Below are 69,684 nucleotides of genomic sequence, written 5' to 3'. Positions count from 1 at the left end.
CGGGGTAACCCCCAAACCATCACACCTTGGTATCAATCCAGGCTGGGGGTGATGAGATTGAGAGCAGCCCTGCAGAGAAGGCCTTGGGGGTCCTGGGGGGGGAGAAGCTGGGCAAGAGCCAGCAATGGGCAGTGGCAGCCCAGAAGGGCAGTGGCAGCCTGGGCTGCATCCAAAGCAGTGTGGGCAGAGGTGGAGAGAGGAGATCCTGCCCCTCTGCTCTGCTCTGGGCAGACCTCTGCTGCACTGCTGTGTCCAGAAATGGAGCCCCCAACACAGGAAGGACTTGGACCTGATGAAGAGGGTCCAGAGGAGGCCACTGAGATGTTCCTTCCAGGCCCACAGCAGGCTGTGGAAGGGACCTCCAAAGCTCATCTAGTCCAACCCTCTGCAGTCAGCAGGAGCATCCTCTACTAGAGAAGGTTGCCCACAGCCCTGTCCAGCCTCACCTGGAGTATCTCCAGGGATGGAGCCTCAACAACCTCCCTGGGCAACCTGCTGCAGTGTTCCAGCAGCCTCATGGCAAAGAACTTGTTCCTCACATCCAATCTCAAACCGCTTTGCTCTAGTTTCAAGCCCTTGCCCCTTGTCCTGTCCCTGCAGGCCTTTGGGAACAGTCCCTCTGCAACCTTCTTGTAGCCTCTTCAGGTACTGGCAGGTCACTATTAGGTCTCTCCAGAGCCTTCTCTTCTCCAGGCTGCACAACCCCAGCTCCCTCAACCTGTCTGTATATCAGAAGTTCTCCAGTCCCTCCTCTGGACCCTCTCCATCAGGTCCAAGTCCCTCCTGTCTTGAGGCCTCCAGAGCTGGATGAACTACTCCATGTGAGGTCTGCCCAGAGCAGAGCAGAGGGGCAGGATCTCCTCTCTCCATCTCTGCCCACGCTGCTTTGGATGCAGCCCAGGCTGCCACTGCCCTTCTGGGCTGCCACTGCCCATTGCTGGCTCCTGCCCAGCTTCTCCCCCACCAGCACCCCCAGGTGCTCCTTTGCTTTTTATCACCTCATTCCCCAGCCTGTATTGATCGTGAGGAATGCTCTGGCCCAAGCACAGAACCCTGTAAAAGAAAACCCAAACAAACAACCAAAAAAAAAAACCCAGAGCACCACAAAAAGCCAGGAAGATCTTTCTGATGAGGAAAAAGGGGGGGGGGATAAGAAGAGAAAACAAAAAATCCCTCAGTGCTGACTTAAAGTGCTTAACCCTTTAGCAGAAAGCTATTTTAAGGCATGCAATGTTTTCCCTTGGAACAGTCCCAACAGCTGAGTCAACCCAAGAGGAATTTCAGCTTTTTTCATTCCACAAGAGGAGACAAAAGAAGAGAAACCAAAGCCCTCAACCCCCCACCCCCATACCCACCCCCGCCAAATATTCCAGCTGACCAAAACCCACACTTTTCAGTTTGTAAGCAAAGCTTTTCCAGCCAGCTGATCCTCGAGGGCAAGGTTTTGCAAGTGGAAGGTAGATGAATTCTTTGGCTGATGAGAAAAGCAGAGGAGTGACTGCCCTGCTGCCAGCCACCTTGGTGCCCTGCTGGCACCCCATGGAACTCTTACCCCAGCATGCTTCAGAGGGACAGCAGTGGAGCTGCTGTGGAGAGCCCTGCAGAGGGACCTGGACAGGCTGCATGGGTGGGCAGAGGCCAATGGGATGAGACTGAACAAGGCCAAGGGCAGGGTTCTACACTTTGGCCACAACAACCCCAAGCAGCACTACAGGCTGGGGACAGAGTGGCTGAGAGCAACCAGGAAGAGAGGGAGCTGGGGGTGCTGACAGAGGGGAGCTAAAGAGGAGGCAGCAGTGTGCCCAGGTGGGCAGCAGAGCCAATGGCATCCTGGGCTGGCTCAGGAGCAGTGTGGCCAGCAAGACAAGGGAGGTTCTTCTGCCCCTGTGCTCAGCACTGCTCAGGCCACACCTTGAGTGCTGTGTCCAGTTCTGGGTTCCTGAATTGAAGAGAGATGTTGAGGTGCTGGAAGGTGTTTGGAGAAGGGCAGCAAGACTGCAGAGGGGCCTGGAGCACAGCCCTGTGAGGAGAGGCTGAGGGAGCTGGGGGTGTGCAGCCTGCAGAAGAGGAGGCTCAGGGCAGAGCTCATTGCTGTCTGCAGCTCCCTGAAGGGAGGCTGTAGCCAGGTGGGGTTGGGCTCTGTTGCCAGGCACCCAGCAACAGAACAAGGGGACACAGCCTCAAGCTGCGCCAGAGGAGGTCTAGGCTGGATGTTGTTAGGAAGTTGTTGTCAGAGAGAGTGATTGGCATTGGAATGGGCTGCCCAGGGAGGTGGTGGAGTGGCTGTGGCTGGAGGTGTTGAAGCCAAGCCTGGATGGGGCACTTAGTGCCATGGTCTGGTTGATTGGGCAGGGCTGGGTGCTAGGTTGGACTGTCTGAGCTTGGAGCTCTCTTCCAACCTGGTTGAATAACAAAATTAACAAATTGGCTGGCTCCAGACATGCTTTCAGCAAGGAGTTCTTCTTACTACAGCAAAGGGCTGCAGCATGGGGGACCAGGGCCCTGCTTTGCAGAGACATTCACCCTACCGCTAGGATTTCCAGTGCTTCTCTTGTTGTTGATCCAGACAGGGTCTAATGGTTTAGGAAGAAGTTCTTCATGGAAAGAGTGATTGGCATTGGAATAGGATGCCTGAGGAAGTAGTAGAGTCACCATCCCTGGAGGTGTTTAAAAGGAGGCTGGATGAGGCTCTTAGTGCCATGAGTTAGGGAATTAGAAGGGCTAGGAGATAGGTTGGACTCGATGATCCTAGAGGTACTTTCCCACCTGGTTCATTCTGTAAGTTATGGGCTGGCTCAGGCTGCCCAGGGAGGCTGTGGCTGCCTCTCCCTGGAGGTGTTCTCAGCCAGGCTGGATGAGGCCTTGAGCAAGCTGTGCTGGTGGGAGGTGTCCCTGCCCATGGCAGGGGTCTGGAGCTGGATAGGCTTTATGGTCCCTGCCAACTGAACCCATTCTGTGAGTCTATGATTCAGCACTAACCATCTTCTTGAGAACTCCACTGAACAGCAAAACTCAGGTGCAGAAAGCACCTTCAGAAACTGCTTCTTTCCACTGCTCAAGTCCACTGTGGGAACAGGCTGGGATAGTTGGGGTTGTTGAGGCTGGAGAAGAGAAGGCTCCAGGCAGACCTCAGAGCAGCCTTACAGGAGCAGCCCCTCAGCAGCTCCAGGTTCCTCTTGTGTTGTGGGCCCCAGAGATGGAGGCAGTGCTGCAGGTGGGGTCTGAACACAGCAGAGGGGCAGAATTCCCTCCCTGTGCTGCTGCTCAACCTCAGAACTTGAAGCAGTCCCAAACTCAATCCTCATTTCTTGGCCACAGCTTTGACAGAACAGCAGGAATTGCCTCTGGAGCAGTGTGGTCAGCTTACTGACCTCAGAGAAACACCATTTCTCTTCTGGGCTTGGAGATATTTGAAGGTTTTAAGCCTGGCCAGAGCTGAACACCACTTCAAAACGGATCCTGGGCTGCAGCAGGAGAAGTGTGGCCAGCAGGGCCAGGGAGGTGATTCTGCCCCTCTGCTCCCCTCTGCTGAGACCCCACCTGGAGTACTACATCCATCTCTGGAGCCCCTGGGACAAGAGGGATGTGGAGATGCTGGAGTGTGTCCAGAGCAGGGCCAGGAGGATGCTCAGAGGGCTGGAGCAGCTCTGCTGTGAGAACAGACTGAAAGAGTTGGGGCTGTTTGGTCTGGAGAAGAGGAGGCTCCCAGGTGACCTTCTTGTGGCCTGCCAGGATCTGAAGGGGGATACAAAGGTGCTGGGGAAGGACTTTTTAGGCTGTCAGGGAGTGACAGGATTAGGGGGAATGGAACAAAGCTGGAGGTGGGGAGAGTGAGGCTGGAAGTGAGGAGGAAGTTGTTGAGCAGGAGAGTGGTGAGAGGCTGGAATGGGTTGCCCAGGGAGGTGGTTGAGGCCCCATGGCTTGAGGTGTTTGAGGCCAGGCTGGCTGAGGCTGTGTGCAGCCTGCTCTAGGGTAGGGTGTCCCTGGGCATGGCAGGGGGTTGGGACTGGCTGCTCCTTGTGGTGCCTTCCAACCCTGACTAATTCTATGATTCTGTGATTCTAACTTCCCATGGATCCCTCAGTGGGGTGTGTGTGTGTGTGGCAGCAGGGAGGGTGCTGGCAGAGCACCAGCACATGGAGCTCCTTGTCACCAGCAACACTCCAAAAGGCATCCCAGATTCCTGAGAGAAACAATCCTAAATGCTTCAGAGGAGCTAAAATACTGCTCCTGACAGCCATGCTGAGGTGACACCGTGCTGCTGCAGCTGCTCACCTCAGGCTGGTTTTCCATTCTGCTCTCTCAAATATTGACTCTGTTAGTGGTTTGTAGTCACACATCCAAAAATAAACACCGCCACCTTGCATCACAGCCCCTGCTCTGTTTGGATCTGGTCTCGGGCAGACGACCAGCCCAGCCACTCACCTCAACCTGGGGACAGCTCGGTGGCTCTGCTCAACACCTCCACCGCACTTTGGCTGCCTGCATCCAGACCCTAAGCCCTCGGGGAAGTTCACTTTTCATCCAAGCCTCATGCTTTGGACTTGAACAACCTTTTGTAACCTCCCAAAGAGGAACCAAATCTTCCCACTTTGGGCTCCAGCAAGGTTTCAGACCTAGCAAGCCTACTTTGGACCATGCTCTGGCAGAAGGATCTTCTGCCATCGGGGTGAAGACCACCTACGATGAAAACCAGCACACAAGAGAAGACCCAGCCCTGGAACCTTTCCAGGCCAGGCTGCCTGGAGCTTGGAGCAACCTGAGCTAGGGGAAGATGCCTCTGATGACTGCAGGGGAGCTGGACTGGATGAGCTTCAGAGGTCTCTTTAAAAGGGCTGGGAGAAGGGGTGGGAAAGAAGGAAGGGGCACAAAAGGAGAGAAGGGAAGGGAAAGGGAGAAGAAGAAGAAAAGGGGAGAAAGGAGGGGAAAGGATAGAAGTGAGGGGAATGGGGAGAAGGGAAGGAAAAGAGGAGAAGAAGGGGAAATGGGGAAATGGGGAAAAGGACGAGAAGAAGGGAGGAAAGGGGAAAAGGAGAGAAGTGGGGAGAAAGGGGGAAGGGGAGAAGGGGGGAAAGGGGGAAAGATGAGAAGGAGGGGGGAAAGGGGAGAAAGGTGAGAAGTGGGGGGAAAGGGGAGAAAGGTGAGAAGGAGGGGAGAAGGGGGGAAAGGGGAGAGAGCTGAGAAGGGGTGAAGGTGAGAAAGGAAGAAAGGGGAGAAGGGGGGAAATGAGAGAAGTGGGGATAAACAAAGGGTAAAATGTGAGAAGGGGGGAAAGGAGGAAGGGAGAGGGAGAGGAAGAAGGAAAGGGGAAGAAAGAAGGAGGGGGAAAAGGAAGGAGTGGGGTAAAGAGGAGAAGAGGAGAAGAGGGGAGAAGATGGCCAGCTGTTTAAGGGGGTGATAGTCTGGCAGCTCCTCAGTCTGTGGAGACAGAGATTTGCTCTGTACCTGCAAAAGCCTGAGAAGCTCCAGCTCTGTGCTCTCCTTTCCCAGTGGCACTCAACACTCACTTGTTATTTCTCCTACCCTTCAGCTCACATGAACTTGTTTGAACTTCAGTTTTCAGTTCTTCCCCTTCCTTTCTTCTCTCTTTTATAGCTAAGATAATTTAGTAGGAGCTGTTGACACACAGCAAGAGACAGGTCACACAGTCCTGGTCTACTCCATGGCTCTGCTGCTGGAGGGAGAGTAGCCCAAGTTAAGAGTGGTTTAATTTTTTTCTGCTACAAGGAAACCTGGGGCAGAAAAGGGAAAGGTGGCACCAGCCACTGTGTCCAAGAAGGAACATCCACCCGTCCTATGCAAGGCTGACCAGGACTTTACTGCAGGAACAACAATGATTAAGATAGAATCATACAATCATACAATCACGCAGGTTCAAAGAGACCTCCAAGCTCATCCAGTCCAACCTTGCACCCAGCCCTGTCCTGTAGCAACAATAACAATAATCACAGAATCACAGAATGTTAAGGGCTGGGCAGAGCAGGGGCACCCAGGGCAGGGCACACAGGAATACATCCAGGTGGCTTTGAATACCTCCAGAGAAGGAGACTCCACAACCTCTCTGGGCAGCCTGCTCCAGGCCTCCAGCACCCTCACAACAAACAACTTTCTCCTCCTGCTCACATGGAACCTTCCACTTTGTGCCCACTGCCCCTTGACTTGGCCCTGGGCACCGCTGTTAAGAGCCTGGCCCCAGCCTCTTGCCCTTCACAGCTCCTTTAGCTCTTGCTGAGCATTGCTCAGCTGCCCTCTGGGGCTGCTCTTCTGCAGGCTCTCAGCCCCAGGGCTCTCAGCCTTTGCTGCTCACAGAGCTGCTCCAGGCCCCTCAGCAGCTTTGCGGCCTACCCTGGACTCTCTCCAGCAGTTCCCTGTTTCTCCTGAGCTGGGAAACCCAGAAGTGGCCCCAGGACTCCAGCTGTGGCCTGACTGGAGCAGAGCAGGGAGAGAGGAGAACCTCCCTGCTGGCCACATTCTTCTTGATGCACCCCAGACCTATGTGATTTTTCCTTCCCTCCTGTATTTCACATGCAAGGTTCACTATTTCTTTCCTCCAAACAGACCAAGAACATTGACATCAATTTCATCTTCTTTACGCTTGCCCCCAGCCACGAGGAGGTTGTCCTTTCACCACCAGCTTTCCCTTATCAGGCAGAACTGTAGGTTGCAACATTTCCTGTCCAAACTGAACAAAAAATTCATTCAGGGACAAGTTTTTTTTTTTTGTGCCCATAAATGTTGCAGCCTACAGTTGGGAGGTTTGTAAACACAAGGATAATTTTGTGCTTCCCTTTCTCCTCCCTGGGACACACCAACCAACCACACATCCCTTTGCTTTGGTTTGGAATGTCTGGCAGTGACCGTTTGGAGCTGTGTTGGGTTACTTGGGTGGTTTGCCCTCATTTGAACCTTTGTTCTAAAGCCAAGCCCCCGAGGAAGCCACCAAGATCCTGCTATAGGACTCCTGGAGCAAAGCTTCAGCACTGAAGTCCTCAGGTGCTTACTGCAGGAGGACTGGGCTAGAAGATGTTTAATCATGACATGGTTCAGGTTGGAAGGGCCCTTCAAGACCATCCAGTTTCCAGTGGGCTGGAGAAGACCTCAAAGCTCATCCAGCTCCAACCCTCTGCCATGGGCAGGGACACCTCCCATCAGCACAGCTTGCTCAAGGCCTCATCCAGCCTGGCTGAGAACACCTCTAGGAAAGGGGCAGCCACAGCCTCCCTGGGCAACCTGTGCCAGTGTCTCCTCACTCTCACTCTCAACAATTTCTTCCTCATCTCCACTCTCAGTCTCCCCTCTCCCAGCTCAAAGCCACTGTCCCTCAGCCTGGCACTCGCAGCCCTTGTCCAAAGTCCCTACCCAGCTCTCCTGCAGCCCCTTCAGATACTGGAAGGCTGCTCTGAGGTCTGCTTGGAGCCTTCTCTTCTTCAGCTTCAATGGCACCAGCCTGTCCCCATTGTGGGCTTGAGCAACCTGGTCTAGATGAAGGAGACAACTTCTGAAGGTTCTTTCTGGGCCTATGCTCCAATGGGATTGGAAACTTGTGCCAGTGTCTCCTCACTCTCAACAATTTCTTCCTCATCTCCACTCTCAGTCTCTCCTCTTCCAGCTCAAAGCCACTCCCCTCATCCTGTCACTTCAAGCCCTTGTCAGAAGTCCCTCCTCAGTTTTCTTGTAGGTACTTTAAATGTCCTTTCCAACTCAACCCATTCTATGGTTCCTTAAAGGTCCTTTCCAGCTCAACCTGTTCTATGGTTCCTCAAAGGTCCTTTCCAACTCAACCATTCTATAGTTCTTTAAAGGTCCTTTCCAACTCAATCATTCTATGGTTCCTCAAAGGTGCTTTCCAACTCAACCCATTCTATGGTTCTTTAAAGGTCCTTTCAAACTGAACCCATACTATGGTTCCTTAAAAGTCCTTTCCAATTTAACCCATTCTGTAGTTCCTTAAAGGTCCTTTCCACATCAACCCATTCTGTGGTTCCTTAAAGGTGCTTTCCAACTCAACCCATTCTATGAGCTCTTGACCAGCTTTATCTCCAGCAATGCATGCCCAGGTTCTCTCCAGAACTGCCAAGGGCTCTCTCTCCTGCATAAACCTCAGGTTATGTCTGTAGGACACAACCAGTGTGCACATTGAGGTTGTGCAACATCCTGCAGCATTTCCTTCCAAAACAAACAGACAAATGCCCCTGCAAGTCCTAGCCTTCTCTGTGTCACTGCTTATTTGTCCTGAAACCAGCAGCAAAAATCAAGAGCAAGCCTTTCTCCTGCACACACAGCACCACGAATAGGTGCTGCAAAAGAAGCACATCTTCTACCTGGCTTCATTAGTTCCTTTCAGCTGGGAGAGAGCTTTAAGTGCATCAGGTTCCTTGCTGCCCCTGACTCATACACTAAATCCAATTACTACTTGTCATTTATGCTCCACATGAACCACCACTCTCAGAACATTTAAGCTGAGACCAATGGGATGAGGTTCAACAAGGCCAAGTGCCAGGTGATGCACTTGGGTTACAAGCAGATCTTCAATGTTCAAAGTCTGGGGAAGGGTGCCTGGCAGAAAAGGACCCAGGAGTGTTGATGAGCCAGGGTGTGCCCAGGTGGGCAAGAAGGGCACCAGCAACCTGGCCTGGATCAGCAATGGTGTGGCCAGCAGGAGCAGGGCAGGGATTGTGCCCCTGGAGTGGGCACTGCTGAGGCCACAGCTTGAGTGCTGGGCTCAGTTTTGGGCTCCTGACTGCAAGAAGGACATTGAGGGTCTGGAGCAGGTGCAGAGAAGGGCAAGAAAGGTGGGGAAGAGTCTGGAGAAGAGGGCTGGGGAGCAGCAGCTGAGGGAGCTGGGGGTGTGCAGTGTGGAGAAGAGGAGGCTGAGGGCAGAGCTCATTGCTCTGTGCAGCTCCCTGAGAGGAGGCTGCAGCCAGCTGGTGGTTGGGCTCTGCTCCATAGGCTCAGGTAATAGAAGGAGAGGAACTGGCCTGAAATTGTGCCAGAGGAGGGTTAGGTCAGACATGAGGAACAATTTGTTCCCCAGAAGGGTTGTTAATCCCAGGATCAGGCTGCCCGGAGAATCAGTGGAGTCCACATCCATGGAAGTGTCTAAAAGCCATGGACATTTGGTGCTGAGGAGCACGGGTTTGGGGCAGACTTGGCAATGTTAGGTTAAGAGTGGGTCTCACCGTGGATGTCTTCATCCATAAGGATTCTCTGATACTCTTCCTTTAGAACGTACTTAAAGGTGAAATAAGAGCTAGCTGAGAAGTGAAATAATTTGTATGTCAGCTTACTACAGGGGAAAAACAATCAAAAAGTAGCCCCCAGATTTGAGCTGTACTTACATCCCCACAGGCTGAACTTCTTCACCCAGGTCTTCGTCCTCATAGTCACAGCTTCTCCTGCTTTGCCTGTGAAGCCTGCAATCAGAAGTTTTCTTCCAAATATCTGCCAGTTCCCTTCATTTTGTGAGAGCCAGGACCACTGAGAGTGATGAACTTGGCCACCTTCAACAAAGGCAAGGGTAGGGTCTGGCAGCTGGGGAGGAGCAGTGCATTGCACCAGTACAGGTGAGGGGTGACCTGCTCTGCAGAGGAGAAACTGAGCTCCCAGATAGGAGAGTCAGGGACTACTGTAGTGGAGGCTGCAGAGGTGAGGGGGGACCTGGAGCACTCTGTGAGCAGCAAAGGCTCTGTGAGGAGCCCTGGGGCTGAGAGCCTGCAGAAGAGCAGCCCCAGAGGGCAGCTGAGCAATGCTCAGCAAGAGCTGAAGGAGCTGTGGGGGGCAAGAGGCTGGGGCCAGGCTCTTGTCAGTGGTGCCCAGGGCCAGGCCAAGGGGCAGTGGGCACAAAGTGGCAGCCAGCAGGTTCCATGTGAGCAGGAGGAGAAAGTTGTTTGTTGTGAGGGTGCTGGAGGCCTGGAGCAGGCTGCCCAGAGAGGTTGTGGAGTCTCCTTGTGTGGAGAGCTTCCAACCTCTCCTGGGCATTGTGCTCTTGGGCAAGCTGCTGTGGGTGCCCTGCTTTAGCAGGGGGCTTGGACTGGATGATCCCAGAGGTCCCTTCCCACCCCACCATGCTGGGGTTGTGTGCCTGTTTTCTGAAAAGTCATTACTCTCTGTTGCTTACTCCTTAAGGCTCAGGTATTTTTAGGCTCCTGATAAATCTGCTATTTTCTGAGACCCAAGGAGAGGTCATTCTATTAGTAGCAACCAACAGCCTGAACACATGGAGGAGGGCACAGAGGGGGAAGTCAGGAAGCAGGTTGGGAAATTTTGGTTATAATTAAAAGTAACTGAATATAACTTTCAATTAACTTCCCAAACATTTGGGTCTAGTGTCACCTTTCAAAGGAGTTATTTGCCAAAGGGGAAGGCACAGAATTGCAATCATTAATTGCAAAAGAAGAAAAAAAAAGTGATTGAAAAGAGGAGCTGCTGGCAACTCTGGTGATGAAAATGTTTTCCTCCTTGCAGGCTTGTGCCCCAAGCAGCACTACAGGCTGGGCACAGAGGGGCTGAAAGCAGCCAGGCTGAGAGGGAGCTGGGGGTGCTGGGAGAGAGGAGCTGAAGAGGAGGCAGCAGTGTGCCCAGGTGGGCAGCAGAGCCAATGGCATCCTGGGCTGGCTCAGGAGCAGTGTGGGCAGCAGGACAAGGGAGGCTCTTCTGCCCCTGTGCTCACCACTGCTCAGGCCACCCCTTGAGTGCTGTGTCCAGTTGTGGGCTCCTGAATTGAAGAGAGATGTTGAGGTGCTGGAAGGTGTTTGGAGAAGGGCAGCAAGGCTGGTGAGGGGCCTGGAGCACAGCCCTGTGAGGAGAGGCTGAGGGAGCTGGGGGTGTGCAGCCTGCAGAAGAGGAGGCTCAGGGCAGAGCTCATTGCTGCCTGCAGCTACCTAAAGGAAGGGTGTAGCCAAGTGGGGTTGGGCTCTGCTGCCAGGCAAGCAGCAGCAGAAGAAGGGGACACAGCCTAAAGCTGTGCCAGGGCAGGTCTAGGCTGGATGTGAGGAGGAAGTTGTTGTCAGAGAGAGTGATTGGCATTGGAATGGGCTGCCCAGGGAGGTGGTGGAGTGGCTGTGGCTGGAGGTGTTGAAGCCAAGGCTGGTGGGGCACTTAGTGCCATGGTCTGGTTGATTGGGCAGGGCTGGGTGCTAGTCTCTTCCAACCTGCTTGATTCTGTGATTCTAAGCAGGCAAACGTGGAAACAACATATTTCATGTGCCTGACATTGCACAGTTCACCTACAGGCCTCAGCTTCCTTGTTCTGGTTACTCAAGGTTGGCTTGACACTGAGGAACAAGGAGGGAATGACAAAACCATGAGTTATCATTTTCACCTCCTGATCCCCAGCAGCACTTGCAGAAAACCCAGGCAGCTGGAGGAGGCTGAGGCATCACCTTACAAAAATTCATCAAGCTTGCAGACAGGGGCAGGGGAGAGGAGGCATGGACCAGTGTGGTGTCAATATTTGATCAATACCCGAATGTGAGCCACAGGCAAATACAGCTCCCATCCAGCTGCCATCAAGCAAAAGAGAGCTTACAGCCCAGACTTCTTTTGAAGCTGCAGGCAGACAAGACTTCAGTCTGCTGGGTTCTTTTTGGATATAGTACAATCTGACACTCTCCAGCACAAGGTGTGCAGGTGGCAAACTTCTGCCTCTTCTTGAGACACTGCCAAACCCAAAGTGCCTGCCCTGCAGTGAGCCAGGGCAGAGCTGGTTCTGCTCAGGGCTGTGACTTCCCAGCCCAGGCTCTGCTCACTGAGCCACTCCCTGCAGCTCAGGGCAGCTTGGCACAGCCAGGAGCTGCTTCTAGCAGGGAGAAGCTGATGGGCAGAGTCACTGCCAGGGGCTGGGCTGCACACCAAGGGCACTGCCACAGCCTGGGCCCCACCTTGGGGGGCAGCAAGGCAAAGGTGGCACCTGCAGGAGGAGCAGTTAGGACAGGTGAGCCTGCACTGCCCACCAAGGGATTGCAGCCCATGGATGGCATCTTCAGGAGCAAGCTGAGGGATGCCCAGAGTCAAGCATTTTCTGCCCTGGCCTGTGTCCCAGGAGGACTCTGTCCCTTCTGCCTTCCATCCCTGTGCTCCTGAACCCAGCTCCTGAAGCTTCTTCTCATCTGCTGCTGAGCCCAGGCTGGGACTTGCCCAGTGCCTGCCCCCAGCAGCAGTGGTGCCAATGGTGCCATCAGTGCCATCAGGGGTTGCATTCTCTGTTGCTTTGTGTCTCTGTGTCTCTCTCACATGGCATTGTTCTTCTTCCCACCCCAGCTGGGTTAGTTCCTCCCCCACCCCATCAGTCTCTCTCCCTTCTGTCCTTTCTCTCCTCTTTGGGCAGCAGAGGGCTTCATAGAGAGCCTCTGACACTTGGCTGGTGGCCTGCCCAGCCCTGCCTCTTAACAATATCTCATCCTCAAGGGAAAAGCAGTAGTGCAAGAAGCTAGAGAGCTTCCATCCCTAGGGATGGGGCTGCAGGAATCCCATCCATGCCAGTTTAATGAAGAGTTTAGTTTTCACCTGATTTCAGTGGTGTTTATGACTACAGAAGTCTAAAAATGCTTGCATGTAGAGATTTGCTCCAAGAGAAATTCCTCTGCATCCTAGAAGTGATTCCTCAGCCAGGTATGGGTATGCTGCAGACTGCTGGAACATAGGATCAGGATTTGAAACCATCAATGCTGACAGGGAATTGTTTTTCTATCTAAGCAGGATTGATTATATGTAATTATAACCTGCCTGGCTGTTGTGATCCAGGGCAAGCTGCTGTGGGTGCCTCTGCTTTAGCAAGGGGAGATTGAATTGGATAATCTCCAGAAGTCCCTTCCAACACCTACCATGCTGGGATTCTGTGATAGACCACAGTGGAATTGTAATGTGAGGATCTATTCTGAGGAAAGGGACAATGATGGCACTAAATTGGGTGGTAGTGTTGATCTGCTGGAGGCTAGGGCAGGTCTGCAGAGGGACCTGGCCTGGCTGAATTGATGGGCTGAGGTCACTGGTGTGAAGGCTGACAAGGCCAAGTGCTTGCTGGGTCCTGCACTTGAGTCACAACAACTCCATGAATGCTCTAGGCTAGGGGCAGAGTGGATGGAAACTGCCTGGCAGAAAAGGACCTGGGGGTGCTGGTTGGCAGCAGCTGGCTGAAGATGATGAGAAAGGGGCTGGGCTGGATCCAGAGGGCAGTGCTCAATGGCTTGAAGTCCAGATGGAGAACAGTGACAAGTAGTATCCCTCAGGGGTCTGCAGTGGGACCTGTGCTGTGTAATATTTTTATCACTGCTATAGACAGTGGGCTCGAGGGCATCATCGGCAAGGGTGCAGATGGCACCAAGCTGAGTGGTGCTCTCCATATGCCAGAGGGACAGGATGGCAGCCAGAGGCACCTGGACAAGCTGCAGAACTGGGCCCAGGTGTGGTGCAGCAAGAGCAAGTGCAGGGTCCTGTAGCTGGGTCAGAACAATCCTCACTGTCAGTACAGGCTGGGGCAGGAGGTGAGAGAAAGCAGCCCTGAGGACAAGAACTCAGGGGCACTGGAGGGGGAGAAGCTGGACAGGAGCAGGCAGTGTGAGCTTGCAGCACAGAAGGCAAATGGCAGCGCATCCAAAGATACATTGCCAGCAGATCCAGAGAGGAACCCCAGGAAGGCCCAGCAGAGAAGGACCTGGGGGTGCTAGCTGGCAGCAGCAGCAGCATCCTGGCCTGGTTTCAGCAATGGTGTGGCCAGCAGGAGCAGGGCAGGGACTGTGCCCCTGGACTGGGCACTGCTGAGGCCAGGGCTTGAGTACTGGGTTCAGTTTTGGGCTCCTGACTTTTACAAGGGCATTAAAGGTCTGGAGCAGGTGCAGAGAAGGGCAACAAAGGTGGGAAAGGGTCATAGGATCATAGGATGTTAAAAGTTGGAAGGGATCCAAAGATATCATCGAGTTCAATCCCCCTGTTGGAGCAAGACAATCCTATCTAACACAGATGACAGAGGAACACATCCAGACAGGCCTTGAAAGTCTCCAGAGAAGGAGACTTCACAACCTCCCTGGGGAGCCTGTTCCAGTGCTCTGTTCCCTCTTGTGTTGAGGGTCTGGAGAAGAGAGCTGGGGAGGAGCATCTGAGGGAGCTGGGGGTGTGCAGTGTGGAGAAGAGGAGGCTGAGGGCAGAGCTCATTGCTCTCTGCAGCTCCCTGAGAGGAGGTTGGAGCCAGCTGGGGGTTGGGCTCTGCTCCCTAGGCTCAGGTGGGAGAAGGAGTGGAAATGTCCTGAAATTGTGCCAGGGGAGGGTTAGGCTGGAGAGAAGGAAACATTTCTTTGACACAAGAGTGGTCAGGGATTGGCACAGGCTGCCCAGGGAAGCAGTGGAGTCTCCATGCCTGGAAATGTTCCAGAAAGGTGTGGCCATGGCACTTGGAGCCATAGTTTAGTGACCATGGTGGCATTGGGTTGATGTTTGGATTGGGTGATCTTAGAAGGCTTTCCCAACCCAACTAATTCTCTGGTTCCATGATTCCATGATTCTAAAGCCATGGGGAGTTGCAGAGGTGCTAAACACAACCTGTGGCTCATGCCTTCCACATGACTCAGAAGGTTGATGTGCCCTGTTGAGCCAATAGCTCACCTGGCTACAACCTCCCTTCAGGGAGCTGCAGACAGCAATGAGCTCTGCCCTGAGCCTCCTCTTCTGCAGGCCAAACACCCCCAGCTCCCTCAGCCTCTCCTCACAGGGCTGTGCTCCAGGCCCCTCACCAGCCTTGCTGCCCTTCTCCAAACACCTTCCAGCACCTCAACATCTCTCTTCAATTCAGGAGCCCACGACTGGACACAGCACTCAAGGTGTGGCCTGAGCAGTGCTGAGCACAGGAGCAGAAGAACCTCCCTTGTCCTGCTGCCCACACTGCTCCTGAGCCAGCCCAGGATGCCATTGGCTCTGCTGCCCACCTGGGCACACTGCTGCCTCCTCTTCAGCTACTCTCTCCCAGCACCCCCAGCTCCCTGTCCACCTGGCTGCTCTCAGCCCCTCTGTGCCCAGCCTGTAGTGCTGCTTGGGGTTGTTGTGGCCAATGTGTAGAACCCTGCCCTTGGCCTTGTTCAATCTCATCCCATTGGCCTCTGCCCACCCTTGCAACCTGTCAAATGACTCCTTCAAACCCCCATGGTCCCTATTTAATTACTGTTACTATCCAGAAGGGCTTTAGCACAGAAAAACACTCAGTTCTCTGTTGCATCAGCAGATGCAGCACAGGACTCCAAGGACCTGAGTATCGGTATGTTCAGAACTTGCCACAGCTGGAAGCAACTCATTACAGAGATTCAGGGCTGCTGAGTTTCTGTGCAGTTCTTTCTAGGTGCACTGAACCCTCCCTAGAAGGTCCACTGAGCTTTCCATGTCGATATTCAGTCTTTTGCTTGGATGATCACAGAGTCAGAAAATCACAGAATGGGTTGGCTTGGAAAGGACTTCAAAGCCCATCCATCCCCAACTCCCTGCCATGGGCAGGGACACCTCCCACCAGCACAGCTTGCTCAAGGCCTCATCCAGCCTGGCTGAGAACACCTCTAGGAAAGGGGCAGCCACAGCCTCCCTGGGCAACCTGTGCCAGTGTCTCCTCACTCTCAACAATTTCTTCCTCATCTCCACTCTCAGTCTCCCCTCTCCCAGCTCAAAGCCATTGTCCCTCATCTTGGCACTCCCAGCCCTTGTCCAAAGTCTCTCTCCAGCTCTCCTGCAGCCCCTTCAGGTACTGGAAGGCTGCTCTGAGGTCTCCTTGGAGCCTTCTCTTCTCCAGGCTGATCAAACCCAGCTCTCCCAGCCTGTCCCCACAGGGGAACATCTTCAGCCTTCTCATCATCTGTTGGCCTCCTCTAGACCCACTGTCACAATGATTTCTGCAAAACCCATTTTACTGCCCACTTGTCCTTAGGCCACCAGCAAGAGAGATTTTGTTGACTCCATCATCTTCCAGCAAGCCTCCTGTGAAAGCCAAGACTGGCACAAGGCTGTGCCCCTTCTCCCAGCCTCTCTGCTGGCGGAAGCACTGGGCAAGCCTCCATGTGAAGAGGTATAACTGCTGTTCCAGTGGTTGCATAGGGTGTGTAACTGCTGTTCCAATGGTTGCATGGGCTGTGTAACTGCTGTTCAGAGGTTGCGTGGGACTGTGTAACTGTAACTGCTGTTCCAGTGGTTGCATGGGCTGTGTAACTGCTGTTCCAGTGGTTGCAAGGGGCTGTGTAACTGCTGTTCCAATGGTTGCATGGGCTGTGTAACTGCTGTTCCAGTGGTTGAATGGGGCTGTGTAACTGTAACTGCTGTTCCAGTTGTTGCATGGGGCTGTGTAACTGTAAGTGCTGTTCCAGTGGTTGCATGGGCTGTGTAACTGCTGTTCCAGTGGTTGCATGGGGCTGTGAAACTGCTGTTCCAGTGGTTGCATGGGCAGTGTAACTGTAACTGCTGTTCCAGTGGTTGCATGGGGCTGTGTAACTGCTGTTCCAGTGGTTGCATGGGCTGTGTAACTGCTGTTCCAGTGGTTGCATGGGCTGTGTAACTGCTGTTCCAGTGGTTGCATGGGGCTGTGTAACTGCTGTTCCAGTGGTTGCATGGGCTGTGTAACTGCTGTTCCAGTGGTTACATGGGGCTGTGTAACTGCTGTTCCAGTGGTTGCATGGGCTGTGTAACTGCTGTTTCAATGGTTGCATGGGCTGTGTAACTGCTGTTCCAATGGTTGCATGTGCTATGTAACTGCTGTTCCAGTGGTTGCATGGGGCTGTGTAACTGCTGTTCCAGTGGTTGCATGGGCTGTGTAACTGCTGTTCCAGTGGTTGCATGGGGCTGTGTAACTGCTGTTGCAGTGGTTGCATGGGCTGTGTAACTGCTGTTCCAGTGGTTGCATGGGGCTATGTAACTGCTGTTCAAGTGGATGCATGGGGCTGTGTAACTGCTGTCCCAGTGGTTGCATGGGCTGTGTAACTGCTGTTCCAGTGGTTACATGGGGCTGTGTAACTGCTTTCCAGTGGTTGCATGAGGCTGTGTAACTGCTGTTCCAGTGGTTGCATGCGGCTGTGTAACTGTAACTGCTGTTCCAGTGGTTGCATGGGCTGTGTAACTGCTGTTCCAGTGGTTACATGGGGCTGTGTAACTGCTGTTCCAGTGGTTACATGTGGCTGTGTAACTGCTGTTCCAGTGGTTACATGTGGCTGTGTAACTGCTGTTCCAGTGGTTGCACGGGGCTGTGTAACTGTAACTGCTGTTCCAGTGGTTGCATGGGCTGTGTAACTGTAACTGCTGTTCCAGTGGTTGCATGGGGCTGTGTAACTGCTGTTCCAGTGGTTGCATGGGCTGTGTAACTGCTGTTCCAGTGGTTGCATGGGGCTGTGTAACTGCTGTTCCAGTGGTTGCATGGGCTGTGTAACTGCTGTTCCAGTGGTTACATGGGGCTGTGTAACTGCTGTTTCAATGGTTGCATGTGCTATGTAACTGCTGTTCCAGTGGTTGCATGGGGCTGTGTAACTCCTGTTCCAGTGGTTGCATGGGCTGTGTAACTGCTGTTCCAGTGGTTGCATGGGGCTGTGTAACTGCTGTTCTAGTGGATGCAATGGGCTGTGTAACTGCTGTTCCAGTGGTTGCATGGGCTGTGTAACTGCTGTTGCAGTGATTGCACAGGGCTGTGTAACTGCTGTTCCAGTGGTTGCATGGGCTGTGTAACTGCTGTTCCAGTGGTTACATGTGGCTGTGTAACTGCTGTTCCAGTGGTTGCACGGGGCTGTGTAACTGTAACTGCTGTTCCAGTGGTTGCATGGGCTGTGTAACTGTAACTGCTGTTCCAGTGGTTGCATGGGGCTGTGTAACTGCTGTTCCAGTGGTTGCATGGGCTGTGTAACTGCTGTTCCAGTGGTTGCATGGGGCTGTGTAACTGCTGTTCCAGTGGTTGCATGGGCTGTGTAACTGCTGTTCCAGTGGTTACATGGGGCTGTGTAACTGCTGTTTCAATGGTTGCATGTGCTATGTAACTGCTGTTCCAGTGGTTGCATGGGGCTGTGTAACTCCTGTTCCAGTGGTTGCATGGGCTGTGTAACTGCTGTTCCAGTGGTTGCATGGGGCTGTGTAACTGCTGTTCTAGTGGATGCAATGGGCTGTGTAACTGCTGTTCCAGTGGTTGCATGGGCTGTGTAACTGCTGTTGCAGTGGTTGCACAGGGCTGTGTAACTGCTGTTCCAGTGGTTGCATTGGGCTGTGTAACTGCTGTTCCAGTGGTTGCATGGGGCTGTGTAACTGCTGTTCCAGTGGTTGCATGGGCTGTGTAACTGCTTTCCAGTGGTTGCATGAGGCTGTGTAACTGCTGTTCCAGTGGTTGCATGGGCTGTGTAACTGCTGTTCCAGTGGTTACATGGGCTGTGTAACTGCTGTTCCAGTGGTAGCATGGGCTGTGTAACTGCTGTTCCAGTGGTTGCATGGGGCTGTGTAACTGCTGTTGCAGTGGTTGCAATGGGGCTGTGTAACTGCTGTTGCAGTGGTTGCAATGGGCTGTGTAACTGCTGTTCCAGTGGTTGCATGGGGTGTGTAACTGCTGTTCCAGTGGTTGCATGGGGCTGTGTAACTGCTGTTCCAGTGGTTGCATGGGCTGTGTAACTGGTGTTCCAATGGTTGCATGGGCTATGTAACTGCTGTTCCAGTGGTTGCATGGGCTGTGTAACTGCTGTTCCAGTGGTTACATGGGGCTGTGTAACTGCTGTTCCAGTGGTTGCATGGGCTGTGTAACTGCTGTTCCAGTGGTTGCATGGGCTGTGTAACTGCTGTTCCAATGGTTGCATTTGCTATGTAACTACTGTTCCAGTGGTTGCATGGGGCTCTGTAACTCCTGTTCCAGTGGTTGCATGGGCTGTGTAACTGCTGTTCCAGTGGTTGCGTGGGGCTGTGTAACTGTAACTGCTGTTCCAGTGGTTGCATGGGCTGTGTAACTGCTGTTCCAGTGGTTACATGGGGCTGTGTAACTGCTGTTCCAATGGTTGCATGGGCTGTGTAACTGCTGTTCCACTGGTTGAATGGGGCTGTGTAACTGTAACTGCTGTTCCAGTTGTTGCATGGGGCTGTGTAACTGTAAGTGCTGTTCCAGTGGTTGCATGGGCTGTGTAACTGCTGTTCCAATGGTTGCATGGGCTGTGTAACTGCTGTTCCAGTGGTTGCATGGGGCTGTGTAACTGCTGTTCCAGTGGTTACATGGGCTGTGTAACTGCTGTTCCAATGGTTGCATGGGGCTGTGTAACTGCTGTTCCAGTGGTTGCATGGGCTGTGTAACTGCTGTTCCAGTGGTTGCATGGGGCTGTGTAACTGCTGTTCCAGTGGTTGCATGGGGCTGTGTAACTGCTGTTCCAGTGGTTGCATGGGCTGTGTAACTGCTGTTCCAGTGGTTGCACAGGGCTCTGTAACTGCTGTTCCAAAGGTTGCGTGGGACTGTGTAACTGAAACTGCTGTTCCAGTGGTTACATGGGGCTCTGTAACTGTAACTGCTGTTCCAGTGGTTGCATGGGCAGTGTCACTACTGTTCCAGTGGTTGCATGGGCTGTGTAACTGCTGTTCCAGTGGTTGCATGGGCTGTGTAACTGCTGTTTCAATGGTTGCATGGGCTATGTAACTGCTGTTCCAGTGGTTGCATGGGCTGTGTAACTGCTGTTCCAGTGGTTGCCTGGGGTGTGTAAATGGTGTTCCAGTGGTTGCATGGGGCTGTGTAACTGCTGTTCCAGTGGTTGCATGGGCACTGTAACTGCTGTGCCACTGGTTGCATGGTGCTCTGTAACTGCTGTTCCAGTGGTTGCACAGGGCTGTGTAACTGCTGTTCCAGTGATTGCATGGGCTGTGTAACTGCTGTTCCAGTGGTTGCGTGGGGCTGTGTAACTGTAACTGCTGTTCCAGTGGTTGCATGGGCTGTGTAACTGCTGTTCCAGTGGTTGCGTGGGGCTGTGTAACTGTAACTGCTGTTCCAGTGGTTGCATGGGCTGTGTAACTGCTGTTCCAGTGGTTACATGGGGCTGTGTAACTGCTGTTCCAATGGTTGCATGGGCTGTGTAACTGCTGTTCCACTGGTTGAATGCGGCTGTGTAACTGCTGTTCCAGTGGTTGCCTGGGGCTGTGTAACTGCTGTTCCAGTGGTTGCATGGGCTGTGTAACTGCTGTTCCAGTGGTTGCACAGGGCTGTGTAACTCCTGTTCCAGTGGTTGCATGGGCTGTGTAACTGCTGTTCCAGTGGTTTCATGGGGTGTGTAACTGCTGTTCCAGTGGTTGCATGGGCTGTGTAACTGCTGTTCCAGTGGTTGCATGGGCTGTGTAACTGGTGTTCTAGTGGTTGCATGGGCTGTGTAACTGCTGTTCCCGTGGTTGCATGGGGCTGTGTAACTGTAACTGCTGTTCCAGTGGTTGCATGGGCAATGTAACTGCTTTCCCAGTCGTTGCATGGGCAGTGTAACTGCTGTTCCAGTGGTTGCATGGGCTGTGTAACTGCTGTTCCAGTGGTTGCATGGGCAGTGTAACTGCTGTTCCAGTGGTTGCATGGGCTGTGTAACTGCTGTTCCAGTGGTTGCATGGGGCTGTGTAACTGCTGTTCCAGTGGTTGCATGGGGCTGTGTAACTGCTGTTCCAGTGGTTGCATGGGCAGTGTAACTGCTGTTCCAGTGGTTGCATGGGGTGTGTAACTGCTGTTCCAGTGGTTGCATGGGGCTGTGTAACTGCTGTTCCAGTGGTTGCATGGGCAGTGTAACTTCTGTTCCAGTGATTGCATGGCCCGTGTAACTGCTGTTCCAGTGGTTGCATGGGCAGTGTAACTTCTGTTCCAGTGATTGCATGGGGCTGTGTAACTGCTGTTCCAGTGGTTGCATGGGCTGTGTAACTGGTGTTCCAGTGGTTGCATGGGCTGTGTAACTGCTGTTCCAGTGGTTGCATGGGGCTGTGTGGTGAGCCATGATGTGACTCCAGGGCTTTGCATCGCTGTCCCCAGAAGCCGTGCTTGGGCAGGTGCTGCCGGGGCAGCAGTGACCCAGCTGTCTGGTCAAAGGCCTGCAGGGTGCCAGGAGATAGAGCAGGTTAACGTTTAACCTGCAGGGACTGTAAAGCAGGCTCGGGGCTGCTGAACCTTTGGAGTTTGGTATGATGGTCAGGGACTAGGCAGTGACACGTCGCAAACTCTCCAGAGCCAAGGAGACCTTTTTCCCAGGCGGTCATCTCCAAAACTGCTCAGGTAAGTGGCTTCCCACCCTGCCCTCACTTCTGGGGGGCAGGGACCGGGTCTGCCCTGGAGAAGGGCTTTGGGCTGGCAACCCCCATGGTACGCCTTCCCCAGAAGGGTGATGGTGTCCCACCACCGTGGGTGCTGCCTGACGCTGGGGGGGAATGTGGCCACCCTGTGCATGGCTCTGGGACCGCCCCACACCGAGGGGCTGCAGCCATGCACCTGCTCGCTCCTCTCGGTTTTCTGGAGAGCAAGGGTGGAGAGAGAAGGGCTCTGTGGTGACCTCATGGTAATTCCTGCAAGGAGCCCTTTCCCATGGCTGATGGTTGCCAGAAAAACAGAGCCAGATGAGGTGGAGGGGGGAGGATAGATCTTCCTGGCAATAAACTGGTCTTGAGTTGTTAAAATGCAACTTTCTAGAGCTAATCATTAGAGGTCTTTCCAGCCCACATCTTATTCCTCATTCTCTTGGCTAAAAGTAAGTCTACATCTAAAATTCTCACTTTTCCCTAATCCCCTCAATCCAAGCAGCTTCCTGCCCACAACCTAATGCTCCTCTTCAGCTACCTTCTCTTGGAGAAAGGCAGGAGCTGGCGCGGGAGGGAGGTTGGCTTCAAAGCATGGGATGCTGCAAATAAAATGTGGTGGGGGGAGGCAGAAGGACAGAGGCTGGGTTCAGCAGTAGGCACCCTTCATCTTCAGGAAGGGCTTTCTGGGAGCTAGTTGTGCCCAGGAGCAAAAGTTTTCCAGGGAGAGAAGCTGCTTCCCAAGCTAAAGAGCCTGAGCACAAAACCCATCACATGAAATATTATCCCTAGGTTCATGCAAAGCCTGCAGGGCTTTAGCATTCATTTAAATTTATCCCAGTTTCCTGCAAATAGGCATGAGTTTCCAGCTCCTCTGGGATCTCCTGATCTGGAAACAATGCAATCTCCTGGAAAGCCAAGGGACTCCAGCCTTGTGCTGTGTTGCTCCATCCTGAAGCGTGTCCTGTCCCAGCAAAGAGCTGATGGCAGATTGTGAAGCTTCAAGGGTTTGTTTAGAGTAAGAATGTGAAGAATGCTTCATATATAGCTGCAAAATATCTCTGTTCTGCAGCTCTCAGCACAGCACAGACAGGGACCTGCTGGAGCAGGGCCAGAGGACACCACAGCAGTGCTGGCAGGGCTGGCAGGGCTCTGCTGTGAGGCCAGGCTCCCAGAGCTGGGCTTGTTCAGCCTGCAGAGGAGAAGGCTCCAGGCAGAGCTTCTGGAGGCCTTGCAGTGCTTCAAGGGGCCCAGCAGAGAGCTGGGGACAGAGTTTTGAGCAGGGCCTGCTGGGGCAGGACGAGGGGGGATGGTTTAGACTGGAAGAGGGAGACTGAGAGCGGAGAGAAGGCAGAAATGTTGGACAGTGAGGGTGGGGAGAGCCTGGCCCAGGCTGGCGCCATTGCAGGTCAGGTTGTGTGGGGCTGTGAGCAACCTGAGTGCAGGGGGTTGGACTGGGTGAGCTTTAAAGTTCCCTTCTAGTCAAACCTGTCAGTGATTCAGTGATTCTGTGTTACCTCTGAGCATATGTATTGCATGGAGCCTGAAGGGAGGAGAAATAAGCCCAAATCCTTACAAGGCAAGCTGATAACCTGAAGGAAAATGCTTCCTCTGGGTGATGAAGGGTGAAGAGTGACTGCAGTTATCCAGCCTTTGCAAAGGAGTGCTGGCACTGAGACTGTCCTGGTGCAAAATGCCCTTCGTTAATTAATTGCATCCAAATGACTCAAAGTGGTTGGAACCCATGGGGTATTGATCCATGCAGGGCAAACACAGCTTCCTTATCTCATTCCTGGAAACAGTAACCAAGGTTCCCCAAAAAAGGCTGGGAAGGGACAGGCTCGGGATGCAAGAGCAGTGGGGTAAGAGAGCAGGGCCTGGATGCAAATGCCACCTCTTCTCTTCATCACAGAAATCCTGGCACAGGAGACAACTCTTGGGTGGGAAAAGTGAAGCTGAAAAAGGGGAGACTGAGAGTGGAGATGAGGAAGAAATCGTTGAGAGTGAGGGTGGGGAGGCACTGGCATAGGTTGCCCAGGAAGGCTGTGGCTGCCCCCTCTTTGGAGGTGTTCCAGACCAGGTTGGATAAGGCCTTGAGCAAGCTGTGCTGGTGGGAGGTGTCCCTGCCCATGGCAGAGGGTTGCATATTCGAGGTCCTTTCCAACCCAATCAATCTTAGGATGCTGTGAAAATCTACATTTTGGGGGGTAAATGCTTCTTGATTCATCTTAGAATCACAGAATCAAACAGGTTGGAAGAGACCTCCAAGCTCAGCCAGCCCAACCTAGCACCCAGCCCCGTCCAGTCAACCAGACCATGGCACTAAGTGCCCCAGCCAGGCTTGGCTTCAACACCTCCAGGGACAATCTTGCTTTTGGCTGGCTGATATAGAGCCATAACATCTGACTGCAGTAGCTGGTGAGGGAGCCATGTGTGGAAGTAGGCATGGAGAGGTGAAAGTGCGTTCTGAGAGGTTTGTTTCTTGTCCGTATGGGGTTTGCTAGGCATAAAAGTGCCAGTTCCTGCCGTGGCATTTGAGAAGCTAAAAATAAATGAGAACATTCAGTGGTGAGAAGAAAATTATCTGCAATGATGCTCTGATCAAATATCTCTTTTCTAGTGGCATAGCATCATAAAATGATAGAATTGTTTTGAGTTGGAAAAGGCCTCTAAGGTCATCCAGTCCAACCATCCACCCAACCCCACCACGGCCACTAAACCATGGCCCTAAGTGCCATGGCCACACCTTGGAAAGACCTGGAATTATCCCTCCTGAGCTATTGGCTCAGCAGTGCACATCGACCTTCTGAGGAGGGTCATGTGGAAGGCATGAGCCACAGGTTGTGTTTAGCACCTCTGCAACTCCCCATGGCTATAGAATCATGGAATCATGGAACCAGAGAATTAGTTGGGTTGGGAAAGCCTTCTAAGATCACCCAATCCAAATATCAACCCAATCCCACCATGGCCACTAAACTATGGCTCCCAGTGCCATGGCCACACCTTTCTGGAACATTTCCAGGCATGGAGACTCCACTGCTTCCCTGGGCAGCCTGTGCCAATCCCTGACCACTCTTGTGTCAGAGAAATGTTTCCTTCTCTCCAACCTAACCCTCCCCTGGCACATTTCAGGCCATTTCCACTCCGTCTCCCACCTGTGCCTAGGGATCAGAGCCCAGCCCCTCCTCATGGAGTGTCCATCATTCCATGACCATGATGAATTGGTAATATCATTTTAAAAAAGTGCTCCAAAGTGAGGATGATTTAGGACAGTTTGCACCTATGAATGGCCTCATCTGGATAGGAAACTCTGAATAAAGTACAACCTCCTCCCCGCTTCTATTTCCCTTGATTTTTAGCATTAGAAACAGCATCCATCCAAGGGTCAGACCCTGGGAAGTGACTGGATCCTGGAACAGTGATTTTTAAGTGTGATTGTTGTATTTATATCCCAAGGGATATACACATCAAGGGATCAGGCCCAGCCAGCATGGGTTTAGGAAGAGCAGGTCCTGTCCGAGCAACCTGAGCTCCTTTTATGATCAGGTTCCTGCCTGGTGCATGTGGGGCAGGCTGTGGATGGACTCTGCCTGGACTGTAGCAAGGCCTTTGGCACCGTCTGTTGCAACAAGCTCCTGGCACAGCTGGCAGCCCATGGCTTGGACAGATTCACTCTGAAATGGGTCAAGAACTGGCTGGAAGGCTGGGCCCAGAGAGTGGTGGTGAATGGTGCCATGTCCAGCTGGCAGCTGTCACCAGTGGTGTGCCCCAGGGATCAGTGCTGGGCACAGTCCTGTTCAATATCTTTATTGATGATCTAGACCAGGTCATTGAGTCCAGCATCAGTAAGTTTGCAGATGACAGCAAGCTAGGAGTAGGTGTGGAGATGCTGGAGGGTAGGAGAGCCCTGCAGAGGGACCTGGACAGGCTGCATGGGTGGGCAGAGGCCAATAGGATGAGACTGAACAAGGCCAAGGGCAGGGTTCTACACTTTAGCCACAACAACCCCAAGCAGCACTATAAGCTGGGGACAGAGTGGCTGAGAGCAGCCAGGCAGAGAGGGAGCTGGGGGTGCTGGTAGAGAGGAGCTGAAGGTGAGGCAGCAGTGTGCCCAGGTGGGCAGCAGAGCCAATGGCATCCTGGGCTGGCTCAGGAGCAGTGTGGGCAGCAGGGCAAGGGAGGTTCTTCTGCCCCTGTGCCCAGCACTGCTCAGGCCACGGCTTGAGTGCTGTGTCCAGTTGTGGGCTCCTGAATTGAAGAGAGATGTTGAGGTGCTGGAAGGTGTTTGGAGAAGGGCAGCAAGGCTGGGGAGGGGCCTGGAGCACAGCCCTGTGAGGAGAGGCTGAGGGAGCTGGGGGTGTTTGGCCTGCAGAAGAGGAGGCTCAGGGCAGAGCTCATTGCTGTCTGCAGCTCCCTGCAGGTGGGGTTGGGCTCTGCTGCCAGGCACCCAGCAACAGAAGAAGGGGACACAGCCTCAAGCTGTGGCAGGGCAGGTCTAGGCTGGGTGTGAGGAGGAAGTTGTTGTCAGAGAGAGTGATTGGCATTGGAATGGGCTGCCCAGGGAGGTGGTGGAGTTCCTTGGAGGTCTCTTCCAACCTGGTTGATTCTATGATTCTCTGATTCTATCCTGTCTCCTTGTGCCAGGACAGGCACAGAGACATGTGTGTGTTCAAGCCCTGAACGTGCAGTGTTGTCCAGTTCCATACTCTGATGCTCCTTCTGAATCCTCTCCTTCCTCTCTTAGCCTGAGAAAATCTGAGCACCTTTTTGGATAGGGTGCTTTCCCACCTCCACAAGCCAAAGTGACCATATCCATCAGTGCATCCAGACTGTTTCCAGGAGGCAAGTCACAGGGGGATGCTTAGTTGCAGAAGCTGGTGGCATTTCCGCACATCTCCCTTATTCCAGTGGAGACTTGCAGAGTGAGTCAAGGCTGGAGGGACCTGGGAGGTGAGAGTCTGCTTCCAGCAGGAAAGAGACTCCAGCATCACAGCTGCAGCAGCTGCTGAGGGCTGTGATGGGGCATCCCTGTGATGAAGATGCTTCACTGTTCGCAGCTGGCAGGGCTATGTCCTCAGGGCTGCTGTTGCTTTTCCTGAAGACAAGAGGGTTTGGAAGCACCGGGCAAAGATTGAGGCCAGACAACGGTCAACATGGAGGTGGAGAGCAAAGCCACTCATTTTTCTGGTGCTTTCAAAACAGGCTTCCAACTCTCCAGCAGCAGAGGTCACAGGGGTGGTGTTTAATGCCTTGAGCAACCTGAAGGATTTTTCCCCCCTTTATTCTTAGCAGACTGCTGGAGCATAGCCTGGCATGCACCAATGTCTAGACATGCCAATGGAGAGCCTCAAAATGTGCAAGGTGCCTTATGAGAAGAACCCAGAAGAGTAATCCTGGTCTTATCTGGCAAGGCAGAAGCCAAGAGAGGGTGATGAGTCCTGCTGCAAATGCAGCAGCCGGAGACATGATCTGCTCCCATCCCACCCCCACACCACAGCCTCTGCTCACTGCCCAGCCTGAAACCAGCACCTGCAGAGCGATGTTACTGGAGATGATTGGGTTCTGCCAGACCTGGGGATGTGTGGCTTGGAGAAGAGGAGGCTGAGGGTTTCCCAATGTGGCCTGCATCCTGGAAATAGTCTGGATGCACCAATGGATCTGAACACTTGGGTAGTGGAGGTGAGGAAGTGCCCTGTCCGAAAAGGTGTTTAGTTATCTTCAGGCCAAGGGAGGAAGGAGAGAAGAGGGGCTTTGAAAATGGAGGGCTGGATAGCCTGCTTTGGTCTGCTTGGGATTTGTGTGTTGGGATTTGCTGTGAAGGCTGAGAGAGCTGGGGCTGGTTAGCCTGGGAAAGAGGAGGATGAGCAGGATCTGCTCAGTGCATACAAGTATCTGAGAGGTGGGTGTCAAGGTGGGTGTCACCTCTGCTGTGCGGACAGGCTGAGGGAGCTGGGGTTGTTGAGGCTGGAAAGACCTTAGAGCTGCTTTCCAGTACCTGAAAGGGACTACAAGAGGATCATAGAACCACGGAATGGTCTGGGCTGGAAGGGATCTCCAAAGCTCATCCAGTTCAACCTCCTCTGCACTCGGCAGGGGCATCCTTCATTAGATGTGAGAGAGCTGGGGCAGAGCAGGATCTGCTCAGTGCTTACCAATACCTGAGGGATGGGTGTCACGAGGATTGGGCCAGGCTCTTGTCAGTGGTGCCCAGGGAACAGACAAGAGGCACTGGGAATAAACTCAAGGATAGGAAGTTCCATCTGAGCATGAAGAGGAAGTTCTTGACTCTGAGGGTGGCAGAGCCCTGGAGCAGGCTGCCCAGAGAAGTTGAGGACACTTTCAAGGTCCCTCTGGACATGTTTCTGTGTGACTTGTCCTGGGTGCCCCTGCTCTGGCAGGGGGTTGGACTGGATGCTCTCCAGGGGTCTTTTCCAACCCGTTTCCCTTCTGCGATGCTGTGAGTCTGTGTTAACAGAGGAGAGGTACAGAGGAGAGGCGTTTAAGGCTCCTTGTGCCAGAGCAGGCGCAGGGACAGGCCGCCCCGGGGATGCCTGCTGCAGAACAGTGACGCTTGCGAGGCGGGAGGCAAATAAAGGTCCTGCAGCACTGCTCTGCCCGGGGCACAGACCGGCGCAGCCTGACGAGCTCAGCTGTCGTGGGAGGCCGCCGAGCCTGGGCAGCAGCCGCCCAGCCCCTTCCCGGCCAGCGAACGAGCTGCGACCTGGAGCTGTGGCAACTGCTGCTGCTGCCACCGCTGCTGCTGCCACCGCTGCTGCTGCTGCCGCTGCTGCTGCCACTGCTGCTGCTCCTGCTGCTGCTCCTGCTGCCGCTGCTGCTGCTCCTGCTCCTGCCACTGCTGCTGCTCCTGCTCCTGCTGCTGCTCCTGCTGCTGCTGCTGCCGCTGCTGCTGCCGCTGCTGCTGCTCCTGCTGCTGCTGCTGCTGCCACTGCTGCTGCCGCTGCTGCTCGTGCTGCTGCTGCTGCTGCTGCTCCTGCTGCTGCTGCTCCTGCTGCTGCTGCTCCTGCTGCTGCTGCTGCTGCTCCTGCTGCTGCTGCTGCTGCCACTGCTGCTGCCGCTGCTGCTCGTGCTGCTGCTGCTGCTGCTGCTCCTGCTGCTCCTGCTCCTGCTGCTGCTGCTCCTGCTGCTGCTGCTGCTGCTCCTGCTGCTGCTGCTGCTGCCACTGCTGCTGCCGCTGCTGCTCGTGCTGCTGCTGCTGCTGCTGCCACTGCCGCCGCCGCTGCTGCTGCTCTTACTGCCGCTGCCACTGCCACTGCCGGCACCCACAGCCAGGCTCGGTGCTCCAGCATTGCCCTGCGGGGAGGGAGAGGGTTATGGCATGAACACAGCCGCGGGGTGCCACTCCTTGGAAGAAGAGAACAACTCCCCTCACCGCAACCGCCTTTCAGGGAGCTGTAGCGAGACAGGAGGTCTCCCCTCAGCCTCCTTTTCTCCAAGCCGAACTATCCTCACTATCAGTCCATGCTGGGGGTGATGAGATTGAGAGCAGCCCTGCAGAGAAGGCCTTGGGGGTTGCTGGTGCGGGAGAAGCTGGGCAGGGGCCAGCAATGGGCAGTGGCAGCCCAGAAGGGCAGTGGCAGCCTGGGCTGCATCCAAAGCAGTGTGGGCAGAGGTGGAGAGAGGAGATCCTGCCCCTCTGCTCTGCTCTGGGCAGACCTCCTCTGCACTGCTGTGTCCAGATATGGAGCCCTCAACACAGGAAGGACTTGGACCTGATGGAGAGGGTCCAGAAGAGGGTCATAAACATGATCTGGTAGCTGGAGAACGTCTGCTGTGCAGACAGGCTGAGGGAGCTGGGATTGTTGAGGCAGGAAAGACCTTAGAGCTGCCTTTCAGTACCTGAAGTGGGCTACAAGAGGAATCATAGAACCATGGAACGGTCTGGGCTGGAAGGGATCTCCAAAGCTCATCCACTTCAACCCCCTCTGCACTCAGCAGGGACATCCTTCATTAGATCATGTTGCCCACAGCCCTGTCCAGCCTCATCTTGAATATGTCCAGGGATGAAGAAGGCTGCAGAGGGACTGTTTGCAAAGGCCTGCAGTGGCAGGACAAGGGGGAATGGTTTGAAATGAGAGAAGAGCAGACTGCGATTGGATGTGAGGAACAAGTCTTTGCCAGGAGGCTGCTGGAACACTGCAACAGGTTGCCCAGGGAGGTGACTGAGGCCTCATCCCTGGAGATATTCCAGGTGAGGCTGGACAGGGCTGTGGGCAACCTGCTCTAGTGGAGGATGACCCTGCTGAGTGCAGGAAGGTTGGACTGGATGAGCTTTGGAGGTACCTTCCAACCCAAACCATTCCAGGATTCTATGATCTCACATGTGCTTGCTTCCTAAGATATCTGCAGCAACCTTACAGTGTGTCCCTGCACCTCACTCAGTTCTGTCACAAGCCTGACTGTGGATTTAAGATGCTGTTTACTTCCATGCAACACCATGGGGATCATTTTGCCTCTTCCATGGTCTAAACCATGAGGCTGATTTGGGGGCTTAGTGTCTGAATGGCTGATTTAGGAAGAACAGCCATGGAGTCATGGGCTACATACAGAAGTGTGTGGCCAGCAGGTTGGGGGAAGTTCTCTTTCTCATCTAATCTGATCTGGCCAGACCACATCTAGAGAGTTGTGTCCAGTTCTGGGCTACTCAATTCAAGAGGGCCTGGGATCTGCTGGAGAGAGTCCAGCAGAGGCTACGAGGATGCTGAAAGGACTGGAATATCTGTGTGATAAGGAAGGCCGAGAGCCCTGGGGCAGTTGAGCCTGGAGAAAAGCAGCCCCAGAACAATGCTTATAAACATCTGAGGGATGTGGGACAAGAAGGGACCAGGCTCTTGTCATTGTGCCCTCTGATAGGACAAGAGGCATTGGGCACAAACTGGAATCCAGGAAGCTCCATCTCAACATGAGGGTAAACTTGTTTGTTGTGAGGGTGCTGGAGGCCTGGAGCAGGCTGCCCAGGGGGGTTGTGGAGTCTCCTTCTCTGGAGACTGTGAAGCTTCACCTGGATGTGTTCCTGTGTGGCCTGCCCTGGGTGACCCTGCTCTGGCAGGGCTCTTGGACTCCCTGATCTGCGGAGGTCCCTTCCAACCATTCTATGATTCCCTGATTCTCCCACTCTGTTCACTTTCTCAGCAGTGTGGCCTTTCTCCTCCTAGCCATATTAATTGATGTAATTTATCTTAAATCTGATTGCAGTGAGCACCCCTAATTAACCTGATTTTTTGCTGCTAATCACTCTCAATGGAATCAAATCACAAATGCGGGGACGGATTGACCGGCACACAGAAAGAAGCTGCCCTCCGTGCCTTAATTCAGCGAACGGGATATAATTTGATCCAGGTAGGACCTCTTGCTCACCTCCTTGGGTGCCTGGCTTCAGCCTGGCATCGGGGGCTGGAGCAGTGAAGCTGTACACATGAAGCCCTCCTTGCCCATTCTTCACTTTCTTTTGCTCTACCCTTTGTGCTGAACGTAGCTCCATGCAACAGATGCTGTCTGGTATGAAGCCAGAACTTGTTCCTCCAGGAATTCTTTGCCCCATGCCAAATTATGATGAGGCTGGGGAAAAAAACAAAACCAAAACAAACAACCTTGAGAGCTGCTAAATGGTTGGGAAAGCTGTCTGAAAGCTGTGGTTGCAGTGGTAGCATAGCGAAGAAAAACTCCCAAACAAACTTTCTACTGATTTTAGGTCCAGAGTTGGCCTTAGGAGGTCCAAGATGTCACCACCAGATCTGCCTTTTGCACAGATCCTTCCAAGCACCTGCCCGAGCACCAAAGGTTTTCTCCCTGCTTAGTTTTCAAGGGCTCCAAGCAACAAAACTTTCCCTGGTTAGGGCAGGCAGAGACTGGACTTGTCCTTCAAGAGCCATCTGAATACATCTTTCTCGGTTGGCATGACCAGGAAAAGCTGATTTGGTGAAAGCTTGGTCACTAATATGAGACCAACCTTGCATGGAGGAAGAATCAACTAGGAGCAGGCAACTTTAGGCAGGTGGTCTCCTTGACCTTTGCCTTGCTTTGCATAGCACTAGAGGGCACAACAGGCCAAAGCAAAACCTGAGGCTCCTGGGAAAAGCCATTTCCCACAGCTCTGAACCCTCCCTGTGCCCCAGGACCAGGCCAGCAGCTGGATTTTTTGCCCTTGAGGAAGCTTGCTGCTCTTACTGACTCACAAGATAAATAACTTCTTTATACCTCCTGTTTGCTGTGGCTTTCTTCATCCTGGTCTTGAGGTTCATGCTGTCACATTTGGCTAGAGCTCATTCCCTAAACCCCGGATCTCAACTCCCAGCTCCAACACACATCCCAACACCTTTTTCCTCCTCACCAGGTCTTCTTCTTTCTCCCTACCTTTTCCGCTCTAGTCGAGCTTTTATTCTCCTTCCTAATTTCCTTTTTCACATCTCTCTGGGCTTTCTTCCAACCTATCAGTGCACCCAAATGCCTTCTCCCTCAGTGCACCCTCACCTCTCTGAAGCAGAAGATGAAGTCTGTTGTCCTCCAGACAACAGCTTGCCAAGATGAGTTTGTTGAGATGCTACCTGCAAGCCACTGCAGGTTGAGGGAGGGCTTCACAGGGTGCTGTGCCTCCTCACCTACCAGCTCCCACAGGCACTGACAGTTGATTGTCTCTCACTTGGCTTAAAGTGGACCAGAAATACTCCTCTGACCACTTTCAGGTCCGTGAAGACTGCAGATGACCACCGCAGCATAAAACATAGCCACCACGTTTGGGCTTCACCTAGGAAATGGCTTGAGAGGTGGAAAAATCTCATCTCAGTAGGCAGTTCAGCTCAGCCAAACTCGGCGGGGTGGGGCAGAAAAGTGGCCTCAACCAGCATGGTCTTCATCACTTCAGATATCCCCATGGCTCCATCACTGTGCTGACAACAGCTGTGAAAGAGGAATGAGCAGGGCCTGGTTTAGGCCCAGGATAGCTGAAGGAGCTCCTGGTCCCACTCTTATTTTCTTGGGAGGATCTCTATTGGGTTTTGTGATTTGAGGCTTCCTCTTGAGATAGCTTTACAGGAATCCACTGGCCTGGAGTAGTCCCAGAGTGGGAAATGATGAAAGAGATGAACAGGGAGCCTCAAATAAAGAGGAGAGGAGAGGAGAGGAGAGGAGAGGAGAGGAGAGGAGAGGAGAGGAGAGGAGAGGAGAGGAGAGGAGAGGAGAGGAGAGGAGAGGAGAGGAGAGGAGAGGAGAGGAGAGGAGAGGAGAGGAGAGGAGAGGAGAGGAGAGGAGAGGAGAGGAGAGGAGAGGAGAGGAGAGGAGAGGAGAGGAGAGGAGAGGAGAGGAGAGGAGAGGAGAGGAGATGAAGAGAGAGGAGTTTGGATGCCTCCATCATGGACATCTGAAGCTGAGTTGCAGAGCATACACTGTTGCACCTTCTCACTAGCACTCAGCTAGTACAAACCAGGCCCTTCTGCAGGCTGCCCCCAGTGTGCTACTTGGGCCCCCAAAGCCTTCCAGCATGGGTATGGCAATGGGGCAGCCAGTGCACACGAGCCTGGAAATGGAAGGATGGTGTCTGCTTCCAACCCACTGGGAATGGGGCACGTCTGCAGTGTCTTTCCCTAGGAAGGGGTCAGTTACACCACGGCTGCAGTCTGTGCTTAACTCTCTCTTTTGTTTCTCTGGGTGGCAGGAGAATGGGCAGAGGAAATATGGGGGCCCACCACCTGGCTGGGACGGCCCTCCACCAGAGAGGGGCTGTGAGATCTTTATTGGGAAGCTGCCCCGGGACCTCTTTGAAGATGAACTTATACCTCTGTGTGAAAAAGTAAGCCTTTGTGGTGGGCACTTGGAGGGCAGAGGGTGGCGATGCTCAAAGCTGCGTTTCAAGGCTGAATTGGAGATGGTTTAGCCCAGAGTGCAGGTGGGCTTCTGACATGACCTAGCCAAGGAAGCCCTCACTCTTGTCTAAACACCTCCCACCTTGCTGCCAACTCTCTTGCTTTCCATTTACAGGTTGGCAAAATCTATGAGATGAGAATGATGATGGACTTCAATGGCAACAACAGAGGCTATGCCTTTGTGACCTTCTCAACCAAACAGGAGGCAAAGAGTGCAATAAAGCAGCTGAATAACTATGAAATCAGGTAAGAGTGACAAGTACCTTCACACCTGCTCAGGGGCATGAAGGAAGAGTGTGGCCAGGAGGCTAGGGGAGCTTATCCTCCACTTTTAACCCATCCTAATCAGGCCACAGTGGGAGTCCTGACTCCAGTTCTGGGCTCTCAGTTGCAGAGAAACAGGGAAATGCTGGAGGGAGGCCAGAGGAGGCTGCAAAGCTGCTGAGGGGCCTGGAGCAGCTCTGTGAGCAAAGGCTCTGTGAGGAGCCCTGGGGCTGACAGCCTGCAGAAGAGCAGCCCCAGAGGGCAGCTGAGCAATGCTCAGCAAGAGCTAAAGGACCTGTGGGGGCAAGAGGCTGGGGCCAGGCTCTTGTCAGTGGTGCCCAGGGCCAGGCCAAGGGGCAGTGGGCACAAAGTAGCATCCAGGAGGTTCCATGTGAGCAGGAGGAGAAAGTTGTTTGTTGTGAGGGTGTTGGAGGCGTGGAGCAGGCTGCCCAGAGAGGTTGTGGAGTCTCCTTGTTTGGAGAGCTTCCAACCCCTCCTGGGCATTGTGCTCCTGGGCAAGCTGTGGGTGCCCTGCTTTAGCAGGGGGGTTGGGCTGGTTGATCCCCAGAGGTCCTTTCCAACCTCACCATGATGAGATCCTGGGGTTCTTTACTTTTAAATCCATGAATATATTTGCCTGTGTAAGGCATATTTCCCCTCGCAGCCTGGAGAAAGGTGTTTTATTTACCTGAGCTTGGAGAGGAAGTGACCTTCCGTGTCCCTGTGCAGTCGTCGCTTTATGCCACATCATGTAGGATGCACCAGAGATCAGAATCTCTTTGCAGGAAATTCCTAACAAAAAATCCAACCCCCCAAATCTAGCAGAGCAATGAAAAATACATTTTGCTTTGGATGAAATTAACTTTCACCTCACCGTGGCTGTTTATTTCATGTTCTTTGCTAGTTGTTGTTGTTGATTTGCTCCTCTTCTCGCTCATGACCTATACTGCAGATATGTGCTGGCAGATAGAGCAGCTGCCAAAAAAAAAAAGGTGAAATAGAATGGAAAGCAATTGGCCAAAGCAGTGCCAATTCCTAACAGAATGGAACAGAAACCGCCCTCATGTTTGTGACTGAAAACTGGGAACGATCCCCCAGGAATCAACACCATATGGGCCCCTCAATGTTGTTTGTTTTGATTTCAACCACACTTCATAATGGCTTTGTTCCAGTTTTCAGAGGGATGAGTCAATGGCTTTGCTTAACTTGGCATTTGCAGGCAGGCTAACTTGGCCATTTTAGGGGAGCTGAGTTACAGGTGCGCTGGGAATTGCTCTATTAGCAGCCCTAAGCATGAGCTGCTCACAAGGCAGGCCTACAGTGTGCTTTCTATCAGAGGCTGGAAGGTTCTTAAAGATCAGGATTCAGCCATCTTCTTGCTTGCTTCATCACCTCTTCTGCTTGCTTGCTTCCTCCAAAGACTCTCCTAAAGAAGTTTTCACCTTCTTAAAGACAACAAGAGGCACTGGCACCATGGAGTGGTGAGCAAAGGGCATGGCAGGTTACTTTGGGACTTGGCACCAGTAAGCACCCAAATTATGTCTGTCCATGATGAAAGATTTTCATTCCCATCTCCACTTCCTCTGCTTGCTTCCCTTCTTCCAAAGGCTCCTCTAAAGAAGTTTTTAACTTCTCAAAACCAACAGGAGACCACAAAGAGATGGGCGAAGTGCCTGGCAGGAAACTTTCACTTGGGGGTTTACACACTTGTTATCAGTAGGCTCCCAAATGATGCCTGTCCATGACAAAAGATTTTCATTCTCTCAAGCCTCACTCACAAAGGCCCAGTGGTGACTGGGAAGATACAAGTCCATGCAATGCTCCAGGCTTGGGGCAGAGTAGCTGGAAACTGCTGGAAACACTGGGGGTGTTGGTCAATGACCAGCTGAAGATGAGCCAGCAGTGTGCTCAGGTGAGCGAGAAGGGCACCAGCAACCTGGCCTGCAGCAGCAATGGTGTGGCCAGCAGGAGCAGGGCAGGGATTGTGCCCCTGTGCTGGGCACTGCTGAGGCCACAGCTTGAGTGCTGGGCTCAGATTTAGGCTCCTGACTGCAAGAAGGACATTGAGGGTCTGGAGCAGGTGCAGAGAAGGGCAAGAAAGGTGGGGAAGAGTCTGGAGAAGAGGGCTGGGGAGCAGCAGCTGAGGGAGCTGGGGGTGTGCAGTGTGGAGAAGAGGAGGCTGAGGGCAGAGCTCATTGCACTCTCCAGCTCCCTGAGAGGAGGCTGGAGTCAGTCTGCTCCCAAGGAACAAGAGGCAAGAGGAAATGGCCTCGAGTTATGCCAGGGCAGGTGTAAGTTGGACATAAGGCACAATTTCTTTGTGAACAGAGTGGTGAAGCCTTGGCCCTGCCTGCCCAGGGCAGTGGAGGAGTCTCCATTCCTGAAGAAATGTTAAAGCTGTGCAGATGTGGTCCTGAAGTCCATGTGTTAGTGGTGGACTTGTCCTGGCTTAACTGTTTGATTTGATGATCTTGGAGGTCTTTTCTGTCCTCAATTATTCTGTGATCAGGGAGAAGTCTCTGGAGAACACAAGGAACCCTGGCTTCCACTGGTGGCAGCACAAAGGTCTCCACTGGCACCAGAGGCAGTTGGTTGCTTTGCAGTTTGAAAACCTGCAGAAGGGAGAATCCCAGGATGCAAAAGCAGATTTGGCTTTGGTTTTCTCCCTGATCTCAGGGCTTGAATTTTGACTCTGCTGCTTCACTTTGCCCTCAGATTTAGCAGCCTGGCAGGTTTTGCAATCTGTGCTGTTCAATCTATTCATTGACAACCTGGTTGAGGGCACAGAGGGCACTACCAGCAAGTTTGACGATGGCACCAAACTGGTAGCAGTGGTTGACACCCTCTCAGGCTATGCTGCCATTCAGGCAGACCTGAGCAGTCTGGGGAGTTGGGCAAGGAACAATGGAATGAAAGCAACATGGCCAAGGGTAGAGTCTAGCAACTGGGTAAGAAAACTCCATGGAGCAGTAGAGGTTGGGGACTGAGCTGCTGGAGAGCATCACAGAGGAGAGGAATCTGGGAATGCTGGTGGACAGAAATATGCCAAGAGCCAGCAATGTGCCCTTGGGAACAAGAAAGCAAAGAGCAGCCTGGGGTGGGTTAGAAGAGGAGTGGTAAGTAGGTCAAGAGGGGTTCTCCTGACCCTCTGCTCTGCCCTGGTGAGGCCACATCTGGAAGATTGTGTCCAGTTCTGGGCCATGCAGATCAGCAAGGATCTTAGAGAACTGCTTGAGGGAGTCCAGCCCAGAGCCCCCAAGCTGCTTCAGGCAGTGGAACATCTTCTGTGAGGCCAGGCTGAGGGAGTTGGGGTTGGGAGCTGGCAGCAGAGGAGCCTGAGGGCTGCTAAAGGTGTGCAGGGCAGTGTCAGGAGGATGCAGCCAGGCTCTGCTCAGGGCTGGCCAAGGGCAGCACAAGGGCACTGGTGCCAGCTGGAGCAAAGGAGGTGACCCAGGAACAGGTGTGGAAACTTTGTCCCTGTGAGGGTGCTGGAGGCCTGGAGCAGGCTGCCCAGAGAGGCTGTGGAGTCTCCTCTGGAGACATTCAAAGCCACCTGGATGTGCTCCTGTGTGCCCTGCCCTGGATGCCCCTGCTCTGGCAGGGATTTGGCCTGGATGATCTCTGGAGGTCCCTTCCAGCCCCTAACCTGCTGTGATTCTGTGAAGAGCACTTGGATATCTGTATGTGCTGCAGGAGCAGGAGACCTTCTGTTTGATCTCGTGTTTGGGGACACGAGAGGGATCTTTTTTTGAGGGGGATCTTAATTGGTCCTCACTGTGGGAAAGGATCCTGGCTCCTGCCAAACCAGCAGTGTCCTTTCTCCCCAGGAACGGGCGGCTGCTGGGAGTCTGTGCCAGCGTGGACAACTGCCGCCTCTTTGTGGGAGGGATCCCCAAAACCAAGAAGAGGGAGGAAATCTTAGCAGAGATGAAGAAGGTCACAGAAGGAGTTGTGGATGTCATTGTCTACCCCAGTGCAGCTGATAAAACCAAAAACAGAGGCTTTGCTTTTGTGGAGTATGAAAGCCACCGAGCAGCAGCCATGGCCAGAAGGAAATTGCTCCCAGGTTGGTACAGACAGGGAAGGTGGGAGGGATGGCTTCACCTCAGGGATCACTTGTGTGTAAGTCTCCAGAGGACTCAGAAATGATGCTGGGTTTTCTTCTCTTGGCTGCTTGAGACACTTAGAGCAAGGCATTGACATCATGGCTGGCTGATGGGATCACCATGATTGCAGTGAGAGGAAATGTGCCAGGGGAGGCTTAGGTTGGAGTTGAGGGAATATCTGTTTGCTGCAAGAGTGGTCAGGGACTGGAAGAGGCTGCCCAGGGAGGTGGTGGAGAACCCATGGTTGGAGGTGTTCAAGAAAGGTGTGGCCATAACACCTGGGGGATAGTGGCCATGGTGGAGTTGGGTTGATGATTGGGCTGGATGATCCTGGAGGGCTTTTCCAACCCAAACCATTCTGTGGTTCTATGATTCTGTGATTGGCTGAAGGAGGCTCTGGGGTGCAGGGCTGGTGATTCCCTGCAGGTCCTGCTGTAGCACCATGCTCATTATCCAAGCTTTTTATTTAGCAGCTGGAATTTATTAAGGCTCCAGTGAGAGGTTCAGATGTGCAGCTCTGCTGTAGGATGTGCCTTATGCTGTGGTTATCACGGGTTGTGCATCAAACAGAGTCTCAGTTATGGCCTCTTGGAGAGAATTGCTCAGGAAACTATAGAAGAACATGTTTAGTCTTGAGAGGGTCCTGAGGATGTGCCTGAAAATGAGTATTTCCCATGTGGGAAGAAAACTTCAGATGAGGAATTGCAGCAGGATTTAAACAATGCAAAGGCTAAGTTTGTGCAGTCCAGCCCTGGGGGACATTCAAAGACCATTCACTGAGGGCACGTCCTGAGTCTGGAGAAGAATAACCCCATGGAGCAGTACATCCTGGGGCTGAGCTGTTGGAGAGCAGCTCTGAGGGAAGGGACCTGGCAGTGCTGCTGAGCAGCAGGAAGACCATGAGACAGCAATGTGCCCTCACAGCCAAGAAGGCCAATGGCATCCTGGAGTGCAGCAAGAGGAGTAGGACCAGTAGGTGCAAGGAGATTCTCCTGCCGCTCTACTCTACCCTGGTGAGACCTCACCTGGGGTACTGTGTCCAGTTCTGGGCTCCCCAGCTCATGAAGGACAAGGAGCTACTGGGGAGAGTCCAGCACAGGGCCACTGAGCTGCTGAGGGCACTGCAGCATCTCTCCTCTGAGGAGAGGCTGAGCCCTGGGGCTGGTTAGCTTGGAGAGGAGGAGCCTGAGTGGGATCTGCTCAGTGCTTGCAAATATCTGAGGGGTGGTGTCAGGAGGATGGGGCCAGGCTCTTGTCAGTGGTGCCCAGGGACAGCACAAGAGGCACTGGAAATAAATTCAAGCATAGGAAGTTCCATCTGAGCATGAGGAGGAACTTCTTGACTTTGAGGGTGGCAGACCCTTGGGGCAGGCTGCCCAGAATGACTGTGGAGTCTCCTTCTCTAGAGACTGTCAGGGCCCTTCTAGATATCATAGAATCACAGAACATTAGGGGCTGAATGATCCTTCAGTCCACCCCCACCTGCCAGATGACATAGGAAAACATCCAAGTAGGTCTTGGATGTCTTCAGAGAAGGAGACTCTACAACCTCTCCAGAGAAGGGCGATGAAGCTGGTGAGGGGCCTGGAGCACAGCCCTATGAGGAGAGGCTGAGGGAGCTGGGGGTGTGCAGCCTGCAGAAGAGGAGGCTCAGGGCAGACCTCATTGCTGTCTACAACTACCTGGAGGGAGGCTGTAGCCAAGTGGAGTGTCCTCTTCTGCCAGGCAACCAGCACCAGAACAAGGGGACACAATCTCAAGTTGTGCCAGGCAGGTCTGGGCTGGATGTGAGGAGGAAGTTGTTGGCAGAGAGAGTGATTGGCATTGGAATGGGCTGCCCAGAGAGGTGATGGAGTCACTGTCCCTGGAGATGTTCAAGAAAAGTCTGGATGGGGCACTTAGTGTGTCTAAGTTGATTGGCTAGGGCTGGGTGCTAGATTGGACTGGATGATCTTGGAGGTCTCTTCCAACCTGCTTGATTCTATGATTCTATGATTCTCTCTGGGCAGCCTGCTCCAGGCTCCAACACCCTCACAATGACAGTTTCCCCTCCTGTCCCTGTGTGTTATGGAGGGGTAATTAATTAATGTAAGATGATATTTTTTTCCACAATCAATATTGTTTATTAATGTTGATGTTCAGGACTCTCACCACCCTGACCACTAATTTTAATAGTAATGGGTTCCTCACGTGGTCAGAGAAACATACAGAGGAATAAGCAGATCTAGAAATAACTAGCACAAATATATAAACATGAATTGAACTGGAAGAGAAGATCCCTGCAGTCAATACACTGCTTGTGGTCAATACACTGAGAGCCTAAAAAGTCCCTCTCCGGCTTTTCTGTAGGGTCCCTTCAGATCCTGGAAGGCCACAAGAAGATCACCTGGGAGCCTTCTCTTCTCCAGACTGCACAGCCCCAACTCTTTCAGTCTGTCCTCATAGCAGAGCTGCTTCAGCCCTCTGAGCATCCTTGTGGCTCTTCTCTGGACATGCTCCAGCACATCCGCATCCTTCTTGTAATGAGGGCTCTAGAACTGGATGCTTGTCCACTAGACAGACTCAAGGAGCCCCTCTCTGCTTATGGCAGAAGGCAATGGTGATTTAGAAGAGGCTTTAAGTATTTTCTGACTTATGGGGCTGGCTACAGCTTCAGCTGATACCCAAACACCTGAAGGGAATTCTGTCAGTCTTGTCAGTCGCTGAAACTTGACTCTTCCCAGGCTTCACAGAGTGTTGGGAAAAGGAGGCAGACATGCTCTGGCTCTGTCCTGGGTGATCTGTACATCCAGGACTTCTCACCTTTGCGGGAGGCTTTCAGGTGCAGGCAGGATGTCTTGCAGTATGCAGTCACAGCATGATGTCACGCTGACTGTGCAGGCCGATTGCATGGAGGCATTTAGAGCCTGTTCCTGGTAAACTCAAGGCAGTGGAGTCTCCAAGCAAACAAATTCTGAGTATCAGAGTTTGTTACTTCGTGGCAGAGCTAGCTTAGAGCTTAGCATAGCATGGCAGCAGGTGGCAGCAGGCAAGCAAGCAGAAACACGTCAGAGCATGTTGTGTTACCTGCTCATCTCTTTCTATCAGTACAGCCCGAGACTAATGGGCCTTTGGACACAGAATAGCCAATCAGAATCACAGCTATTCAAGCTCGACCATATTAGCTTTACCCAAATCTGGGACAAGCATAGGCCTTGCACAAGGCAGGCAGAAGCTAAGTATGTGTACCTTGTATACCACAGGACACAAACAAGCCTGGGCAGGCAGGAGTCCTTAAGACTCAGTGGCTCCAGGTTCTTTTTCCTCTTTCCTGCAGCTGCTTCTCCCCATAACAAAAGGAGGGAGAGCTGAAAAACATGACTAGGCAAGCCAATTTTGGCCTGTTTAGGCCAACTACTACACTGTGGCACCTCCTCTGCTCCAGCTGGCGCCAGTACCCCTTGTGCTGCCCTTGGCCAGCCCTGAGCAGAGCCTGGCTGCATCCTCCTGACACTGCCCTGCACATCTTTAGCACAGCACTGAGGGCAGCCCTCAGGCTCCTCTGCTGCCAGCTCCCAGTTCCAGCTCCCTCAGTCTGGTCTCACAGGAGATGTTCCACTGCCTGAAGCAGCTTGGGGGCTCTGGGCTGGACTCTCTCAAGCAGTTCTCTAGGGTCCTTGTTGATCTGCATGGCCCAGAACTGGACACAACCTCCCAGATGTGGCCTCACCAGGGCAGAGCAGAGGGTCAGGAGAACCCCTCTTGACCTACTAACCACTCCCCTTCTAGCCCACCCCAGGCTGCTCTTTGCCTTCTTGTTCCCAAGGGCACATTGCTGGCTCATGGTCAACCTTTCATCCACTAGGAAGGAGGAATGTTCCTGTGTGACCTGCCCTGGGGGATCCTGCTTTGGTTGGACTGGATGATCTCCATAAATTCCTTCCAACCCCTTCATGTGACCATGGTGAAGTAGAGAAATGCTTGGTAGGTGCTAGATGAAGGAGTCACTTAGCCTGAGGTGTACATGCAGACATTTCACCAAGTCTCTCATGCTTCCTTAAGCTCAGCAGTTCCTCCACTGCTCTGTGGAACTCAAGTGCTAGGCAAAGAATTCAACCAAGTTTCTGCTTTGAGAGGTTGAGGGCCACCAGCTTCTTTCACTATCTGTGTGCAGCAGCCCATCATCCATCCCAAGTAGTTTAAATCCTTTTTTCTTACTGTAATAAAAAGGAGCCTGTTTTGGAGTGCTGAGCACAGCTGTGGGACAGGTGCCCCTGGCTGTTTCACCTTCCTTCTGTATGTTCTGCACCAGGTCAGAACTTCTCTGACTGTGGGAAAACAGAATGGTAGGATGCACTGGGTTGGAAGGGACCCTCAAAAGGCATCTTGTCCAACCCCCTGCAGCCATCAGGGACACCTCCAACTACAGCAGGCTGCACAGGGACACATCCAGACTGATCTTGAATGTCTCCAGGGGTGGCCTCAAGCACAGCCCTGGGCAGCCTGTGCCAGTCTCTCCCCACCCTCACTGTGCACAATTCCTTCCTGCTATCCAACCTACATCTGCCCTGCTCCACTTCCAAACCATTGCCCTCAGCCTTCTGAACAGTCCCTCCCCAACCTGCCTGCAGGTCCCCTGCAGATACTGAAATGCAGCTTTAAGGTCTCCCCAGAGCCTTATCATCTCCAGGCCTAACAACCTCAACTGTCTTGGCCTGTCCTTATAGTAGAGGTGCTCCAGCTCTCTGATCATTTTGATGGCCTCTTCTGGAGCACATTCAGCTGCTCTGTGCTTTTCATGGTTTCCACATCAAAAAGGAGCAGGCAGAGCCAGCAGCATCCTTGGGGGAGGAGATCACTTGAAATGCAGAGCAAAGCAAGCATGGCAGACGGAAGGAGTACATAGCCCTGGACATGCTAATTTCCAACTTGGGGGCAGCTCATTGAATAGTCTGGGAAATTTCAAAGGCCTGAGCAGAAGCCAGAGCTTTCTGATGTTGCAAACATACAGGAGGAAGAGGCTTCAAGCCAGAACTGAATGTGTCTTCAGCTGATGCTTTGGACAAATATGAGGCTGGATACCATTAGCAAGATGCTTCCTTAATTCTCATCCTCACTGCTCTTTGGGGGACCTCTATGGAAGAGAGAAAGGCTCTAAAAGGAAGATGAGGTTTATGAAAACTTTGTCTCCTGGTTGAACAAGAAGCTAGAGAAAGGCTGAGCTTTTGCAAGAGGGGAGTGCGGGCACCAAGCTTAGCTCCTTGCAGCAAGTCACCCAGGGAGACCCCATCTGTAGTAGAAGGGCCAGTTCTGTGCTCCACAGCTCCAGAGAGACAGGGATCTGCTGTTCTCCTCCCTCCCTGCTCTGCTCCAATCAGGCCACAGCTGGAGTCCTGGGACTGCTTCTGGGCTTCCCAGCTCAGGAGAAGTAGGGAGCTGCTGGAGGGAGGCCAGAGGAGGCTGCAAAGCTGCTGAGGGGCCTGGAGCAGCTCTGGGAGCAAAGGCTCTGTGAGGAGCCCTGGGGCTGAGAGCCTGCAGAAGAGCAGCCCCAGAGGGCAGCTGAGCAATGCTCAGCAAGAGCTGAAGGAGCTGTGGGGGGCAAGAGGCTGGGGCCAGACTCTTGTCAGTGGTGCCCAGGGTCAGGCCAAGGGGCAGTGGGCACAAAGTGGCATCCAGGAGGTTCCATGTGAGCAGGAGGAGAAAGTTGTTTGTTGTGAGGGTGCTGGAGGCCTGGAGCAGGCTGCCCAGAGAGGTTGTGGAATCTCCTTGTGTGGAGAGCTTCCAACTGCCCCTGGGCATTGTGCTCCTGGGCAAGTTGCTGTGGGTGCCCTGCTTTGGCAGGGAGCTTGGACTGACTGATCCCCAGAGGTCTCTTCCAACCCCACCGTGGTGGGATTCTGGTATTACTTCCACTGTTGACCAAGAACATAACAATTCAGAAAGGCCCACATGACATTTCATTTCTCCAGGCTGTCATTAGCACCCATCTCTCTACTTCTGGTGACTAACATCCAGGGTCAGACTGGGAGGTGCTGCCCATTTTCAATCTCTGAATCCCAGCACCTTCATGAGCCCTCCTAGCATGAAGCGGTGTTTTTCCATTCACAGAATCACAGAATGTTAGGTTTGGAAGGGACCTCCAGAGATCATCCAGTTCAGCCCACCTGCCAGAGCAAGATCCCCCAGGGGAGGCCACACAGGAATATATCCTGGCCAGTTTGGAAAGCCTCTAGAAAAGGAAACTCCAAAACCACCCTGGGCAGTCTGCTCCAGGCCACCAGCACCCTCAGCATGAAGAAATTTCTCTTCATGAGTTTCTCCTCATGTCTCCTGTGCTCCAGCTTCCAGCCATTGCTCCTTGTCCTATCAGTACTCCAAATTCTGCCTTCCCCCTCTAATTTTCTCTCTTTTGGAGCCCCTCTCTCATCTTTGATGAGTTATCCAAGAGGAGATGCATCACAGGATTACATTTTTCAGATCTCTTCAAGAATGCTTTGCAGGATTCTCTTTTTCCCTCTGCTGGCACAGATATCTCCATGTTTCTTCTCGGATTTAGCATAATTAAGACTTTGAGGGACCAAACCTTCATGTCATAGATAGGAGAGAGAAAAGGAAAAAGCCTCACAGAAAGGGTTTTGGTTTGGTTTGTGTTCTTTTGGGGGGTGGAGGAAATCTGCAGAAGAGGCAGAATTTAATTTGATGGTTTGGAAGGGCTCTCTAACACTTTGCCTGCTTCTGAGACACAAAGTGGTCCCTACTGTCTTTCCCAAGAATTAGCTGCTGGGCTGATTAAAACTGCTGGAGAAAAATTGTGTCACAGGCAGAGCTCATGAAAGCTGGGGCTCTCACTGAGAGTGGAAGGGCAGATTTAAGGGAGGTTCTTCTGCCCTTGTGCTCAGCACTGCTCAGGCCACACCTTGAGTGTTGTGTCCAGTTCTGGGCTCCTGATTCAAGAGAGTTGTTGAGATGCTGGAAGGTGTCCAGAGAGGGGCAGCAAGGCTGGGGAGGGGCCTGGAGCACAGCCCTGTGAGGAGAGGCTGAGGGAGCTGGGGGTGTGCAGCCTGCAGAAGAGGAGGCTCAGGGCAGACCTCATTGCTGTCTGCAGCTCCCTGAAGGGAGGCTGTAGCCAGGTGGGGTTGGGCTCTGCTGCCAGGCACCCAGCAGCAGAACAAGGGGACACAGCCTCAAGCTGTGCCAGGGCAGGTCTAGGCTGGATGTGAGGAGGAAGTTGTTGTCCGAGAGAGTGATTGGCATTGGAATGGGCTGCCCAGGGAGGTGGTGGAGTGGCTGTGCCTGGAGGTGTTGAAGCCAAGGCTGGCTGGGGCCCTTAGTGCCATGGTCTGGTTGATTGGGCAGGGCTGGGTGCTAGGTTGGGCTGGCTGAGCTTGGAGGTCTCTTCCAACTTGCTTGATTCTAGGATTCAACCCTTCTCTTCTTTTCTGAAGAGAAAAGGGAGGGAGATTACCATGCAAGGGGTGCAAAAAGGACTAAGGACAAAAGGAGGAGGAAAGATCCCATCTGCAGCAATTCATCCACTTCTGGGGTCCCCAGCACTGCTGGAGATGGACCAGAGGAGGCCATCAAGATGATCAGAGAGCTGCAGAACCTCTCCTGTGGGGACAGGCTGGCAGAATTGGAGCAGTTGAGGCTGGAGAAGAGAAGGCTCCAGGCAGACCTCAGAGCAGCCTTCCAGTACCTGAAGGGGCTGCAGGAGAGCTGGGGAGGGACTCTGGACAAGGGCTGGAAGTGCCAAGATGAGGGACAATGGCTTTGAGCTGGGAGAGGGGAGAGTGAATGTGGAGAGGAGGAAAAAGTTTTGAGTGAGGGTGGGGAGAGACTGGCACAGGTTGCCCAGGAAGGCTGTGTCTGTGCCCTCCCTGGAGGTGCTGAAGGCCAGGCTGGATGAGGTCTTGGGCCACCTTCTGTCCCTAGATGATCTTTAAGATCCCTTCCAACCCAGCCCATTCTGTGGCTCTGTGAATGTATGAAAGAGGCATCATTGCTGCCTGGAGAAGACACCATCACCTTGTAGAGATGCCTCTGCCTTACCCAGTGTCCTGCTGCTCATCACTGTGTCTCCAGTAGCTTTGAGACATGCCTGTAGCAGGCAGTTACGTATTAGACACCACTAATTAACTAATCAATGACTTACCAGGTTAGGTGATTCAATGCACATGGTTATGGACCTCAGTGTGATAACATGGCCACCATGTCACCTTGAACTGCCCCTTGTATTTGCTCTTTTTATCTCCTCCTCCTCAGCAGCTTGCCACAATTTGTGTACAGCCCATGGGCTCCTCTCCACACTCACGCTCATGGAATGGTCTCCAAAGGTCATCCAGGTCAACTGCCTCTGCAATCACCAGGGCCATGCTCCACTAGGTCAGGATCCAGAGCCCTATCCAGCTTCACCCTAAATATCTCAAGGGATGACTCCTGACTTTTTCGTGTCCCTCCTTTCTACTCATTTCTGCTGCATCTTCACCCATCAGGGACCTTATGACTTCAAATATTCACATAGAGGGACATCATTGTTTGGCCTGAGAGCAGCCCTGAAGAAAGACTTGGGGATGCTGGGTGCTGAGCAGCTCCCCAGGAGCCAGCAGTGGCCTCCTGCAGCCCAAAGGCAGCTGTGTGCTGGGCTGCAGCCAGAGCAGTGTGGGCAGCAGGGCAAGAGAGGGGATTCTGCCCCTTGGCTCTGCTCAGACCTCACCTCCAACCCTGTCTCCAGCTCTAGTATCCCCAGCACAAGAAGGACACAGAGCTGCTGGAGTGAGGCCAGAGGAGGCCACAAAGATGAGGCAAGGACTGGAGCAGCTCTGCTGTGAACACAGGCTGAGGGAGCTGGGGGTGTGCAGGCTGGAGAGGAGAAGGCTCTAAGGGGACCTCAGAGCTGCTGCCAGTGACTGAAGTGCAGGAAGGCTGCAGAGGGACTCATGCTGAGGGCATCTAGAGACAGGCCAAGGGGGAATGGTTTGAAGTTGAGGGAAAGCAGGGTTAGACTGGAGCTGAGAAAGAAGTTCTTCAATAGGAGGGTGGTGAGACTGACACAGGCTGCCCAGGGAGGAGATGGAGTCTCCACACCTGGAGGTGTCCAAGAAAGGTGTGGCCATGGCACTCTGGGGCATGATTTAATGGACATAGTGGTGTTGGGTTGATGGTTGGACTCTATGATCTTGGAGGTCTTCTCCAACCCCAAACCCTCTGTGAACCTAGCAACCAGAGCCTGTCTGACACTAACCATGCCAATTCCTTGAAAGGGAGGATCCAGCTGTGGGGACACCCAATTGCCGTGGACTGGGCAGAACCTGAAGTGGAGGTGGATGAAGACACCATGTTGTCAGTAAAAATCCTCTATGTGAGGAACCTCATGCTCTCAACCACTGAAGAGACCATAGAAAAGGAGTTCAACAACATCAAACCAGGTAGGAACCCATTGAAATGGTGGCTCCTAACTGTAGTGCTGCAAGTGGAAATAGTTTGGCATTCAGCAAGTGCCCAAGGAAGAGATAAAAATAACTGAGTTTTGGTTTTCCACTCTGACATGGTCATGGGTAATGCCACAAAAATCATCCTTAGGGTGGTGGTTGGGCAGCTGGAGAATTTCCCCTTTGGGGACAGTTTGGGAGAGCTCGGGCTGTTCAGCTTGGAGAAGAGAAGGCTCCAGGGACACCTCAGAGATGTCTTCCAGTATCCAGGAGAGCTGGAGAGGGACTTTGGTCAAGGGCTGGGAGTGCCATGATGAGGGACAATGGCTTTGAGCTGGCAGAGGGGAGGTTGAGAATGGAGATGAGGAAGAAATTCTTGCTCAGGAAGGTGGAGAGACTGGCACAGGTTGCCCAGGGAGGCTGTGGCTGGCCCCTCCCTGGAGGTGCTGAAGGCCAGGCTGGATGAGGCCTTGAGCAAGCTGTGCTGGTGGGAAGTGTGCCTGCCCATGGCAAGGGGTTGGAGCTGGATGAACTTTGAGGTCCTTTCCAACCCAACACTCTCCATGTTTCTGTGATGACCAACACAGGCTGCTGTACCTGACATACTGTCATCACATTATGGGCTGCTTCATTTCCAGCAAACAGCAGTACTAACTGCTTTAGGGTGATTTGGAGCACTTGAGGACATGATTTAATGGCCATTGTGGACTTAAGCTGAGGTTGGACTCAATCTTAGAGGTCTTTTTCAACTGAGACAATTCTATAATTTGGACCTTAGAGCTTCTTGCCAGTACCTGCAGAGGCTACAAGCAGGCTGCAGAGGGACTGTTTCCCAAGGCCTGCAGGGACAGCAACATGGGCAATGGTTTGAAATGAGAGCACAGCAGTTTGAGATTGAATGTGATGAAAAAGTTCTTTGCCAGGAGACTGCTGGAACACTGCAACAGGTTGCCCAGGGAGGTGATTGAGGCCCCAGCCTTGGGGATATTCAAGATGAGGCTGGAGAGGGCTGTGGGCAACCTGCTCTAGTGGAGGATGTCCCTGCTGAGTCCTAGGAGTTTGAACTGGATAGCCTTTGGAGGTCCCTTCCAGCCCAGGCCACTCTATGATGCTGTGATTCTGTGGAGATGCCAGAGTCATAAAAGTGATTTTCTTTTTAACCATTTTGATCTTTCTTAGAAAGAGAGAAGCAGTTGTGTGATTGCAGCAATCTTTTCCTGCGCTAAGGATGATGTTACATAGTTGTTTAGAATTATAGAATCACAGAATCAGTCAGGGTTGGAAGGCACCCCAAGGATCAGCCAGTTCCAACCCCCCTCCCATGCCCAGGGACACCCTACCCTAGAGCAGGCTGCACACAGCCTCATCCAGCCTGACCTTAAACACCTCCAGCCATGGGGCCTCAACCACCTCCCTGGGCAACCCATTCCAGCCTCTCACCACTCTCATGCTCAACAACTTCCTCCTCACGGCCAGGCTGACTCTCCCCACCTCCAGCTTTGCTCCATAATACAAGTGCTTTTTAGCTCAGCTGCCTAAATCTGAATTTTATTATCATTTTTATACATTAAAAAAATTAAAAAAACCTCCCACATCCTTCTGTAAATTTGTGAACAATCAGAGTTGATCACAGAGTGCAGGATGTATCCTGGTGTGCATTGCATGCACTTAGGGTGAGATTCTCCCAACAGTGAGTAGATTTGTTCAGAATCAAAACCCTGCTTGGCTTTCAAAGGAGATTTTTGCTTCTGAGTGGTTCCAGCTTGAGGAAATTCCACCCAAACCCAACAAAGTAAAAATAACCTATTTTTGCAGCTCTCCAAGCCACACAGTCCATTAGGCATTAGCAGCCCCTGCCTGGCAACGGGAACTCGCCTTTCATCTCAGCCCTCTTCACTTCCTGCCATTAATTTTTCAGCAGGCACTACAGAGCTTCATTTTGCCTCCACTAACTTTGCACTGCTGCTCCTGACAGGTATCTTTGTCTTTCTGCTAGGCTGCAATGCAAAGCTCTTTATGAGTTTCTTTTGGAGCTTTTCCTGTCCCTTTAATATTTCTGGTTAATATTTTTACTATTTATTTACATCTATATCTATAACTTTACCTATATCTGTATCTGTATCTGTATCTATATCTACACCATCTATATCTATATCTGTATATCTATATCATCTATTTCTGTATCTGTATCTATATACCATCTATATCTATATCTGACAGAATCATTTTGGTTAGAAAGAAAGCCCTCCCAGATCCTCCAGTCCAACCATTCTCTAATTTGACCAAGGCTGGACCTGACCCATGTCCCTCAGCACCACATCTTTGCCTCTATCAAGCATCTCCAGGGACAGGGACTCGACCACCTCGCTGGGCAGTTTGTGCCAGTCTTTGAGAAGCCTTTCAGGGAAGAAGTCTCTTCTGATGTCCAGCCTAATCCTCCCCTGAGGAGTCTTGAGGCCACTTCCTCTCTTCTTAGCATTTGTTCCTTGGGAGCAGAGCCTAACCCCCAGCTCACTGCAGCCTCCTCTCAGGGAGCTGTAGAGAGCAATGAGCTCTGCCCTCAGCCTCCTCTTCTCCACACTGCACACCCCCAGCTCCCTCAGATGCTCCTCCCCAGCCCTCTTCTTCAGACTCTTCCCCACCCTTCTTGCCCTTCTCTGCACCTGCTCCAGACCCTCAATGCCCTTCTAGGAGTAAGGAGCCCAAAACTGACCCCAGCACTCAAGCTGTGGCCTCAGCAGTGCCCAGTCCAGGGGCACAATCGCTGCCCTGATCCTGCTGGCCACACCATTGCTGATCCAGGCCAGGCTGATGGTGGCCTCCTTGCCCACCTGGGCACTGCTGACCCACATTTAGGTGACTGCCAACCAACACCCCCAGGTCCCTGACTGAGTCACAGATTTCCACACATCCCCAAGTCTGTAGCTCCCTATGGGGTTGTTGTGATGCAGGAAGGTGACCTGGCACTTGGCCTTCTTGAACTTCATCCAATGAACCTTGCCCCAGGAGTCTCACCTGTCCAGATCCTGCTGCAAAGCCTCCCTACCCTCCATCAGAAGGACACACCACCCAGCTTGGTGTCATCTGCAGACTTACAGAGGATGCCTCAATGCCCTCATCCAGATCACTGACAAAGACATTAAAGAGGACATGAACAATCAAGAGGACACACTGCTTGCCTGAAGGACATTAAGGACATTGCCCAGGACACTAAGAATCTGTTTTGACAATAAGAAGTCAACCAATTGAAAATCCCAGGATCCTAGAATGAGTTGGGTTGGAAGAGACCTCAAAGACAGTTCCAACCCCCTGCCATGGACAGGGAAACCTCCCACCAGCCCAGCTTGCTTAATGCCTCATCCAGCCTGGCCTTCAGAACCTCCAGGGAGGGGGCAGCAACAACCTCCTTGGGCAACCTGTGACAGTGTCTCCCCACCCTCACTCTCAACAATTTCTTCATAATGTCCAGTCTAAATCTCCCTTCCTAAGGATCCAAAGGAGCTATAATCCAAAGGTCTCCATGCCAGAGCAATGGCATACATCACTACAGACTCTACCAGGAATGCTGCTCATGCACCTAGAGGTGTAAGGCAGCATAAGTGGCCCCCTTTCAATCTGTGCCAAATTCAGTGTCTGAGGACATCATCACTTATCTCACTGAAAAGCCCTGCCCTTGCTCCCTAGGGATTTTGGCATAAACCCTTGTCCCTGGTAAAGTTTCCAGCAGGAAGGTCACATTCTCCAAGTGTGCTGAAGGGGACAATATAGATAGAATCACAGAATCACAGAACCAAGCAGGTTGGAAGAGACCTCCAAGCTCAGCCAGCCCAACCTAGCACCCAGCCCTGCCCAATCAACCAGACCATGGCACTAAGGGCCCCAGCCAGCCTTGGCTTCAACACCTCCAGCCACAGCCACTCCACCACCTCCATGGGCAGCCCATTCCAATGCCAATCACTCTCTCTGACAACAACTTCCTCCTCACATCCAGCCTAGACCTGCCCTGGCACAGCTTGAGGCTGTGTCCCCTTCTTCTGTTGCTGGGTGCCTGGCAGCAGAGCCCAACCCCACCTGGCTACAGCCTCCCTTCAGGGAGCTGCAGGCAGCAATGAGCTCTGCCCTGAGCCTCCTCTTCTGCAGGCCAAACACCCCCAGCTCCCTCAGCCTCTCCTCACAGGGCTGTGCTCCAGGCCCCTCACCAGCCTTGCTGCCCTTCTCTCAACACCTTCCAGCACCTCAACATCTCTCTTCAATTCAGGAGCCCACAACTGGACACAGCACTCCAGCTGTGGCCTGACCACTGCTGAGCACAGGGGCAGAAGAACCTCCCTTGTCCTGCTGCCCACACTGTTCCTGAGCCAGCCCAGGATGCCATTGGCTCTGCTGCCCACCTGGGCACACTGCTGCCTCCTCTTCAGCTCCCCTCTGTCAGCACCCCCAGCTCCCTCTCTGCCTGGCTGCTCTTAGCCACTCTGTCCCCAGCCTGTAGTGCTGCTTGGGGTTGTTGTGGCCCAAGTGTAGAATCCTGCCCTTGGCCTTGTTCAGTCTCATTCCATTGGCCTCTGCCCACCCATCCAGCCTGGCCCGGTCTCTCTTTTAGGGCTCTCCTACCCTCCAACAGCTCCACACCTGCTCCTAGCTTGCTGCTATCTGCAAACTTATTGATGCGGGATTCAATTCCTTCAATTTCTTTTGTACTGTCAGAGGGATGGAGCTGACCTGAGGGCTGGTATCACACTGCTTTGCCCCAGCAGAGGCAGAAGCAGGGAAGGGCAGGATATTAGGCTCAGGCAAGCATCTGAGAGCCATTAAGGAAGCAGAAATGGGATTTTCAAAGCACAGAGAGGTCTTTAAAACCTGGATTGGTAAACAAAGCATCAGCATAGAGCTGCCACAACTTCAGGCCTAGAAATTCCCCTTCTGATCCCAGAAGGGCACCAAGTGCTGCTGATTGTCCTGGTGTCATTTTGAAGATGTGCAGGCTGGTCATGTTATAGGCTGGAACAGGCTTCATTTAGTCTGCTGGAGCTCCTAATTACTCTCCCTGATCTCTAAAGAAAGATCTTTTCTCCTGCAGTTATTTAAGTGAGTGCTTCTTGCAGCAAGATGATATTTCCCTCTGCAGCTGCTCAGCTTTAAAGGGTAAGAAGCCACCAGAAGAGTCATTCAACATCTCTTAGCTGTATCACCAAAGGATGTGTTTGGGGTATTGTTACCACCCCAAGTGTTAGTTTTGGTGGCTGGGCTGGTTGAGGATGTGCTTCCCAGCCCACAGGACTGGGGAAAATGGACAATTAGAGGAGAAAAAAGCAGATAACTAAAGCTTGTGACCACAGGGAACGGGACCAATGTGCTTATTTCAGAGACAAACTTATTAGTACTGAGTATCTCAGTGCCAAGATGTTCCCAGCAGGAAAGCAGCTGACAAGGAAAAGCTGCAGAGAGTAGACACAGAAGTGTCTAGTGTGGCCAGTAGGACAAGGGAGTCATTCTGCCCCTGCTCTTCCAGATGTGTGTTTTCCAATGGCTACCTATTCCTAACTCATTTTCCAACCTGTTCTGCAGGTGCAGTAGAGAGAGTGAAGAAAATCCGAGACTATGCCTTTGTACACTTCAACAAACGAGAGCACGCAGTGGAAGCTATGAAGGCCTTGAATGGGAAGGTAAAGCTGCTGCAGACACCAGCTTGGGCTCATGTGCAATGTATTAGAGGCAGATGAAGCAAAGTTGCCTGCTTTATTAGCTACAAGGACATCTGGGAGGTGTTAGCTCTTTGCCAGCATCTCTTACAATCCTGAACTCCTTTTTCAGAGGCAAAAGAAACAAAGTTGACAACCAGGGTTAGATAATCATAGAATCACAGAATTGTTTGAGTTGAAAGAGTGCTCCAAGACCATCCAGGCCAACCATCAGCCCCACCCCACCATGGCCACTAAACCATGGCCCCAAGTGCCGTGGCCATTCCTTTCTTGAACACCTCCAGGCATGACGACTCCCTGGGCAGCCTGTACCAATCCCTGACCACTCTTACAGCAGAGAATGTTTTCCTCAACTCAAACCAAATCCTTCCCTGGCACAATTTCAGGCCAGTTCCTCTCCTATACCCTGAGACTAGAGAGCAGAGCCCAACCCCCATCTGGCTGCAGTCTCCTCTCAGGGAGCTGGAGAGAGCAATGAGCTCTGCCCTCAGCCTCCTCTTCTCCACACTGCACACCCCCAGATCCCTCAGATGCTCCTCCCCAGCCCTCTTCTCCAGACCCTTCCCCACCTTTCTTGCCCTTCTCTGCACCTGCTCCAGACCCTCAATGTCCTTCAGGGAGTGAGGAACCTAAAACTAAACCAAGCACTCAAGCTGTGGCTTCAGCATTGCCCAGCACAGGGGCACAATCCCTGCCCTACTTCTGCTGGCCACATCATTGCTGCTCCAGGCCAGGCTGCTGGTGGCCTCTTTGGCCACCTGGGCACACTGCTAGCTCATCTTCAGCTGCTGCCAGCCAGCACTCCCAGGTCCTTTTCTGTTGGGCAGTTTGCAGCAACTTTGCTCCCAACCTGAAGTGTTCATGGGGTTATTGTGACCAAAGTGCAGGACCCGGCACGTGGCTTTGTTAACCCTCATACAACTGACCTTGACTCACTGACACAGCCTGAGCAGATCCTTCTGCAGAGCCTCCCTACCGTACAGCAGATCACTGCTGCCACCTAATTTAGTGGCATCTGCAAACTCAGTGAGGCTACACTCAGTTCCCTCATCCAGATGACTGATAAAGATATTAAACAGATCTGGCCCCAGCACTGAGCCCTCAGTTTGGATTGAACTCAATAATTTTCAAGGTCTTTTCCAAGCATAACAATTCCATAGTTCTGTCACTCGGAGTTTTTGGCAGAGAAAACCCAAAATGAGGACAAGCAAAGGAAGGGTTACAGGTCCCCTAGGCTGACACTCACATCCCTCTTCCCTGTCTGCCAAGGAAAACACTCTCGGGGCAGCATGTGAATGGCAAACCAGGACAAACAAGGTCAGCCCAAAACATCTGCTCCAAATTCAGTGGTGGATTTGCAAGGAGGTTGCTGTATTTAGTCCTTCTTGCACTGCATGTAATTCACGGCACTGTAACGCGAGAGCTGTTCCCAAAGAGGTGTTAACCCCACTCCTATTTTTAGCGCCTCTGTTCTCCTCCTAGGAGCACGTACGGCCTCGCTGCCTTACACACGGCTCTGCGGGAAGCAGAGCCTTTGACTGCCTCACCACAGGGCTAGTTCGGTTAACGAGCCTCTCCCAACTGCGATCAGGGCTGGGGGCTCACAACATGCTACACCCTGACCCAGCCAGGGTTTCTCCCAGCCTGGGGACAGAGGTTTTAGCTTTCACAAAATCCTAGCACAGTAGGGCCCAGAAAAGACCTCTGGAGACCACCCAGCCCAACCCCCCTGCCAAAGCAGGGCACCCACAGCAGCTTGCCCAGGAGCACAATGCCCAGGGGCAGTTGGAAGCTCTCCACACAAGGAGACTCCACAACCTCTCTGGGCAGCCTGCTCCAGGCCTCCAGCACCCTCACAACAAACAACTTTCTCCTCCTGCTCACAGGGAACCTCCTGGATGCCACTTTGTGCCCACTGCCCCTTGCCTGGCCCTGGGCACCACTGACAAGAGCCTGGCCCCAGCCTCTTGCCCCCCACAGCTCCTTCAGCTCTTGCTGAGCATTGCTCAGCTGCCCTCTGGGGCTGCTCTTCTGCAGGCTCTCAGCCCCAGGGCTCTCAGCCTCTGCTGCTCACAGAGCTGCTCCAGGCCCCTCAGCAGCTCTGTAGCGTCCACTGGACTCTCCAGTAGTGCCCTGTCTCTTCATACAGGCAGCTCAGCTCCTCCATGGAGCTGCTTCCCAGCAGCTCCCCCCTCAGCTGTCCCGCTGCAGGAGGTTGTTCTTCCCTAGGGTCAGGACCCTACCCTTGCCCTTGCTGAGCTCCACGAACTTGCTTGTGCCCAGCTCTGCAGCCGAGTGAGGACATCGCCTCCCCGGGCAGTCTAATCCCCGTGTGCTCTGCAGGCTCACGCTTCTCTGCTCTCTCCCTGCCGTGCTGGCTGAAGGTGCTGGACGGGTCCCCGATCGAGGTGACGCTGGCCAAGCCTGTCGACAAGGACAGCTACGTCCGCTACACGCGGGGAACGGGCGGCAGAGGCTCCGTGCTGCAAGGAGACTACACCTACGCCTTCGGGCACCTCTACGACCCTGCTGCCGCCTACCTGGGCGCCCCAGTGTTCTACGCACCCCAGGCCTACGCAGCTATCCCCAGCCTGCACTTCCCTGCTACCAAAGGGCTCGGCAACAGGAGCCTCATCCGGCCCCCCTCCATCCGAGGTAATGCCTGTCCTGCCTACGCTCATGCCGAGGGCACTGGATCCTGCGTCCCTTACAGACAGGGATGGGAAACACACTTTTTAGGCTCTGTCCTTCCTAAGGGTGCAGTAATCTTTCTCACGAAGGAGGTTTCCAGACTCCTCCGTGGTGTGGTGTAAATAAACCACAGCTCCTCTGGGTTTGGCCCCAGCAGGGAAGAGCAAATCAAACAATTTTCTTTTCCCCTATTCAGAGCCAGATTCCTCCAACAGCCACCAGCACAGCTCTCCACTGGGTTTCCTCTTTGCTTTGAAGGCTGCAGGGAAAGAGTCAGCATTCCTGGTGTTTGCCAACCCAAAGCCACAGAGTTTCACAAGGAGGTCACATTGCCTTGAGGCAGGGTAGGGAGCCACCACTGAAGTCAGTAACTGAAGACTTTTCTTTCTTTCTTTCTTTCTTTCTTTCTTTCTTTCTTTCTTTCTTTCTTTCTTTCTTTCTTTCTTTCTTTCTTTCTTTCTTTCTTTCTTTCTTTCTTTCTTTCTTTCTTTCTTCCTTTCGTTCTCCCTTTCGTTCTCCCTTTCGTTCTCCCTTTCTTTCTCCCTTTCTTTCTGTCTCTCTTTCCTTCTTTCTCTCTTTCTTTCTTTCTTTCTCTCTTTCTTTCTTTCTCTTTATTTCTTTCTCTCTTTCTTTCTTTCTCTCTTTCTTTCTTTCTTTCTTTCTTTCTTTCTTTCTTTCTTTCTTTCTTTCTTTCTTTCTTTCTCCTTTCTTCTTTCTTTCTCTTTCTTTCTTTCTTTCTTTCTTTCTTTCTTTCTTTCTTTCTTTCTTTCTCTTTCTTTCTTTCTTCCTTTCTTTCTTTCTTTCTTTCTTTCTTTCTTTCTTTCTTTCTTTCTTTCTTTCTTTCTTTCTTTCTTTCTTTCTTTCTTTCTTTCTTTCTTTCTTTCTTCTTCCTTCCTTTCTTTCTTTCTTTCTTTCTTTCTTTCTTTCTTTCTTTCTTTCTTTCTTTCTTTCTTTCTTTCTTTCTTTCTTTCTTTCTTTCTTTCTTTCTTTCTTTCTTTCTTTCTCCCTTTCTTTCTTTCTTTCTCCCTTTCTTTCTTTCTTTCTCCCTTTCTTTCTTTCTTTCTTTCTTGGGGGGAGTGGGGGATGGAATCACTGACCTAATTCTGAAAGATGCTGGGCCTTTGCCTTTGGTCTTGGATGACCACACCTGGGACCAAATCGAGTCCCCAGATGAAACCCCATTGCAGGCAAAATTTGGTAAGTGCAGAATTAATTTGCTTAGAAGCTAGCAAAAATATAAAAAAACCTCACCAAAAAACCCCAAAACCAACCAAAAGATAAGCCTGACCCTTTGAGCTTCCTTCCAAAAATGGCACCTGTAGCAGTCAACTTGTGCCCCCAAGAAGGCTGGGGAGCTGCATGACACCCCATTAGTGCTGACAAGGGCTATCCCAGCCATTTTTTTCCCCACTTCCCAAGGAAAGAGTTAGATGAGCTGGAATTTCCCTTGCTACCTCTCATGTTTTTGCCCCTAGAGGTGCAACCAGCTTCAGTGAAGGTTGCACAGGAAAAGCTGTAGCTGTGATAAGCCACCAGGCCTCTTTTGCCTTATAGTCACTCCAGATCCTTAAGTAGGGTTCTCCAGGGTAAAATAGAAGCACAGTGGGGAGAAAGAAAGGATTTTGGTTCACACAAACATGGGAATTCTGAGTTCTTCAAGAAGCTGAAATTACACCCAGTGTGTGGCTGTAATGGGTTTATACCTCTTAGAGTTTGGGATTTACCTCCTCCTGCCTCCCAAAGGTAAATGACCACACAGAAGTTTGGAAGTAAAATGAAAGTATTATTTAGAAAGGTATATATAAAAGGTATATATATATATATAAAAGGTGTGTGTGTCTATATATGTAGATATATAAAAGGTTTATATATAGATAGATATATATGTGTATCTATATAAAAGGTATATACATAAAGGAAGTATATATATATGTATATATATAAAATGGTATATATATAGAGAGAAGGTGTATAGATATGTATATACATGTATATATATATATATAAAGGTATATATATAAAAGGAGTATATATATGTACATATATGTGTGTGTTTATATAGAAGGTGTGTATATATATAAAAAAGGTATATGTATATATAAAAGGAGTATATATATTAAAGGTGTATATATATAAAAGGAGTATATATATATGTACATATATGTGTGTATTTATATAGAAGGTGTATATATATGTGTGTGTATATATATAAAAGGTATATGTATATATAAAAGGAGTATATATATATAAAAGGGGTATATATATATGTGTGTATATATATATGAAAGGTATATATACACGTGTATATATATATACAAAGGTATATATATATAAAGATGTGTATATAGGTGTGCATGTATATATATGTATATATGTAAGGTATATATATATATATAAGGTGTATGTATATATATGTGTATATATAAAAGGCAGAAAGGTATACCTATAAAAGGTAATAAAGGTATAGAAATAGCTATATACATGGACAACTAGACAACAAATCCCAGCTCATCCCCCCTGGATGAAGCCTAGGCTGTTACCAGCTAACAGATGATTCTCTCTTCCCCACTCCCAGCCCGTGTTCTTACCATAGCCCAAACAACAGTGACACAGAGAGGTAGGCAGGGCCAAAGGGAGAGAAGCAGTGGGAAAAGCAGGCAAGCAAGAGGGCAAGAGAGAGAACGATCTGCACCTCAGATTATGTAGAACAGCAACCACCCAATCAAAGGAGATAGATCTGTGTCCTTTGTTCCCTGCAGCCCTGTTTGGGATGCACTTTCCAAACCTCTGGAGATTTTCAGTTACAATTTAGGAGCCCAGTCTCAAATCCGTGACACTTGCAAGTGCTGCCAGCTGTCACCTCTCACCTGTAATTCCGGGTAAGAAGGTGGCACAAAATCCAAACTGACTGAAGCAGATGGAAATGGGGTCAGAAAGAAGGAAATGGGGTCAGAAAGAAGCAGGGCTCCAGAAAGCTTCCCCTGTGCAAGCCCAGAGGCAAGGGTGTGCGTGTGGAGCCTGGGTTACCCCAGCGGCAGGCTTCCTCCTTCCCAAGCCGGGCGGTGGAGCTAACTTTTCCATTTCAGGGCGAATCAGGGTGACTCTTCCCGTGATTTGATTCAGTGTAATGCCTTCTTACGTTCCTAGAAATTTACATGAGTGTACCTGTAGGGGCTGCGGGAGTTAGAGGCCTGGGAGGCCGCGGCTACCTGGCGTACGCGGGCCTGGGGCGTGGATACCAGCTCAAAGGAGAAAAGAGGGGAGAGGAGAAACTTTACGACCTCTTGCCAGGGATGGAGCTCACTCCGATGAACCACGTCACGCTAAAGCCCCAGGGCATCAAACTCGCGCCGCAGGTACGTCTGGAACACCAAGAGGCAGTACCTCAAGCAGGGGTTGCCAGAGAATTGGCTAGGCTGGAAAAGACCTTTAAGATCACCCAGTCCAACAACTAACCCAAAGCTGCCAAGTCCACTGCTAGGCACCGCTCGGGTAGGCAGTGATGAAGTAGGGGCAAGGACAAGTGGTTGAGCGATTGGGCGCTCAAGCTCTGTTATCCTCACCCAACACTGCCTGGTCCACTGCTGAGCTCTCAGGTAAGCAGTCATGAAGTAGTGACAAAGAGAGACTTAGGACTTGCCTTAGGACAAGTGGTTGAGGGATCAGGAGCTCAATCTCTGTTCGCCTCACCCAACACTGCCAGGTCCACTGCTAATGGCCACTGCTGAGCTCTCAGGTAGGCAGTGATGAAGTGAAGACAAGAAGTCCAAAGGCAAAGAGAAGAGTCTTCAGGCCTTAGGAAAACTGGTGAAGGGATCAGGAGCTCAAGCAGTCTTCTCCTCTATCCCCCCAGCTGTGTGGTGTGCTGAGGGAGTGAATAAGAAGAGCCAGAAGACTGATGTCTGGCTCCAAGCCTGGCGTCTCTGGCAGGACTTTGGGTTCTTTAATCATGGGTTGATTTACAGGATACCAGGCATGCTGGCAACAGGTGGGATACACCTCTGTGAAAGGGGTAGAAGGACCCTAACTCAGGAGCTGGCAAGGCTCACTGAAAGAGCTTGAAATGGGATTGGAAGGGGAAAGGGCACAAAACTGGGTTGGCTGGAAATAAGCCCAAGGGCAGCACACTGGTGTTTGAAGGGTGAGGAGCTAGGGAGTGCTGTCAGTGCCCTATCACTGGAGGCAGGGAATGGCATGGGAATGGCTCATGGCAGCAAGGATGTAAGGGTGATGAACCGGCAACTACAGGAGCATCTGAGAAGAGCCAGGCAGAAGCTGGGACTCCTCGCTACAAGAAGGTGGCAATAGCTTTAGATTAGCTGCAGCACATCCACACTGATGCACACAGCATTGGAAACAAGCGGGAGAAGCTGTAAGCCAGTGGGCCTCAGGAAAACTGTGAGCTAGTGCTCAGCACAGAAATCTGGTGGGATCTCTCAGAGCACTGGAGTGCTACAGGCCTTTCAGAAGGGATAGGCAAGGAAGGAGAGGCAGGGAGGTGGCCCTGCATGACAGGAAGGGTTGTCTTGAGACTGATGATGGAGAGCAGTGCCAAGTGGTGTCCCTCAAGGACCTGTGCTGTTCAATATTTTTATCAGTGATACAGCCGGTGGGACAGAGAGACCATCAGTAAGGGTGCAGATGGCACCAAGCTGAGTGGTGCTCTCCATACGCCAGAGGGACAGGATGGCAGCCAGAGGCACCTGGACAAGCTGCAGAACTGGGCCCAGGTGAACCTCATGAGGTGCAGCAAGAGCAAGTGCAGGGTCCTGTAGCTGGGTCAGAACAATACTCAGTGTCAGCACAGGCTGGGGCAGGAGGTAAGAGAAAGCAGCCCTGAGGACAAGAACTCAGGGGCACTGGAGAGGGAGAAGCTGGACAGGAGCAGGCAGTGTGAGCTTGCAGCACAGAAGGCCATTGGCAGCCTAGGCTGCATCCAAAGATCCAGAGAGGTGATTCTGCCACTTTCCTGTGCTCAGGGGAGATCTCACCTGGAGTACTGCAACCAAGTCTGGAGTCCTCAATATAGGAAGCACATGGACCTGATGGAGAAGGTCCAGAGGAGGCCACAAATATGATCAGGGGGTTGGAGCAGCTCTGCTACAAGGAGAGGCTGAGGGAGATAGGGGTGTTCAGCCTGGAGAAGAGAAGGCTCCAGAGAGACCTTAGAGCTGCTTGCCAGTACCTGAAGGGGCTACAAGCAAGCTGCAGAGGGACTATTTCCAAAGGCCTGCAGGGACAGGATGAGGAGCAAGGGCTTGAAATTAGAGCAGAGCAGACTGAGATTGGATGTGGGGAACAAGTTCTTTGCCATGAGGCTGCTGGAACACTGCAACAGGGAGGTGGTCGAGGCCTCATCCCTGGAGATATTCCAGGTGAGGCTGGACAGGGCTGTGGGCAACCTGCTCTAGTGGAGGATGTCCCTGCTGAGTGCAGGGAGGTTGGACTGGATGACCTCTGGAGGTCTCCTCCAGTCCAGAGCATTCTGTGACTCTGTGGTGATGACAGATTTGAGTGCCTACAGGTAAGAAACAGAGGGAAGGTTGGGAAGGCAGATGTCTTGGTGGGAGTCTGTTACAAACCACCCAACCAGGATGAATCTTTTTTAGGCATAATGTTACATAGGCTCAGGAGAGACCCTCAGAGGTCGTCTGCCTCTGGCAGAAGTTCTGTAATTTTTGGCCTTTGCTCTTGTGGGAGACTGCAGCTTCCCTGATGCCTGCTGGAAATACAACACAGCAGAGAGGAAGCAGCCCTGAATGTTCCTCGAGTGTGTGGAGAACTTCCTGACACAGCTGGTGAGGAAACCAGCTAGCGAAGGGTAGTGCTGGACCTACTGTTTGTGAACAGAGAAGGACTTGAGGGTGATCTAACACTTGTGGGACTGGCTGGGGCACAGCGATCACCGAATGAGTTCTCAGCTGCTGCAGAGGTAAAGAAGGAGGCAGCAGAAATGCCATCTGGAACCTCTGGTGGCAGGCTTTTGCCTGTATCAAAGACTGGTCAACAAGAGTCATAGAATCATGGGAGCACAGAATCAAGCAGGTTGGAAGAGACCTCCAAGCTCAGCCAGCCCAACCTAGCACCCAGCCCTGCCCAGTCAACCAGACCATGGCACTAAGTGCCCCAGCCAGCCTTGGCTTCAACACCTCCAGGCACAGCCACTCCACCACCTCCCTGGGCAGCCCATTCCAATGCCAATCACTCTCTCTGACAACAACTTCCTCCTCACATCCAGCCTAGACCTGCCCTGGCACAGCTTGAGGCTGTGTCTCCTTGTTCTGTTGCTGGGTGCCTGGCAGAAGAGACCATAATTTGATCATTTGCACTACAAAGTGCTGAACTTCAGCTGGAGTTAAAAGAGCAAAGTTCAAAGCAGCAGTGGCATTTAAATCTTACCATTTCATTTGCAGTACAACTAAGTGTAAGTTTTTCCAGGGACAGGACAGGAGGCTCTGGGCATAAATTTGAATGCAGCAAATTCCATCTAAACATGAGGAGGAACTTTGAGGGTAGCAGAGTGCTTGGGCAGGCTGCCCAGAGAGGTGGTGGAGTCTCTGCCTTCTGAGATTTTCTAGGCCCATCTGGACATGGTCCTCTGTGACCTCCCTTAAATGACCCAGCTCTGGCAAGGGGGTTGGACTCAAAGATTTTCAGAAATCACTTCCAACTCTATCAGTCAATGATTCTGTGATACCACATTTTGGAGGTGTCTGGGGGTCTCCAGCTGACCTAGCTTGCAGTATGGGTAACCCCACAAAGCCCCAAGACCCATCATCTTCTCAGCTGTCAGGTCTTGTGTCCTTTCTAGATGCTACAACAGGCTGCCCAGGGAGGTAGTCAAGTCACCAAACCTGGAGGTGTTTAAAGGTCGTTTGGATGTGGTGCTTGGGGATGTGGTTTAGGGCTGGTTAGGTTAATGGTTGGATTGAATGATCTCATTCCAACCTGCATATCTGTGTGAAAACAACAGCAGGTCTGAGCTCCACTCACAGGGAGGCAGAAGAACACCAGGCTGTGTCCAAATCCCTCCGGCACAGCACATCCAGCAGTGGGTGAAAGAAGAGGAATACAAAGCCAAAGCAAGAGCACTTCCAGGCAGTGTTTCCTCATGACCCTGGCATCAGCTGTGCTAAGGCTGGGGGCAATGTGGTTCAGCTCTTCTCTTGCAAAGAACTCGTCTGTTGAAGTCCAGATAATTAATTGGATGGAAACAGACTTTGTTCCCCCCCTTCCTTCTTAGTTTCTTTCATTTCTTTTGTAATAGAAAGATGACTCTTCGGACTTGCACTGCGCTGTAACCCCCTGAGCCAGGCAGCCATCAGAGCAGGGAAGATGAATGTGACCCCAGTGGCTTAGAGCTGTGCTGAAGAGCAAAGACAGAGCTTCTGGCTGGGGGGAGGAATTCAAAGCAAATCACACTGATAAAAGAATAAAACAGCTGATCACCGACGGGACAGAAGCAGCCAATTCAACAGAGCAACAATTAACTGCAGGAATTTGATGGATTCTGTAATGTCTAAAACCTTTAGGTGAATTGTATGCTCCAAGGTGTATACAGCATATTGTCTGCCATATATATGTTTAGAATCAGAGAATCACAGAATCAGTCAGGGTTGGAAGGGACCACAAGGAGCAGCCAGTTCCACCCCCACTGCCATGCCCAGGGACACCCTACCCTAAAGCAGGCTGCACACAGCCTCATCCAGCCTGGCCTTAAACACCTCCAGCCATGGGGCCTCAACCACCTCCCTGGGCAACCCATTCCAGCCTCTCACCACTCTCATGCTCAACAACTTCCTCCTCACCTCCAGGCTGAACCTACCCATCTCCAGCTTCACTCCGTTCCCCCTAAGGTCCATTCAACTAAGCCTCAAGGAAGGTGCCACAACAACTGAGGCTGGGTGAAAAGAAATAAACTGCACAGAGACATGATTGAATCCCCACCCCATCTCTGGAGCTGTTTCAAAGCCCTTTAGATGTGATGCTGAGGGACACGGTTTAGTGGTGCTGGAGTAACAGTTGAACTTGGTGATGTTAAAGGTCTTTTCCAACCAAAACAATCCTGTGTGTGGCTCTGTGAACTTAATCTGCCCCCAAATCTCTTTTCTTCTTTCTAGATCTTAGAAGAAATCTGCCAGAAAAACAACTGGGGGCAGCCTGTTTACCAGCTCCACTCTGCCATCGGCCAAGACCAGAGGCAGCTCTTCCTCTACAAAGTCACCATCCCTGCCCTGGCCAGCCAGAACCCCACCATGTACGTCAGTATCTGAGATGTAGACCATCCTTTGTTTGATGGCATTTGAGCTAGCATCTCTCCTCAAACCACAGTTGCACGGGTCCCTATTTCCCCTTTTCCAATAGACATCTCAGGGAGGAAAAAAATAGTAACCACAACCTAAGGCAGGCTGCTGGCAATGTCAGGCATGCTTGGTGCTCTCTCCCTGCTGGTGCACAGATTACAGAGAGCCACACAGAGTCAGGTGCTTTGGAGGACAAAAACAAAGAGTGCATTAGGCTCCTGTGGCGGAAAGAAAGCAGCTTGAAGGACCAGGCTGATAATTCAGCTCCAAAGATGATCTGATACATTGCTGACCTCGAAATGTTGTTGCTGTGTAATTTAAAGATAAACTTGACCTGCAGCAGACTTCCTGCACCAGTACAGGTCAGAGGCTGAACTACTGGGACCTGGGGGTGCTGGGGAACAAGTTCCCCATGATCCAGCAAAGTGCCCTCATGGCCAAGAAGGCCAATGGTGTGCATTAAAAGTGACCAGCAGGCCAAGAAAGGTCCTCCTCCACCTCTACTCTGCCCTACTGAGGACATATCTGAAGCACTGTGTCCAGTTCTGGGCTCCCCAGTTGCAGTGAGACAGGGAACTGCTGGAGAGAGGCCAGGGCAGGCTGCAAAGCTGCTGAGGGGCCTGGAGCAGCTCTGTGAGCAGCAGAGGCTGAGAGCCCTGGGGCTGAGAGCCTGCAGAAGAACAGCCCCAGAGGGCAGCTGAGCAATGCTCAGCAAGAGCTAAAGGAGCTGTGGGGGGCAAGAGGCTGGGGCCAGACTCTTGTCAGTGGTGCCCAGGGCCAGGCCAAGGGGCAGTGGGCACAAAGTGGCAGCCAGGAGGTTCCCTCTGAACAGGAGGAGAAAGTTGTTTGTTGTGAGGGTGCTGGAGGCCTGGAGCAGGCTGCCCAGAGAGGTTGTGGAATCAACTTGTGTGGAGAGCTTCCAACCCCACCCTGGGGCATTGTGCTCCTGGGCCAGCTGCTGTGGGTGCCCTGCTTTGGCAAGGGCATTGGGCTGGGTGGTCTGCCGAGGTCCCTTCCAACCCCAACATGCTTGGATTCTGAAATAACTTCCTTTTTTTTTCCTATCAGCTTCCCCAAAACTAACACTTTGCTGTCCTCACAGACATCCCTTCACACCACCCAAGCTCAGTGCCTACATTGACGAAGCCAAAACCTATGCAGCGGAGTACACCCTGCAGACGCTGGGGATTCCCACGGAGGCAGCAGAGGTGCCTCCTGCAGCGCCAGCCTTTCCAGGTAGGGCAAGCTCCCTACAGGGAAGGTGCCCTGGAGTATGATTCTTCCTGCTTTGTGCCTGGTGGGTGTCACAGGTGAACTCATTTCTGGGCACTGAAGTCAGATCTGGTTGTATTCCTCATCCCATGCCTCTGCTTTGGTCTAGGTTACTTTTGCCTGTGACTTCTTCATTGCCTGTGTAGTTGCTTAGCTCTGTGCCAGGGCTGCTCAAGTTTCGATGTGCACAGCACAGAGTGACTCATGCTGGAGGCAGCTATGTGGACCTCTCTGCTCTGACCCAGCTGCCTGCAGGGTCAATGCCACAGACAGAGTAGGTTTCTTGGGCTACATCCAAGGATGGGGATCCCCCACCACTCAGGGCCTCATCCTGGTTATTCAATTCTCCTCCACTCCTTCCAGTTTATGGCTGCCTCCTTCAACTGGGATCCCTGGATAGGATGCAGAATCCAGACCTGACAATGCCACACCTGGGGTGAGTCCCTTGCCTGGACCTGCTGTTGGCAGCAGTCTGGCTGATGCTACTACTAGCTCTTCCTCACTGCAGAGGTGCCCAGCTGGTTGATCCGTGGTGCATCCATCCTCCCTGGACACCCCCAGCTCCTTTTGAACCATCTTTGTTCTTCACCCATCAAAGGAATGAGGCAAGCCTGCAAGTGAGGCTCTGATCCCAGCTCAGAGGCACAACCTCCATCATGCTCTCCAGCATGATGCAGTGGGAGCCACACATGCCAAAGCTGCATATGAGGAATGCATTAGTCAGTACTACTGGCTCGTTTGGAGTGTCTCGAGGATGGATTTAAAACAAAAAGCAACAAAAAAAAACCCCAAATCTATCCAGCTTCCTGCCACAGGAGTCCACAAAAGCCACAGGAAAATCAATTTGTCTGGGCTTGTGCAGGCTGCTGCAGCATGGAAACCACATGGGCCCTGTATTCAATCCAGCCTCCACTTACTGCTTAATTAGAATCTCTCCTTTTCCTTTCATCCAACCTGATTTATTTGCCCTGGAAACTCAACAAATTGACATACATTAAAGTTTTGCTTTGCAACACACATTGCTGAAGCCCAGCTCAGCCTCAGGTAGCAGCAGATTGCTCTTCTGATAGTGGCAGATACTCATGAAATGACAGACTGGGGCCTGGAGCAGGTCCGTGAGCAGCAAAGGCTGAGAGCCCTGGGGCTGAGAGCCTGCAGAAGAGCAGCCCCAGAGAGCAGCTGAGCAATGCTCAGCAAGAGCTAAAGGAGCTGTGAAGGGCAAGAGGCTGGGGCCAGGCTCTTGACAGTGGAGCCCAGGGCCGGGCTCTTGTCAGTGGTGCCCAGGACGAGGCCAAGGGGCAGTGGGCACAAAATGGCATCCAGGAGGTTCCATGTGAGCAGGAGGAGAAAGTTGTTTGTTGTGAGGGTGCTGGAGGCCTGGAGCAGGCTGCCCAGAGAGGCTGTGGAGTCTTCTTCTCTGGAGAGCTTCCAACTGCCCCTGGGCATTGTGCTCCTGGGCAAGCTGCTGTGGGTGCCCTGCTTTAGCAGGGGGTTGGGCTGGGTGATCTCCAGAAGTATGTTCTGATCCCTGCCATGCTGGGATTCTGGACTGTGTGACTGGGTGATCTGCAGAGTTCCCTTCCAACCCCTCTGCTGGGCTTCCCTGATTCTTTTATTCTCAATTCATAGTTGAAGCTCCTCCTTTTGCTGATGCAAAGAAGATAGTTTGAGCAGCAAGGATAGGTGGGGGTTGGAAGGGAGCTCTGAAGATCATCAAGTCCAACCCTCCCTGCCAGAGCAGGATCACCTATAGTAGACCACACAGGAACATGTCCAGGTGGGCCTTGACATTCTTCAGACACCCGCAGTGAATATCTCATGGTGTCGCCTAGGGTAACACCTTCAGCAAGCCTTTCAGTGATGCCCAATGTCTCCATTCTCCCACCACAAGGACTTCAGCTCTGACTGATCTCAGAATCATAGAATCAAGCAGGTTGGAAGAGACCTCCAAGCTCAGCCAGCACAACCTAGCACCCAGCCCTGCCCAATCAACCAGACCATGGCACTAAGTGCCCCAGCCAGGCTTGGCTTCAACACCTCCAGGCATGGCCACTCCACCACCTCCCTTGGCAGCCCATTCCAATGCCAATCACTCTCTCTGACAACAACTTCCTCCTCACATCCAGCCTAGACCTGCCCTGCCACAGCTTGAGGCTGTGTCTCCTTGTTCTGTTGCTGGGTGCCTGGCAGCAGAGCCCAACCCCACCTGGCTACAGCCTCCCTTCAGGGAGCTGCAGACAGCAATGAGCTCTGCCCTCAGCCTCCTCTTCTCCACACTGCACACCCCCAGCTCCCTCAGTCTCTCCTCACAGAGCTGTGCTCCAGGCCCCTCACCAGACTTGCTGCCCTTCTCTGGCTGCTCAGTCAGAGATTTTAGACCCTGGAAGATGTGGCTTGGAAGCAGATGCTGGTCCAACAAAGCCCACAGAGGAACTCAGGCTGCTCTTCCCAGATGTGGGCTTTGTCTTGCTCCTTGATCCTTTCACAACAAAACCTTGTGGTCTGGTCAAGAAGCTGCTTTCAGACCAACCAGCCCCGAATGATGTTTGTTTTCCCAGTGATTCATTTTAAATTAGCTAAGGGAACATTTTCCCATGAAGTAGTTTGAAGTGTTGAAACCACATTTTCCATTGGAAACTGATGGGGAGGAGAGGGGGAAAAGTCCCATTTACTAAATATCTCCTGCCCAAGATCACCCATGGGGAGTTCTGCTCCTCCCTGACGTGCCTCTCGTGTATTTTGATTGTGAAGGGCATCAGAGCTGTATTTTTCTTCACGAAACCTCTCCACATTGCCTCTACATTACCTAATTTTCCTGCTCCTCCTCATGCCATACAATAGAGGATGTGCCCAAAGCACTGCTAACACCCTGAAAATGAAAGCCTGAGGGGAAAAATAATCCAAGAGTCAGAGGGGGGACACGACTCGGGCAGTGTGAGAAGCTGCATTCCTCTATCAGAGTTCTATTCCCTTTACCATGGGGGGGAAATGCCAGCAGTGACCTATTTACCTGAAGTAGATTATTCTAATTATATGGTGAGGCTGCACCTGGAGTACTGCCTTCAGTTTTAGGCTCCTGACTGCAAGAAAAGGACATTGAGGGTCTGGAGTAGGTGCAGAGAAGGACAAGAAAGGTGGGGAAGGGTCTGGAGAAGAGGGCTGGGGAGGAGCATCTGAGGGAGCTGGGGGTGTGCAGTGTGGAGAAGAGGAGGCTGAGGGCAGAGCTCATTGCTCTCTGCAGCTCCCTGAGAGGAGGCTGCAGTGAGGTGGAACTTGAACTCTGCTCCCTAGGCTCAGGTGAGAGAAGGAGAGGAAGTGGGCCCTGGAAGAGATTGCCCAGGGGGGTGGTGAAAGCCCCATCTCAGGGGGTGCTTAAGGCCAGGTTGGATGAGGCTCTGGGCAGCCTGATCTAGTGTGAGGTGTCCCTGCCCATGGCAGGGGGGGTGGAACTGGGTGATCTTTGTGGTGCCTTCCAACCCTGACTGATTCTATGATTCTAAGTGGCCTGAAATTGTGCCAAGGGAAGGTTAGGTTGGAGCTGAGGAAAAATTCCTCTGATGCAAGAGTGGTCAGGGATTGGCACAGGCTGTCCAGGGAGATGGTGGAGTCCTCATGCCTGGAGATGTTCCAGAAAGGTGTGGCAACAGCAGCTGGGGTTTAGTGGCCATGGTGGGCTTGGGTTGATGATTACTGCTCTTAGAAGCCTTTTCCACCCCAAACATATGGTTCCATGACTCTCATTGCTGAACGAGTTGGTGCCTTCACCAGCCCCATCCCAGCAGCAAAGGTGGCTGCGCAGGTGGCACTCTGCTCAGGACACCTTCTCCTTACCCTGCGCTTCTCGCCCTCCTTTCCCATGCAGGGTACACCCTTGCTAACGCGGCTGCCACCGTCACGGCCACTCAGCTGAAGCAAGCAGTGACCATGGGACAGGACTTGGCGACCTACGCAGCCTACGAAGCCTACCCAGCCTTCGCCGTGCCCGCTCGCAGCGACGGCTACGGAGCCTTCTGAGCCCAGCCCCGGCGCGGCAAGCCCCGGCAGACGCAGCCGGCACCGCCAGCCTGCCAGCGCTGACGCCCCCGGCACCGCCACCTCGGCTGTCTCCTGAAGTTATTTAGTAGCTGGGAGGCTTCTTCTCATAGGTCTTTAAGTTTCCTAACAGTTTGGGTTTGGGTTGTTTTGGGTTTTTTTCTTTTGTTTTGTTTTGTTTTTTTTCTGGGAAGGGGGAGGGAGGGGAGAGGAGGAATTAAGAAAGAAAGAAAACAAACAAACAAAAAATCAATCAACTTCAGGTTTTTTTTGCACTGGAAAGCAAAATCTCAGCCCAGAAAAGGAGTGGCTCTCAAGTGCAGGTATGTACATATACAGGGAGAGAGATGGCCAATATATATCATATATATATTCTAGCCGAGCAGGCCACCAGCAGCCTGGCCTGCATCAGCAATGCTGTGGCCAGAGCAGGGCAGGGATTGTGCCCCTATGATGGGCAATGCTGAGGCCACAGCTTGAGTGTTGAGTGCAGTTTTGGGGCCTTCTCCACAAGAGGTCCTTGAGGAGCTGGAGGTGTTTGGAGACCTTCTGGAGGCTGGGGAGGAGCAGCTGAGGGAGCTGGGGGTGTTTGGAGAAACGAAGGGTGAGGGGAAACCTTCTCACTCTCTGCAGCTCCCTGAGAGGGAGGCTGCAGAGGGCTGTGGATTGTGCGCTGCTCCTGAATGAAAAGTGAATAGGACAAGAGGAAATGGCTCAGGTTGTGCCAGGGGAGGTTTAGATTGGACACGAGGTACAATTTCTTCCCCCAGAGGGCTGCCAGATCCTGGAGCAGGCTGCCCAGGGCAGTGTGGAACCCC

At 52.3% G+C, this 69,684-nt stretch overlaps 1 protein-coding gene across 2 annotated transcripts; it reads left to right on the top strand.

The window, feature by feature from the left end:
* The first annotated feature begins 30,474 nt into the window (after positions 1–30,474).
* On the top strand, positions 30,475–68,848 carry A1CF (APOBEC1 complementation factor). 2 transcript variants are annotated; one of them, XM_064145649.1, is made up of 11 exons: positions 30,475–30,573; positions 32,885–33,019; positions 33,208–33,338; positions 37,184–37,422; positions 46,702–46,866; positions 52,435–52,532; positions 54,953–55,223; positions 58,431–58,615; positions 63,380–63,516; positions 64,665–64,798; positions 68,697–68,848. In XM_064145649.1, the coding sequence occupies exons 1-11, from the start codon at positions 30,475–30,477 to the stop codon at positions 68,846–68,848; spliced, it is 1,746 nt and encodes a 581-aa protein (XP_064001719.1). The 2 variants fall into 2 exon arrangements, with proteins under 2 accessions (XP_064001719.1, XP_064001718.1); XM_064145648.1 differs by having other exon boundaries at positions 58,407–58,615.
* Positions 68,849–69,684: the final 836 nt, after the last annotated feature.

Source organism: Pogoniulus pusillus, chromosome 6 (genome assembly GCF_015220805.1).
Source record: "Pogoniulus pusillus isolate bPogPus1 chromosome 6, bPogPus1.pri, whole genome shotgun sequence".
Lineage (NCBI taxonomy): Eukaryota > Metazoa > Chordata > Aves > Piciformes > Lybiidae > Pogoniulus > Pogoniulus pusillus.
The sequence above is the reverse complement of the archived record's forward strand: the minus strand, read 5'-3'. Positions and strand labels throughout refer to the sequence as shown.

Coding starts and splice junctions, on each gene's coding strand:
- A1CF (XM_064145648.1), top strand. CDS start 30,475: ATGGAATCAAATCACAAATGCGGGGACGGATTGACCGGCACACAGAAA. Junction 33,339..37,183: donor CTGAATAACTATGAAATCAG/GTAAGAGTGACA, acceptor CTTTCTCCCCAG/GAACGGGCGGCTGCTGGGAG. Junction 58,616..63,379: donor GCATCAAACTCGCGCCGCAG/GTACGTCTGGAA, acceptor TCTTCTTTCTAG/ATCTTAGAAGAAATCTGCCA.